Source organism: Pinus tabuliformis, chromosome 6 (genome assembly GCF_031772625.1).
Source record: "Pinus tabuliformis cultivar Carrire ecotype Pingquan chromosome 6, CPIR1, whole genome shotgun sequence".
Classification (NCBI taxonomy): domain Eukaryota; kingdom Viridiplantae; phylum Streptophyta; class Pinopsida; order Pinales; family Pinaceae; genus Pinus; species Pinus tabuliformis.
This window is the reverse complement of record NC_142292.1, coordinates 2,052,270,945-2,052,343,033: the sequence shown is the minus strand read 5'-3', so window position 1 is coordinate 2,052,343,033 and position 72,089 is coordinate 2,052,270,945.

Genomic DNA, 72,089 nt, shown 5'->3' with positions numbered 1-72,089 from the left:
CGCATTCGCAAACTAAAACCTCTGCTACACAAGTCCACCGGGAAAACAACTCTTAAATCCCAGTATTTGCTCATTAAACCTTTTTCAGGAGAATTTCAAATTATTTTCACCCTAATTCACCCTGTTTCCCCTGCAAATTGCCTTGCTTATGCGAAAAACACTGCTCTGTGTCGTTGTGCCCAAAAAAACAAGTTCAAATCCACTTCCAAGTACCAATTGACCATGGAGACACCAGTAGCTCTAAGCATTCCACCTTTAAATGCTCCACACAGAGAGCTAGAATGGCAAGCCCTGGGTGATAGAGACTACCAGATGACAGAATCAATCTCAATGGACAACAAATATCATATTCATGTACTTAATGAGCTGAAAGCCAAGCACCTCAGTGGAACTGATATTCTAGGGATTTGGGACTCCAATTTTCCCATTTTCAATCTTCCTCAACTCAATGTCCTCCCAGATTTAATTCATCGATGCAGTGCCAACTATGATCCATGTCAAAGAGCTGTCCTCAGTCCCTCAGGTTCAGTTTTGTTCCATGTAACCCCTGAGGCTATAAATCAAATTCTGCACTTTCACACTACAAAGCCATTGACTCCTCTGTCCATGATGCACTTAATAGACCAAGGAAGCAAGCTGTCCAGTGCCCAAATCATAAATATTAATCAGCTATTCATTGAATCAGGCTCTCAAACTGTGAGGACCCCTCCTATAGGAAATGTATATTTCAATGAGTTGGGAAAGTTGCTTGCGGATATGATCAGTTATGTCCTGGGTTACAAGTCAGCTGAGGATGCTGATGAAACCATTTTGGCATTGTTGTCTATCTTCTCCCCTGGAAAGCCTCCTTCTGTTCACTATGATTATGCTGCATACATTGCCAATAAAATTCATGAGCAATTGATGAATCTAGAGAGGGAAAGGATATTTAGATACACTTCTTACATCTATCACTTGTTCCTATTTTATCAGCCTGATAGCTTCCCTATTACTCTCAAGAAGTTTGATGCTCAGGGAAACCAAAGGTCTGTAGTATTTTGGTCTTCAATCTTTCATCGCACATCTTATTCACCATATAGCTACTATGAATTCATAGACCTTTTTATCCATCCAGCCATGTCCTTGCTGTTGAGTGCCCCTCCTCCAAGATTGACAGATGAGATGCAAAGAATCCTTTAGCTCTCAAAGGCCTACAACATTGGGATTGGTACTTTTACCAACACCATATAGTAATCAGAGTATATGGTTGTGAGTTAACCCCATACAGGCTACCAAGATATGTCCCTATGAGACTCTTTGCTTTAGAATACTTCAGACAATTTGGAAATGCTGACATGGTCCATTTCCACAGCAAAAATAAGAAGGTGCAACTCAAAATCAGAAACCAGCTAGGCCCATTTCTTTATGATAAAAGGGAAGAAGGATGGAAAGAAGCAGATAAGATCATAGAGTGCCTCGAGTTGCAAACCAGTTTCCTCTGGATACCCTATGATCCCAATCATTTCATTAGTCTTAGAAGGGTCAAATATAAGTTGGCTAGCTATGATCATGTCAGGTTGCCTCATATTGAAAAATATGCAAATCTGTTAAGATGGAAAGAGGGCACTCTAGAAGAGGCAAGTACTAAAGAGGAAATAGCACAAAAAGAAGCAAAGAAACTTGAGAAGGAAGCTGACTTGGAATATTGTGGACAGGTTTCTTCTTCTTATCATACTCAACTTGGAGCAGCTGCCTCATCTTCTACAGCTCCCCAGCAAGCAGCTCAAACTACTCCTCAAACAGCTAGCACAGATAAGGGAAAAGAAATGGAGTAGGAGCAGACACTCCCAACAACAGAACAACAGAAAGAACAGACAGAACAACAAGAGGAAATGGCTGAGGCCCCTGTATCTACAGAGCAACAGGCTCAAGAAAGTGTTCCTCCAAGGTAGGAAACAACAATGGATACCTCAGTACTTCAAACCCCAATAAATGAAGAAATAACTAGGAAGAGGGACAGACAGCAAGAAACTCCACTCACTACATCAGCAAGTCAACAAGGAGAGAAAAGGCAAAGATTAAACCCCTTTTCTGAAGAAGAGATGCCTATTGGGTCATCCATAGGTATGGGCCCCCCTAGCATGGAAGCATCAGCCAGTTCCTTCCAACAGGAACAAGAAAGACCACTTGGAGGAGAGGTAAGCTCCTCAAACCAGCAAAGAAGGGTAGAATCCAACATTAAGCAAAAATTTATTGATATTAAGAAAAGGAATGAGCCAGTCAGACTCCAGTTGTACAATCATTTGCTCAATATGGCTCCCACAAACCAGCAGAGGCTCATGTCAGCATATGACATTACAGAAGGGAAGATGACTATGAGCCATTTCATGCCTACCATGCTGCAGCCACAGTCAGCTACAGATTATATCAGGACCAACCTAGAAGTGTTTGCAAAAGACATCCACCCAATGGACCAAATAGAGCTACATAAGCAAACGGGTGAGATGGTCTACTCCACTCTTGCAGATAAAACATTTCTAGCCCACAAACTGCAAAATTCTCTTCATAATACTACTGCCCAACTAGAATTGGAGAAAGCTTCTTCTCAAGCCAAAGACAACAGGATTATGTATTTAGAAGATATCATTATAGAGCTTGGGCATGACCCAAATGATCCCAAAGCTGTGCAGGCACTACTAAAGAAAAAAGAGGAAGATATAGCAGCTTTGAGGAAGATGGTCAAAATTCCAGCCACCCTTCACCCTCAAACAGAAGATGTTGCTCAGCAAAGAAAGGATCAAGATGTAGCAGCCATGCTGCTGACATTACACAAGCAATTAGTAGAAACAGAAGGACGATTGGTAGCAACAGAGGGTGCATTACAGGCAGCCCTGAAACAAAAAAAAAGGAGAGCAGATATCTCATCCCCCTTAGCCAGTAATTAACCTTGAGGAGCCTCCTCAAACTATAAGTCCTCCCACAGGACAAACAGCTGGGACAGGCCCTTCAACATCAGCACCAAATACAGCAGAAGAACCAGCAACAACATCAGGACAGGCACCCAGCCTTGATATGCAAAATATGATTAAAGAACTTCAAGTTCTGGAGGCCCAGATGGCAGAACTAAATGAGGCCAAGGAAAAAATGGCTACACTTAATGAAAAATATGATAAATCAAAGCAAAGTGTAGCTGAAAAAACAAGAGAGGTAAAGGATCTTGAGAAGAAAATAAAAGAACTGGAGAAAGAGCTCTCCCTTGATAAAGTTGTAGCTGAAATCAAGAAAGTCCTGTGGGCCAATATTGGTCAGTCTATAACAGATCAATGGAAATATATTGAAACCATCCATGAGCACATAGATCTCATAGGTAGGGCCCATAAGGAAAGTCAAAGAGCAAGGGCATCTCTAGGAAATATGCTTGAGATAGCCAATAGGATGATCAATGTCCTTAACAATCGCACAGGCCCTCAGCTGGCAGCCATGGGTATCTCTAATAGAACTGATACCATCTTACTAGTAAAAAGGGTGCTCACTTTGAGAAATCTTGTGCAAACATAGGATAGAAGATGCCAGGAAATGCAGACAGAGGTGAACAAATTCGTGGAGAAATTTACAGCATTGCATAACAGAGGCCTTCCCAGCTTACTAAACAGTGCAAGAAGGTTATTATCTCATGAAAACTATGCCAAGAGGGTAAATACATTTGCTACCAATCAGATCACTACAGCATCAAGTGCTCCAGAGGAAACAGGGCCTGCATCTGGGCAGAGCCTCTATGACAGAACAGAGATTTTTTTTTTTATCATGAATGAGATTAGACATCTATTTGAAGTGCCTCCAAATTACTACAAATATACTAAGGCAGATGAAACCTTAGGCACAATTTTGAGACATCAGTTGCCTACTCAGGAATGGTGGACAAGCATGATACAGACATTGTTGTGAAGAGACAGATTTTTCACCAAATTTTTGTACATCAATTATAAGTCATCATGTTCAGAAAATTGATATATTCATTATGACTGGAGAGGAGTGGACAGAGCCAACTCAGCAAACAAATTTGGACACTAAAGCAACACTGACAGATGCAGATGACAGGGCCGAGATAGCTACAGCACGACAAAGCAATAAAGGCGTATTACTCAGAAACAATACAAAGCACCAGGCAGACCCAGTTGCCCTCAAAAGTCAAGAACTTCTGACAAACAACAAGCAGCTGTTGTATATTCATTAAAGTAGCTTTTAATTTTGTAAGAAATATCTTTGAAAGTTGGTAAGAGCAGTTATTGTGCAATAACTCAGAACTAAGATATTTTGTGATATTTTGTATATATGCACCCCCGCATAGCTGATTGGGGGTTGTTGTTACTCATTTGTTCAAGAGAACTCGGCTGTATATCCTCTAAAAGATATAATACAAAGGAGTTGTTGGTTTCCAGAAGATATGTTTGGCTTGGAAGTGCTGTGATGAAACTATTGAGTGTTGCAGGATTCTCGTGTTATGGCGTGATACAATAAGTGTTATCTAACTGTATTTGTGTTTCATTTCTTGTATAATTTGCCTGTGATGTATGGTGATTAATCTTAGTAGGAAGGTAAAAGACTAGTTTTAGGATTTGTCCATTAAAGACACCCTAAACTCAATCCTTACTACTAAATATGTTTTCTTCAGGGTTAGCTGCAACTATGGAATTCTTAAATGCTCCTCTTTGCTCTAATCACATGATAAGTCTTTATTCAGTAATTCTCTTTTGCTGCTGAGTGGGATTTATTCTTCATTTCGTGTTGCACTGTGAAAGAACTCTTGATTGCCTTTCCTGGTGTAATTTATACTGTTGTTTTCTAAAAATCAAAGTTTGTATCATGAATACCCATCTAGCCCTGCAGTGAACCTCTCTTTGTCACAGACATCAAATCCTATTCATTTCTGGACTCCACATGCCCAATGGACTAAACTATCTTTGATGCTTGCATGCCCTTCTTTGAACAATAGCCCACAACCAAAATTCAAACAAAACTCTCACCTCATAACTAGCCTAAAATCTTCAAAAAACAAAGTTAAAACTAAAAGAGAGAGCCCTCTCTGATTACAGGTAGGCTAAAACCTGTAATCCAAAGCTTGGTTAGTGGTTACCCCGGCCGTATTCCCTCTGGAGTCAAAGGGAACAACCTGGGTGTTAACATAAATGGCGTCTGCGCTGGGGAGCTGAATGAAATTCATAAACCCCTGTCTGATTCTTAATACTGTAGATAAAACCTGAGTGATAGCCAGACAGCCTTAGAAACTACCTCTTCTTTGCATTTTCAGGAGTATATAAAACCTGCCTCAGTCAATCTTTATTCAGTCTCAAGTTCCATATAGTTGTGCTATACTTGATCAGTCCTTGTCAAATATCAATTCTTCTTAGAAAATTCTCCTAAAGAAAATCACAAAAACTGGCTCCTAAGAAGAAAACTCGTTATACAAGATCTAACCCAGATCCAGATCCATCACCTGAGTTTCAAAACCCAAACTTGATTTCAAGAATCCTTAAGAAACAAAAATCAGAAGGGACTTTATCAGATTCAAGTTCTGAAACATGATTTCAGACTAATATTCCAACCCCTGCTAAAGTTTCCCTACATCCTCACATCACCGTCCCACAATCTCATAGTTCTTCATCCACTTCACAAGGTGTCCTTTCAACCCCTCCATCAACTACGCATACCCTTCTCATCCCCTTACCTCTCCTTGTCCCATTCATTCATGTTATCCCTATTGTCCCACCAAACATGGCTAATAGATATGCTCCACTGCAGTTACCTGCCAATCCAGGGGCTATGCCTCAAGATTACCAAAGCAAGATTTCATATTTTGATGGTACTGGCTCTTATCCAGCCCTTCAACATACTAAGAAAATGCAGGATTATTTTGAAAATTATGAGATAGATGATGATGGGGTTAGAATGAAAATTTTTGTGCAAAGTCTAACCGGAGATGTAAGAACATGGTTCAGGTCACTCCGAGCAAACTCCATAGCCGACCCTGAAGTCCTGTATCAAACCTTTATCAACAGATGGGAGAAGAAAAAGGATCCACTCCATATTTTATCTGAATACAATACTATCAAAAGAGGTCCCAAGAAACTGTCTTGGACTATTGTGCTTGATTCAACAATGTCTACAATGTTATTCCCCAAAATCTCAGACCCCCACCTGATCTGGCCCTATACACCTTTCCCGATGGGTTTGATTCAGATATGGCATACCAATTAAGAGAAAGGGCTCTCCGAACTTTAGCGAAGATGCAAGACATAGCAGTCAGTGTAGAAGCCAACCTGATAGCTAAGAGAAATAGGACCAGAACTGAAAGAAAGGCTACCTTCAAAGAAGAGCCTTCAGGCTGGGATCAAAAACTAGATGCAATAATCACTGGTATGCATAGGTTAGGTGACAGAGTAGAATCAGTTGAGAGGAAGTCATCGTGGGAAGCACCACAGAATAATCCTATCAGGAATCCCAATTTTAGAAGAAATCAAAATCCTAATGTTGGCAAGGCCAACTCTGAACCAGAGATTAGGCCTCCATTCCAAGAAAACTATGCTGAAGCATCCACTTCGAATGAGCAGATAGATGATACTCACATTAACTTGATGGGCCTGAATGATGATCAACAAGTTTTTCTGAGTCAAGAAGATCATAAGGATGATGACATCAAGCAGTTCCAAACTAAATCAGGTGAGTCATTTGATTTCAAACAAGGCTATGACACAGCTGTTTTTGAAGTGCATAAACAGTACAAATTGAGAAGCAGAACAATAAATGTGACACAGCCTGAGAAAACAAAGGACACCCCACTGCCTAAAAAGGCTATTGTCACAGAGCCAATTGACAAAACTGATTCAATTACAAATGAAGTAACAGTTGAAGAGGTAACTGAAGCATTTCCCTCAAATCAACAACCAATGGGTACATTGCCTTTACAGCACAATCCAAGTAACACTTTTCAAAAAGTGAGAAAAAAGGACAAACCTCAAGATCAGATTGAAAGTCAAGAAGAAGCCTCTAAAAACTCAATTAAGAAAGAAAAATTTGTTAACCAGAACACCAAGATTCAATCTGAAAAACCTTTTGACTTAGAAGCTGAAATTGGCAAATTAAAGATAGCCATTCCTCTTTCAGAGCTAGCCAAACATAACATTTACAAGCAACAAATCAATAAGTCCCTTCAACTGACCCACAACAAAGATGATGTCAATGTGTTAGATGACACCCCAGAATTTCTTTTCGGTCCAGAAGTTGATGGAAAGACAGGAAGTACTAGAATCTTACCTTTTTATGTCAGTCTGCATATTCATGATAAGATATTACACAATGCAATGTTTGATTCAGGCGCCTCTCATAACCTTATGCCTAAGTCAGTAATGGAAAGATTGAATCTAGACATCACAAGACCATATAAGGACCTATTTTCATTTGACTCCAGCCAAGTTAAGTGTTTAGGTTTGATAAAAGATCTATGTGTTTCCCTTGTTCAGTACCCAAATAAAACAATCGTAATGGATGTTGTAGTTGCTGATATTCCACCTAAATATGGAATGTTATTATCAAGATCATGGGGAGCCAAACTCCAAGGTTCCCTGCAATTGGATATGTCATATGCCACCATCTCTGTCTTTGGGCAACCAAAGAGACTATACAGAGAATCACTCATGAAATACATGGTGAGCAACGAAGAAAAACCTCAAAATTTCCCTATTTATGCAGTCCATTCTGACATGGATTCCTTCATTCTGTTCAATGATGATATAAGTCAAATATGTGGAGACAAATCTGTCTTACTTGAACAAGATCTGCATATGAATAAGCAATCAATTGATGAGATCGTTCTAGAAGACAAACCAGATGAAAAACAAGAACTCCAACTTATAATCCCAAGTCATAGAGAAGTTGTTAAATCTCCCCTAAATCAAGAGATCCTTTGGTTTCTTGAGTTTGATGGATCAGTCAACAAATTAGGGGCAGGAGCTGGAGTGTGGATTCACAACAAACAAAGCAATCATGCAGAAGGCCGAGCCTATAGGCTTAATTTCAGATGTACTAATAATATGGCAGAGTATGAGGCTCTCTTGCTAGGCCTCAAACTGGTAAAATCCTTACAGGCCACAAAAGTTTCAATCATGGGAGATTCAGACCTCATTATTCAACAAGTGAAAGGCAATTTTGTCACCAATGACAAAAGATTAAGGTCATACAGGTCTGTTGCTATTGAAATACTCAAGGCCTTTACTGAATTTCAAATGACCAAAATATCTAGAACCCATAACCTTCATGCACATAGTCTAGCTACATTTTCCAGTACATGCAAATTACCTTTTGAACCCAACCACTGCTTCACAGCTGAGATAAAACACAGACCTTCTATCCCAAACAATGTTAAAGATTGGCAAGTATTTGAGGATGACACACAGATAAATAGTTTCTTGACCTTGCAGCATGAATTTTTAGGTTTGAACATTGATGTTGATTCTATGAAAGACACACAACCAATAAGTGAACAGGACCAAACAACTATATCACTCAAAACAACAAATCAAATACTTTGTCCAACAACCTTTGACAAGGAAAATATAGAAGAACTTAAACAATTGCATCTTGATGAAGTAACTGGTGCAGAGGCCGAGGTCATACAGCTAAAAGACAATTGTCTGCCAACAGGCCTAACTCCGTTGGAAGACATTTTTGACTCAAATGATGTTCCTAGAAAACCAAAAATGCAACCCCTTAATACTGCCATTGAAGAATGCAACATTGGAACTACTGAAAAACCCAAGATAATAAAATTGTTTGCATCTTTACCTCCTGACCAGAAGCCCAAATACATTGACCTCTTCAAAGAGTTCCAAGATGTGTTTGCATGGAGTTATGAGGATTTCAAATCCTATGACACCTCTGTTATTCAACACACCATCCCTCTCAAGCCCAATCAAAAGCCATTCAAGTAAAAATTAAGAAGAATCAACCCTATGCTTCTCCCTTCCATTGAGAAAGAGGTACAAAAAATGTTTAAAGCTGGTATCATAGCACCAATCAGGTTTTCAGATTGGATTTCAAATCTGGTCCCCACAAGAAAGAAAACTGGAGAGATTAGGCTTTGTGTCGATCTAAGGAATTTGAATCAAGGGTCCCTCAAAGACAATTATCCCTTACCCAAAATGGATCACATTCTCCAAAGAGTGGTGGGGGCTTTAAGAATCTCATTACTTGATGGCTTTTCAGGCTTTAATCAGATCCTAGTCCACCCTGATGATCAAGATAAAACAACATTCACAACCCCATGGGGAACTTTCAAGCATGTCAAAATGCCTTTTGGGTTGAAAAATGCAGGAGCTACATTTTAGAGAGCAATGGATATTGCATTTGCTAAAGAGATTCGCGACTTCCTTGTTATTTACTTAGATGACCTCATACCTTTCTCAAAGTCTGACCAAGAACATCTGAAACACTTGAGACAAATATTCATAACATGTAGGAAATATGGGATTTCCTTAAATCCTAAGAAGTCTCTATTTGGTTTGGAAGAAGGTAAGCTATTGGGTCATATCATTTCAAAGGATGGCATTAGAATTGATCCAAACAGAATACAGGCCATCTTGCAAATGCCCCATCCAAGAAATATTAAAGAATTACAAGCCTTCTTGGGAAAGATCAACTTTTTAAGGAGATTTATCCCAAACTTAGCAGAATTGATCAGATTACTAAACAACATGCTAAAAAAGGATTCAAAAGTGAAATGGACAGTAGAAGTGAATCAAGCTTTTGAAGGTATTAAACTGGCCCTTACCCAAACCCCAGTCTTAACAAATCCTCAATTTGACAGAGAATTTATCATTTTCTCTTTTTCCTCCCAGCATACCATTGCTGTTGTCTTATTGCAGAAAGATGTTCAAGGGAATGAAAAACCTATTGCTTCCTTTAGTAGAGCCCTTAGAGATGCACCTCTGAAATATCAGATCATGGAAAAGCAAGCTTATGCATTAGTCAAGGCCATCAAAGACTTTAGGATCTACATCCTATACTCCCATGTTATTGCTTATGTACCAAATCCCATTGTGAAAGACATATTGACTCAAGAAAGTTTAGAGGGCAGAAGAGGAAAATGGATTGCTAACATTTTAGAATTTGACATTGAAATAAGACCCGCAAAACTGATAAAAGGGCAAGTTTTGGCTAAATTGATGTCAGAAGCAAACTTCCAAGCCTTGGATATCAACCAACTGGACAGTGAATCGGAGCTGGCAACTCCAAATATCAATGCAGCCTTTGAACAATCCCTGTGGTATTCTGATATCTGTTATATATTGCAAAACCTGTGTGCTCCCCCAGGATTGTCCAGAACCAAATCTAGATTTCTAAAAATGAAAGCTTCAAGATTTTTTGTAATAGATGGTAATTTAATATGGAAAAATCATGAAGGTATACTGCTAAATTGCTTGAATATGGATGAAACAAACAATGTTATGAAAGAATTTCATGCAGGTGATTGTGGTGGACATTTGTACTAGAAGTCCACTGTGGATAAGATATTAAGGGTAGGTTACTATTGGCCCACTCTGTTCTCTGATGTTAAAATTTTTACCACTTCATGTCACAAGTGTCAAATGTTTGAGGGAAAAAGAAAGTTACTACCACTTCCCTTAAAGCCTATTGCAACAGAAAGGCCCTTTCAGCAATGGGGCTTGGATTTCATTGGGGAAATTCATCCTTCATCTTCAGGCCAACATAAATGGATCCTAACAGCCACAGATTACTTTACTAAATGGATTGAGGTTGTTCCATGCAGACAAGCAAATGATTCTACTATCATTCAGTTCCTTGAAACTGATATCCTTTCCAGATTTGGTTGTCCTGACAAAATTATAACAGACAATGCTATTGCTTTCAGATCCAAGAAGATGGTGAACTTTTGTCACAAATTCCATATCACTTTGGGGCATTCTACTGCATACTACCCTCAAGGCAATGGTTTAGCTGAATCATCTAATTAAAGCCTTATCAACATCATTAAGAAGATATTGGAAGAGAATAAGAAAAATTGGCATAAGAAGCTTGTGAATGCCTTATGGGAAGATAGGCTAACAACTAAAAGATCTATTGGGGTCAGCCCATATGAGTTGGTTTATGGAATGGAAGCCAAATTCCCTTCATCATTAGGGGTCCCTGTCATGAAGCTACTTCAAGAAAGTCAGACTGAACCAAATGACATGCAAAGAAGAATCAATCAGATTATTTGTTTACAGCAAACCAGAGATCAAGTGTATAGCAGAGTTCAAGTCCTACAAGAGAAGCTGAAGAAAGCCTTTGATAGAAGAACCAAGGCTGAAGATTTCTTTATTGGTGATAAAGTGCTTAAATGGGATTCAAGAAGAGAAGACAAGGGAAAGCATGGCAAATTTGACTCCCTTTGGAGGGGACCCTTTGTAATTCAAGCAGTGCAAGGAAATAACACTTATTTCTTGAAGAATTTAGATGAAACTGAGGCTGAAGAGGGCCCTGTGAATGGCCAGATGTTAAAGCATTATTTTGACTACTTTCCATGTATATAGCATGGCTCTGCCCTGTACATTATCAGTTGTATATAGTGTTTTCTTTCAACATACAGATAGTTCAGTTTCAGAAGTTTTGTAAATAAGCAGAAAAGGCTTTCACTTCAGAAGTTCCACAATGGTGAAAGATTCCAGTTTGAAATCCAAAGAGAAAGCTTTCAAGTTTTGATGAGAATTCAAGAGCCAAGGCATTTTGACCTGTTGTTCTTGGTCTTTCAAGTAGAAAAACCATCCCCAAGTGGAGCCACTGCTAGCTACCTATACCAATAGGTTTCATTTTTCATGATTGGCAGAGGAAGTGCCAAATATGCTCTACTTTGGTGATGCAAAGATATCATATTTTTTGCGAAACACCTATCTATAGTTGTTTGATGCTATCCTACTTCTGAATGGGTAATCCAACAGTCTAAACTCGGTCATGCCATATTTCAATTTTTGTTGTAGATTTGTTGTGGGGAAAAATGCCTATTTAGGACGATCCTATCCACCTAAGGTGTGACAGCGCCTTAGCAACAAACGAATACAGCTATTATGATTCCTTCCTTTATGAAATGTGAAAGAGGGGAGATTGGCAGACTTACCATTGTCTTCTGGTTGTCCCTCGATCTAGATCCTCTTCTCTTTGTGTGTCCACAACTACTTGCCTCCTCGCTTGATCAAGAGAACAACTACTTGAATCCCACGAGATCACAAGAGAACAACTACCTGTGACAAGAGAACAGCTACTTGCAACAAGAGAGGAACACAATACAAAGGCAAATATACATATTCATAAATGATTCAGGATTAGAAGTAAATCAAATATACTAATGCAATCATACAAAATAAACCAGCATATAGGGAAGAATCAAGATAGCTTTATTGAAAGTAACAGGATTCAGGAAGAGATACAACCCATAGGGCTCTAACCCAACATCTCCTTCTCAGCAGAATGGAATTCCTTCTTCAGCTCCTTTCAAAGCATAACACACCCAATGTTTCTAGCCACAAACCAACAACAATTCTTTGCAAATACTAAATTCCAGCCTCCCTGGCCTCTTGTAGGAGAGATCTATATATAGGGATATTGGAGAGAGGATGAGTCAGCTTGAGACTGGTATGAAGCTGACTAGTGTCCTCTCCCACTTCAGTTCTTGAGTCCACTTGGAGGTTCTTGCTTCCATTTGGAGATTTGGAACCTCTTACTCATCACCAGTCGAATTCCCTGATCCAAGTGTCATTTTGGAAGCTTCCTGGGCATTGACACCTTGAGAAATGACTATGCCACTTGTCCAAACTCGCTCAGCGCAGGTAGCCTTCTTTGCAGTTGACATTCAACGCAGGTAGACAGTGGAGCAGTTGACATTCAGCGCAGATGCTCAGTGGAGCAGTTGACATGATCCAGAATTGCCTTGTTTTTTAGTGTTTTCAGGTGGAGAACGTTTGTGAATTGCGGTGGTTTGTTGGCCTTGTTCCTCTAGGGGTAGGAACAACATGTTTAGGGACTTTGGATCCCTTGATTATTGACATTTCATGCTCAGTGATGCAAGGCACAAAAATTTCTATAACAGTTGCCCCCTAAAGTATGAGGTTGTTTATCGGGTGAAATGCTTTATCCAGGAGGGTCCGAAGTTCATCCATCTGCTGGGAGGAGACCTATAATAAAATACAATACAATACATTATGATTCATACTGCTTTCATGATCTAGCTGAGGCGGGCATTCCCATGCTCAGCTTTATAAATTCATTTTTGTATATAGAACAGACGATCGTCTAATGGTAGACTGATAATTTTGGTGAAATTATCATCCTTTGAATAGGATGATCATCTGCTGCAACGATGTACATATCAAATGTCTTTATTTTTTCCTGAATATATATCGCAACCCGGATGGATGAAACTAGATCCGGGGTATTCAAACTCGTTCGATCTTCACTCTAAGTACAAGTCGATCCATGTGAGAATTGCGCTGAAGTCGAACATGGAAAGACATCGCTTGATTACCGGTCAATGATGTAAACCGTTAACAAGCGCGAGAGGAATCACCGATAATGATAATGACCCTCAAGGTACTGTAGTACAATTCACGTGGTGTGAATAAAGGACTTGGCGTCGAACACCACGTAAAATCTTCTGGTCGAAGGTCATTGATGTATACCTGTCGCCGGAAGTGAGAAACTTGCCATTGAGGCATGCAAGCTTCAAAGTACTGAAAGGGGGTGTTCCTAGATCAACTCCTTGGATAATGAGCTGATGTCGACAAGGAGTGATCCGTCAAAGGAGGGCCTTAATGAATCCCACATCAGTGACACGGAACGGAGCTAATGATTTTAATGGAGGTGAAAACAATCTGTGACATATGATTCAGGGTGGCGGTCATGAATGGATGAAGGATAATGTATGGCAGTGGATGGAACCCGGTTGATTCTTTCTGAATGACTTCTCTTGAACACATGGCGACACTGATGCGATGGATCGGTAGCATTACCCCAAATATGGATGGTATGGCAAGACCATGGTGATGTGACTGGTGAATGAAACAACCCAACCCGAATGTGATACGGAGGAAAAGTGTCATGTTCAAGAGCGACCTGCTACCATCAAAGTTTTCTTTATTTTTTCCCAATTTTTCCCCAGTCATTGCTGACCAGTACCTCTTTATTTTTGTCAAGCTTGAGGAGGATAACATATGCTTGTTCTATAACCTGCCCTTCGGGCAAGCCTATCGCTATGTTTTAACGAGGCTAGCGATAGTGAAACTCGTTCTCGTCTAAAGACAAGTTTGTCGCTATTTAATAATTTTAACGAGTCTAACGACAAGGATAACTCGGTCCTTTTCATTTTTAGAGATTCTGAAAAGGCACATAAAGTTAACTCCAAAATTCCTTTTTCGTCATCTAATCCCTTAAGTCCGAAAAAGTATAAAACAATACAGAAGGGATGAGTTTTCGATAACTTTAACGAGCCGAATAAAACAAGCACTCGACCTTTTTGTGCAATAATCCCTCAGGTCGAAAAAGATTAAAATCTAGAGGGATAGCTCTTCCTGTCCTTTTAACGAGCTGGAAGGCCAAAACTCGGCAATCTTTTCATATTTTACGAGTCAGTTGAAAAGAGCTTAAAGAAGACTCGTCTTTTGAGGAACGAGTGATAAACAGGGATAGCAACTGATTCCAGGTACAGGTTGGAATTTTCCAATCACGGCAGTGTCACAAGGATGGCTAGGTGAAATCACTCTTCGCAGCTGTTCCTCAAAATGGGTAAACAATCATATGGGGGTGAACGATCGGCCAAATGAAAGATGGAGGTGGCAGGTGCAAACACGACCAAGGTTTTTATGGCTGATAAATTTACGATCACAGTGGTTATTTACCGGAATAGGTTCATTTTTTAGATAAAAATGAGCTTAAACTCTGGAGGAAACATTGCTCACTGCTTATATTTATTTTTTAACGAGCATGAAGACCGCGTTAAAACTGCTCGGATCTTGCGTTTATTTTTTAACGAGCATGAACTTTATGCTAAAACTGCTCGATTACCCAGTCTTTTGATAAGAGTGTCTCATGAAAGATCCCATTTTTTATAGAGCTTGCGCCTTACCAAAGCTATGCTCACTCTCCTTTCTTTATGCAAGTTCGGAAACGGCTAATCCTACGAGTTTAAAGGGTTAGACCTATAGGTTTAAAGGGAAGACCTAAAAATTTAAAAAATAAATAGTCGCCCCTTGCTTGCACTCCAAAAGGTTTGCATGCCCCCAGGTATAAAATAGAGTTTCAAGGTTACCTCTACTTACCCTCCGCCAAAACATTTGTTTTAATTGAGAGAGGCTTACCTCTTCCAGGTTACCCAAAGATTGTCTCGTTAATCTTTCAAACAAAACACTTCCTTGGCAATGTCTACCGAAATAGACAAGGGTGAATGACTGGTGCCAAACACGTAACTTTGACAAAATAATCTTATTCTAGAACAACCCCTCTTCCACCCACGGACGGGGTACGGACTAGTCATATTCTCCCGCGGAAACCTACCCTATACCCAAAGTTTCCCTGCCGAAGCAGGCCAGGATGCATGCCCCCTGGGTTCCAGTCATATCCTCCCGGATTACTCGCGCTCATCAGGAGGACGGACCATGGGTTGAGACACTTCTTGCATGAATAGACCATTTAGGGATGGCACATGACTATTTGCGATGTGTGATCCGGGAAACGAAAGTTGGTCCACGAGCTTGACCATTCTTCCTTCATGCGGAAAACACATTACTCTAAAGAGTGAGGAGACTACAGCTCCCATGCAATATATATAGTCTCGTCCAAGGAGTAGGTTATAATCCAAGGGTCCTTGAACGACCATCACGTTCATTTGAACGGTCTTCCCTTTCAATGTTATAGGCACATTGGGGAGGATCCCTAAAGGTCGACTGGTTCCTTTATCAAAACTTAATAGATTTCTCATCTCAGGTAAAAGCGCCGGCGAACCAAGCGCTTTCCAAGCAATAGAGGAAAGGATACTCACAGATGCCCCCTCATCAATGATAGTGCCAGCCATTACCATTCTGTATATTTGACAAATAATTCTGAATGGCACACTGGCTGGCAACCGGGGTCTGCCTAGTTGGTTCCAATCAAAGGACACAACCAGGTTGCTTGGTGGTGGGACCGAATATACGGTCGGATAGCGCTCTGATGAACTTCCTTCCTGCGACAAAGGAATGATGGCATTGCCCCCTTGATCATCAGAGTTAGTGTGGATGAAGAGAATCTGGACGGTGTCGTCTTGATTCTCTTCTGTGATGGTGTCATTCGAAGATGGAGCCTCTGAAGGCAAAACCGGGTCAACTGCCGTATCAACCTTTTGACTTTCGTCAGGTATGGATCCAGACGATTCTTCTTCAATGACAGATGCTTCGGCTGACCATCTCAGTGGTTCAGCTGGATTCTCAACTAGTGAGGGACTTGGCAGGAGTCTTTGATATCCAGGAGGGAGATTCGCTCGTAAAATCGGGCGATCTTCCAGAACTCTTTTTGCCTCGTCTAAGAAGGGATAACGGTGGATGGCGTGATCGCCTTCACAAATTCTGCAGGGAAATTTAACTCTCCCATTCTGTCCTGGAGCTTCACTCCCACTAGTTGACGGTGAGCAGTCGACATGGCTATCAGAGGTCGATGCTCCCGAATTGTGCAAACGGGGGGACCAGTCTCTTAGTATCTGTGGGATACAGCGACAATCTCTATGGAAATGGTCTCCCTTGCATATGACGCATGGTGATTTAGGCCTTACGAGTGCGGTGTGTGGATTTTTGTTAGATGACACTTGTTATCCCCCAGTCGCCTTAGGCTCCTTCTTCTTCTTTTCTTTCTTCTTCGTCTCCTTCTTCTCCTTAGGAACCCGATTTTTTTATCGACCAGTTCCGTCAAGCGAAGAGGAAGGAGGGGTGGAAGATGAAGTGGAAGGCTGGGAGGCAACTCTTGTCTGATCTAACTGTTGACTTGACTGTTCAGGAGTGGTGGTATTCTGAACAACATTGGTCGAAAAGAGCCAAACTGGTAGGCCAATTGTCAGTCCTAGAAGCGACAATGTGGCCATGTGGGGCGCACCAACATCTCCCCAAGAGGAGCAGGGACTAGGATTTCCACCCAAGGGAACTCTTTGGTTAGTGTGCTCCATCTTTTCAACCTAAAGATCAACGCAGGATTAAAGGGTGAATGTTCCGTTTAAAATAAATTGTTAACGACGCTTTTTAGACACAACTTGCTTTTTCAATTTTAAAGAGTCGGGAAAAAGCTAAAGATGACTCTAGTCTCCTTCGATGTTTTAACGAGCCCGAAGTGACAAATGCTCGGATGGACTTTCTCTGTTATAGAGTCTGAAAAAGGCCAAAAGAAACTGCTCTGGAGATCTAGGCAGAGGGTGTGCCAAACTTTTCGCAAAACCACAGAATACGTTTTACGGTACGGGTGGTCGATCTTCGTGAATGCTGTGTTCACTGCATTGCGATCAGTAGGGTGGCCGACACGGCTTCCTAAGGATAAAAGATATATGCCTATAGGGGTCTCCCAATATATACGCGATGGTACGTGGGAGCACAATCCGTATTAGCGCCACCGACTCTCAGGAGGAATCACCCACCTTCTTTGAGATCAACAGTCACTATGTTTAACGACGCCGGAACACGTCTCTAGCCTACACCTCTATGTTGTGCGTTATGTTACAAAGCGTTGTTAGGTTCATTCTGTTTATTTTAGGTTGATCTTTTTAAAGCTTTCCTTTCAAGGTTCACCACGAGATGTATGATTCAAATTCCTAAATGCAGTCTAAGATGATAAGCAAGCTTTACAATCTTTCAACTTTGAAAATCCTAGCTACTAAGGGAAAAGAGAGCGACTATCTTTTCTCAAAGAGCAATCAGCACACTCTAATGCACTTTCCCTAAATCTAACATGCAAACTTATCAAATGCAAAATGCACAATGCAGGTGTTTGTTTTCACTTTCTTAGTATAAATGCCTACAAAGAAAGCTTTTTGCACAACTTTGAATTTGCTTTTACATTGATCAAAATAAACAAGTTCTCTTTCTTCGAAATCAACAAGGGTAGAAGAGATTACAATCACTTTGCGATTTTCGAAATAAAGACTCGTTTTTGATACTTTGAAAAGAACAAACTCAAACCAATAAGCAAAAGTAAAACTATGATCAATCTGAACAAACAGCCAATGAACTCTCTTCTAAGATCAATCTCTATCAGATCTGAATCAAAGGCTACAGAAAGACTACTTTACTCATGCAAAGGAAGACTGTAAATGACGCCACAAACACATAAAAACATTCACAATATTTTTGTACAAAAAATGGGGCGGAATTCAGGCAAAGAAAAGGGTTATCAAACTAGCACCTATGCTGGTTAAAGGCTGCAAAAACAGAGATCAAAACAGGGCAACAAAGGACAAAGAACCCCAGCTGCTCAAATCCACACTGGTTCAGAGCAGGTCCAACACTGTCAGTTTGACATTCAGTGCAGGTAGCCCCTTCGGGACCTGCGTTGAAATGCAGACTGCCTTCACAGTGCCTGCGCTGAAGAGAGAAACTCTCGTTTCTCTTGGTTTCTGGGTAACAAAATGCTCAAAAATCAACTATTTCAGGCCAAATCAAAAGCACAAGAAAGGTATAAACAGAGGGATGCTTTGATAGGGTACTAAAGACTATCACAAGGATCAATCAAATCGTTTGTGGATCTAGTTTAGATCATAGACAAGTCCAACATACTGGATCAAAGCAGCAACTTTTACTTTGCATCCGGGAAAGATGCAGTTCAAGAATTGTTGTCAAGTCTATGAAGTAAACAAATGACGGAAACACAAATGAAATGAATAAAAAAGTTCTTCCCCAGCGGAGTCGCCAATTTGTTGTGGGGAAAAATGCCTATTTAGGACGATCCTATCCACCTAAGGTGTGACAGTGCCTTAGCAACAAACGAATACAGCTATTATGATTCCTTCCTTTATGAAATGTGAAAGAGGGGAGATTGGCAGACTTACCGTTGTCTTCCGGTTGTCCCTCGATCTAGATCCTCTTCTCTTTGTGTGTCCACAACTACTTGCCTCCTCGCTTGATCAAGAGAAGAGCTACTTGAATCTCACGAGATCACAAGAGAACAGCTACCTGTGACAAGAGAACAGCTACTTGCAATAAGAGAGGAACACAATACAAAGGCAAATATACATATTCATAAATGATTCAGGATTAGAAGTAAATCAAAAATACTAATGCAATCATACAAAATACACCAGCATATAGGTGTTACACTAAAAAATGTCACCATGACTATTTACAGTTAGGATGACTTTATCAACAGTCATGCTACCCTCTTAGGCAAGTCTTATGCCTCTACTCTCCATGTCAAACTCCAAAAATAGAGAAAGTCTTTCTAAATGTATTTATCTCTGGGGACGCAGGTTCTCTCAAACTTACCTGCGGGGACACACCCAATGTTCACAAAAGTTGCGTCTTTGGACGCTCTGTATGTAAAGGTGCAGGTGCGTCCCCCTGAAAAGGTTAAAATGCGCAAGTTTCATCTTTAAAAAGTCACTTGTGGTCATTTCTAGAGCATTCTAGAAGGTTGTTCGACGTGTATTGAGCGCCTCCAGATGGTTCATGCACTCCTACCAAAGAGGAACTTATCCCATCAATAAGGGAGCTATCCCATCCAAAGAGGGGATTATCTCATTGATGGTGGACCTGATTAACTTCCTCTTGAGCATTATAAATACAGGCATTGGACCAGAAGGAGAGGAGGTTGAAAGCTATACATTTCTAAGGGTAAATGTTGCAGGAATTAGGACTCCCATTTAGAAGCTTGTGAGGAGAGATTGCCATCTTTGCTTGTTCTATTTGGAAGTGGGTGAGCTTTGTCAAAGTAAAGGAGAACTCTTGATGGACCCTTGGAGGGACTTGCACAACACCAAGGCTCAGGTTGTATTTGTTCCTTTTGTTACCTATTAATGCAAATGAGTCCATTCTTCTCAATAACTTGTTATTTATGAGTTATTTCATGTACTCCTTGGTCTATGTGTTAAATATGTTTTATTCTATGAGATTATCAAGTGCTATTTAATCGTTTGATTGTTAGTGTATGCAGGTTTCAAAGTGAAGGAGGAGCTCATCCGGATCAGCGGAGCTGGACTGCTACAACAGCGTTGGATTACAGGTAGGATCTAAACACTTGATTTCCCGTATAGTAAATGCATGTTTAGAGAAGGATTGCTCTTGTTTGTCTTGTTTGTCACTAGAGAGTCTTAGGCTCCTAGGGAGGTTGGTTGTGTCCGCACAATCGACTCTTTCCACCTGACAAATTGGCGACTCCGCTGGGGACTCCATTGATGTGAAAAGTCTTTTCCTTTGTGTGGACTTTGCTCAGAGAAAATTGGTTTATTTTTCTGGTTTTGGCTCTGTGACTTTGTCATTGGGTGGGTTAGCTTAGGATTAGATTCATTTTGGTTTTTCTTGAGTTTTTCAGTAGGACGCACCCTCTGAGTGTTGCACAGTGCGTCCCTGGACGCACTGTCGCTATGTGCACAGAGCGGGCCCGCGCCTGTGCTAACGGGTCGCCTGCGTCCCCTGCTAAAATTTGAGAAAATTCCATTTTTTGCATTTTTACTCTTAGATTTTGTTTTTTCTTAGTTTTTACTGCCCAGATTCATTAGTCCCTTGTCAAAGATCTTCACCTGAACTTGTTTCGATAGCATTGAGTGTTTTAGTGGATTTCATCAAAGTGTAAGCCCTAGGGTTTGATTTTGAGTAGGTCTTGTAGTGACTTTGGCGGTAGAAGTTGTCAAGCCTTAGATCTCTCTGGTTTTGTCAGCATTCTAAGAAGTCAGACCTGTCATAAAGTCTACCTGTGAGAGCAACTTACCATTGAGCTGCCTCTTTGGGCAAATTTCGAAGTACTTGTTGATTAAGTCTTGAATTCCATTTTACAAAAAGAACAAAAAGATTTGAGTTTTGTTTTGACTAGTCTTTTGATTCTGCATTAGCTGGTCCTTGATTTGATTTTGGTCAAGTAAAACAACCTAGAATCATCTTTGTGAGCTTTTGCCTTGTTAGGTTTGCTTAGAGTAATTTCCCTTTTTATTTGCTTGTGAGTCCAGTTTTCATAGATTTTATAGCTTTTGAGATTGTTTTTTGTTAAGATAGGTTTATATGCTTAATTAAAAAGAGAAAATACAAAAACATCTCCTTTGAAAATTTTTGTTTCAAGTAGCTTTGAAAATTTTTGAAAGAAAAAGAGTTTTTTTTGTGCACGTAAGGAGTGGTCATGTTTGTATGCTTGAAAAGATAAAGAGAATTGTTTCTTTGATTGTCTTTTCTAAGGAAGTGGTTTTCTATAAAATTTGCATCTCTCAACTCTCTTAGTTAAGAGTTTCATTGAAAAAGGAAAGTAGCGTAAATCATCTTAGGTGCATCTTTGTAGTGGTTTGAGTCGAGTCTACACACCATTGGTTTCACTTCCGCTACCTTTTGTCTTTAAGAAAAACCATAAAATTAACGCTTAAAGTAAAATCGACGTAGTAACTTTTATTTACTAGGGCTCTGAAACACCAATTTAGATCATGCTAGTGTCTTGGAGTAGGTGAGTAATTAACTCTCCAAGACAACAAAACCAAACAAGTAGCTTATCTTGTGATAGAATAAATCCAATTGTCTCACTTGTACTCTGGGAAAGCTCCTCTTAAAGGAGAAGCACGAGCTCGTGTCTGAACCAGTGAGGGGATCAATCCCCCCTCGTTGGGAACGATGCCAGACATGCACGTATTACAAACGGTAAACCTCGGATTAACCATTGTCGAGGAGCTAGGCGTCACTTGTCGGTAAACCTTGGATTATTGTCAAGGAGCCGGCAAGGGGATTGAGCTTGCTACTCTGCCCTTGCGTGCTGTCGGAGTTTAGACTGTTCCCCCAGGTGCATTTGTTGCAGTTGGTAACCTTAGTGACCATTATCTTTAGGATTCTACCGAGGTGACGGTGGAGGGAAGGTCCCACTGTACCTGGAGCAGACGTCGGCTAGACTCACTTGGATTTTCTGGGGGGTTCACTTCACTCGAGACGGTTAAAGTGGAGGAACTTGGTCCAGTCTATTCATTAAGCAGGTTGCCGGGGTAACTGTTCCACCCGCCACTTCTGTACTGAATCCAGCGATGTTGGGCTTCATCACCAACTAGCGCTTTCGGTCTGGAAGGCTACTGTTTGTGCTTGGTTTGACGCTCTAGATTCTTTAGGCGTGTGATTCACATTTGTTTGGTTCTTTAGAGACTTTAGGTGGTTTGATTTGAAATTTTATTTTGTTTTCGTGTGTAGTAGTTAAAAGTTTTTAACTGTGGCGAAATTACCGAGACAGTCCCGTAGACTTCGGGGCCAGTCTCCTGAAGTTGTTTCTATGGCCGAATTGTTGAGAAGATCCCGTAGGCTTAGGGGATCACCTCCTCGAGACAACCCAGGTAATCTAGAACGCTTAAAGGTCCTTGTAACTCCTCCTAGTGGCAGTAGAGTAGGTTCACCTGAAGAAGGAGAATCTTCCTTGGTAGTCCATTCAGATTACCAAGACTTAGAGACAGGTTATAATCCCGAAGCTGTTACAGTTTCTGAGCTTGTTGGTAGTTTTTCGTCTGCTAGTGATACAGGCGAAGAACCAGAAATATCTGAACCTGTTACTCTGACTTCTAGTGTTCCTGATTCACCGAGAATAGAAAGAATTATCACCGAAAATCTTCCTACTGGTTTGATTGCTATCGAAGAACTTGTTCCAGAGGAAGAAATAGGCGTCTCTAACCTTGGAGATCAACTTACTATTGATCTAAGGGAGCGTGAATCTATCTTTTACAGTCCTCCTAGAAGTACTACTTGGTACCTTTCGTTAACCAATTATTTAGACAACTTTGGGCTAGGTTTTTCTACACCTCGTACTCCTTTTCCACCTGGAGGTATTCACACTCCTGTAAATATGGCTGGTCCGTCGTCGGTGTTTTCTCAAAGTCCTGAATCTTTCTTACATGGCGGTCCTTCTGTTCCCACTGGGTATCAATCTCTTTCTGGTACCTTTGCGGGGGCATCTCCTCAACCCGTTGATCATGGGTTATTAGTTGGAAACAGTGGTAATGTACCATTGGGTGTAGGAGACATTTACATGATGTCAGGTTCAGTTCCCGTTTCCCAACCTCAAGGTGGCCAATTACCGCCTGGGGGCAGCCTTAGTTAATGCCTGGGGGGCAACCTCAAGGTACATCATTTGTGTCTAGGGGGCAACCTCAAGGTCAGTACGCGCCTATGGGGTAATACATACCTCAAGGTCAGCCCCAGCCTCAATATGTACCCCAGGGTCAACCTCAGTATCAATATCAACCTCAAGGATGGCAACCTCAAGGATGGCAACCCCAATGGTATCAACCCCAAGGGTATCAACCTCAAGGGTACCAACCTCAAGGTCAAGGTCAACCCCAGTACTCGTATTTACCTCAAGGTCAATACTCAGGTCAAGGTTATCAACCACCTCAAGGTCAATCATATGGTCAAGGTATGGGAACTGCACCTTACAATTATCAATCCTATCCTCAATCCGGCTATGGATCTCAGTATCCTCAACCTGTTACGGGTCAATACCCTGGAATGTTAGTGTGGGATCCGTCACAGGGTCAACAGGTGTTGCAGCCAAGTATACAGTTGGTACCTCAAGCTGGACAACCCGTAGTTTCTGGTCCACCCCAGCAACCGCAACCTGTCCAGTCAAGTGTTCAAACTTCTGTAACTTCGGTAGTTACTCAGCCACCAATTGCACCTAGTACTCCATCTCAAACGGCTGCTGCAACTACCGCCACATCTACTATACTTACTTCTAGAGTATCGACAGCTCCAGTTTCTACTGTCTCTGTAACCACTCCTCAGACATCTTTACCGTTGTCTGGATCTATGATTCAAACCACGGTCCAGATGCCTGCAGGCTAGCCTGGTATAAGTACGGTTGTCACTACTCAACCTCAATTTGTTCACCAACCGTACCAGGGACAGTACCAACCTGGGCAAGCTGTCCAACAACCGGTTTACCAGTATCAACCGTATCCTGGGTATACTTATCAACAACCCCAGTACGGTCCGGTTAATCCTGGTTTTCCAGGAGGATATAATATCCCAAATGTGACTCCTGTTCCTAGTTATCCTGGATATCCTCCTCCTCGAGCCGGTATTGTGACCCGGAGTTTTAGAGATCCTAACCAGAAGTTACCGTTTATCGCAACTTTGGATTTACCAGACTTGACGCGCCTAACGAACGATCCAATTCAATATCTTCCGTTCTGGCCGCCAATGCCAAATAAGTTGCCCAGCGATATACCCAAGTTTGAAGGTAAGTCTGGAGAGGATCCGTCCAATCACGTGATGACTTACCACCTCTGGTGTGCTTCAAATTCTATCTCGGATGATTCGATCCGCTTACGTCTTTTCCAGCGTACACTCATTGGTCTCGCAGCCAAGTGGTACATTGAGTTACCACGGGCCTCTTTTTACAATTTTAGCCAGTTAGCTACCTCGTTCTTAACTCACTTTCAGTTACCGGTCAGATACGATAACGGCACGGAGTTATTAACTTCACTAAAACAATCAACGTCCACGTATATTTCTGATCACATTCATGAATGGAGACGTCGAAGAAGGCTAGTGAAAGTTTTTATCCCAGACAAAATCCTAGCTGAATGGTTTGTTAAATCATTATTACCGAAGATTACTGAAGATGTAGCTAAGGCCGGAGTAGTTACTGAGGAGCAAGTCATTGCTCAGGTGCAATACCTTGACTTAGTTTACACTCAGTCGGGTACGTTACACGAGAAGATTCTGGATCTTCCAAAGTCGAATCAAATCGCTGCTACTCCTTCGGGATCTCATGCCGCTGATGGTATGATTGGTATCGTGAATACAAAGAGCAAGAAGAAGTCTTCCAAGGCTTCAACTACTCCTATTATCACTTTGCCCGATTCCCCGACAGGAGAGTCTTCTCCTGAACTTACCACCGATATTCACGCTGTAGAGTCATCTACGGCCAAATCAAAAAACGGCGGAAAGAAGAAGGCTAAAGCAGACAAGGCTCCAAAGGAGAAAACGGAAAAGTTGGAAACCAATGACGAAAAGCGCAAACCTCGATATCCTTGTCTTATTTGTGAAGAGGATCATTTTACGAGAGATTGCCCTCATCGGGTCGAGGTTGTGAAAATAGTCAAAGGTTCTCCCACTCCTGCTGTGTTAAAAAATCCATTTCCGGAGCAGGAGAATAAGATGATAGGTTCTTCCTCGAACGCCAGTGAAGAACCCATTTTGATGATGTCTCATGTGAGGATTGCGACTCGATCGCAAGATTATGGTAGTAAGAATCTTGTTGATGGTAAGGAAGCAGAATCTTCTCACTCTAACCCATCAACTTCAGCTCCTGGTTCTAATCCACTACAGATCGAGAAACCTAACCCGGACTTAGTAATTAAACCACCCGCCAAGGGTGTACTTCGAAGGTCTGCTTTCAATCCACATGCGAGAGCAGCCCAGAATTACAACATTGTTGAGGACTTAGCTGTTTCACCCTCAGCAATGTCGGCGTTAGAAGTGCTGCAATCATGCCCAGCACAACGAAAATTGCTTTTGTCGGCTATAGGAGCTGTTGATGTTCAGGACCCGAATCTAATAATCTTCGATCTAGAAAATAGTACACCGCGTCTCCCCCATCAAATGGCTTTCCAAATTCCAGTGATAGTCAAAAACAGGCCTATTCATAGGACTGTGATTGATGAGGGAGCTTCTACGTGTATTATGTCGATTCAATGTTGGAGATCCCTTGGTTCTCCTTCGTTGAACCAATCCCCCACCATCCTTAAGGCCTTTGATGGCCGTGGGTTCCGTCCGTTTGGTATTCTACAGGAATTGCCTATGGGGGTAGAAAGTAAAACCGTTAGTCTGGATGTGGAAGTGGTTGATGCCCCTCTAGACTACAACCTTCTTCTGGGTCGAAGTTGGTCATATGCTATGACGGCGGTCGTTTCATCCGTCTTCAGAGTAATTAAGTTTCCACATAACAGCAAGATCGTGACTATTGATCAGCTGACATACTTTTCATCCGACCCAGCCTCTTCAGAGAGTATCCAGCATGTCGGTAAGACGACAATCCCTTATAGGGACGTTGGTGTAGGTTTAATTAAGGATTCTGGTTTACTGGGAACTTTTCCTCTCCCTCCACTCATCGTAGAACCTTCATTTGCAACAATTCATATGATTACATCAGAAAACATTATTTATGATGATCCTTGGATTGTCCCATCTGACTCTGAGATAGACTCATTCGGTGATGCTATGCCTTTGAGTCCATATGAAATTGCTTATGAAGCTGTCATGTCTTTTACCGACTCTCATTCAACCAAGATCGACCAAATGAATGTGGTCAGTGAAGAATCACTTTTCACCTCAACCTTAGAACGGATAACGTTTCCCGAAGTCGTGTCATCTGACGAACAACTTCGCGAAATCCTAAGTGTAGACGATCTACCATGGGAAGATATCCATCACAGATCTTCGTTTTTACCTAAGGATGATGCATTTGAAAATGATTTTTCATCTATCTTTACCGCTGAATATGTCAAAGACGCTCAGGATCCAACGAAACATTCTGATTCAGAGTTGAATTTAGGGAATATTTCTCGTACTATTCCCATTGATATTTCAGTGAAGCCCGGAATTGAGGAGAACATTCATATAGGTGCCGCATGTACAGAAAATGAAATCCACACTTACAAGGCCCTATTCCAAGAATTCCGCGATGTGTTTGCCTGGTCTTACGAGGAAATGCCGGGAATCGATCCTGCCATTGTTGTTCATGAAATAAAGACCTACCCGGATGCTAAACCCGTCCGGCAACGGTTGCGTCAGATTCACCCTCGAAAAGCGGCTGCGATTAAAGCAGAAGTCGAAAAGCTGTTGAAAGCAGGTTTCATTTATCCGATCCCGTTAACGGATTGGGTATCGAATATTGTTCCGGTCAACAAGAAACAAGGAACAATAAGAATTCGTATCGACTATAGGGATATCAATCGAGCTTGTCCAAAAGACAACTATCCTACGCCTTATATCGATCAAATTATTGATGATTGTGCCGGAAGTGAAATGTTTTCCTTCATGGATGGTTTTTCGGGCTATAATCAAATCAATATTGTACCTGCCGACCAACCAAAAACGACATTCATTTGTCCATGGGGGACGTTTGCTTATTGCAAATTACCTTTTGGGCTTAAGAATGCCGGGGCCACTTTTCAACGGGCAATGTCTTACGCATTTCATGACATCAAGCACATTGTGCAACCGTATCTCGATGATTTGCCTGCTCATTCATTACATCGAGCTGATCACCTTTTCCACTTACGCGCAATCTTTATGAGGTGTAGGCATTATCGAATTCGGTTGAATCCCCAAAAATGTGTTTTCTGTATAGAAACAGGTCGATTGCTGGGATTTGTTGTTTCAAAAGCCGGCATTCGCGTCGATCCCTCGAAAGTCAAAGCTATCATCAAATTGCCTCCTCCTTCGAGTTTGCGCCAACTCCAAAGTTTGCAAGGGAAAGCGAACTTTTTACGCCGATTCATCCCAAACTACGCCGAGGTCACTAAATGTTTTACACGGTTGTTGAAATAGAACGCTCAATTCTTTTGGGACGAGATTGCCCAACAATCTTTTGATGCACTTAAACACGCGTTGACCCATGCACCGTTGTTGCATCCTCCCAACTACAACCAAGACTACTTCTTATACCTCGCAGCTTCGCATTCCACCATTGGAATGGTGTTAGTTCAAGAAGATGAATTCGGAGCGGAACATGTGATATATTATCTCAGTAGGACCTTAAATCCCACTGAGCTAAAATATTCGCATGTGGAGAAATTGGCCCTGGCAGCCGTTCAAGCTGTCCAGCGTTTTCGTCACTACATTCTTCTCCATAAAACTACAGTTATTTCGGATTGCAACCCTATGCTTTACATTTTGACAAAACAACTGCTAGGGGGAAAGTACTCTAAATGGATCGTTATCCTGCAAGAGTTCAACTTGGAATTCGAGAAGTCCAAGTCTAAGAAATCCTTAGTTTTTGCGGAATTGATGTGTGATTTCCCGCGTGCTGACACAGAGACTGTGGTAGAGGAGTCAGTATGATAGAAATGTGACCCCTCGAAGTTTTTCGGAGGGAGACCTAGTGCTATTATATGATCAAGCTAACGATAAGCTAGGTGCTGGAAAATTCATTCCTATGTGGCATGGACCCTATATTGTAAAGCGAAAGCTAGCAAAAGGGGCTATGAGCTGGTAGATTTTGATGGGGACTCTTTGGGTAAACCCAGAAATGGACTTTACCTAAAGAGGTATTATGCTTAAATGGTGGGTATGGAGAATTTTTAGTTAGGTTAGGTTTTCTTTCTAGCTAGTATGTTTGTTAGTTAGTCAGTGTGCTTAGCTTAGCAAGTGTGTTTTTTCTCGTTATTCTGGCTTATCTTGGTTTTACTCTTGATATTGCAGATGTCGACGCCTCTCCAAACATACATTGGATTTGCTGATGGTGCTTGTCGTAGTACACGGAATATCTCTTCCGTAGCTTGGGTTATCTATTCACCCTCTGACGAGTTAGTTTCTATGCATGGGGTAAGCCTCGGTCAAACAACAAACAACATTGCAGAATACAGTGCAGTGGTTGAATTATTATCCGAATCTATTTCATTTGGAATTCGACGTTTGATAGCGAGGTTAGATTCTGAACTTGTTGTATTACAGCTTAATAGAGTTTATGCCATTAGAAATCCTGTGTTATTAAGGTTGTTTTTGAGAGTGCGTCTCTTGGAACGTGAATTTGATTACATTGAATATCAGCATATTCCAAGGTCTTTAAATACATTAGCAGATGCAATTGCTTCTCGAGTGTTGGACAGACATTTACGATAAATCATGCAAGTAAATTTAAAAACATTACATCACATATGTTAAACAAGATAAGCCGGTAATAGTGATATATATATAGATAGGAGTGTGTCAAAAAATTTACATCGTCTTCGATCATAGGTTGAAAAACACCTTATGATCGGCAAAAGTGATAAAGTACAAAAAGTCAAAAATGTCACATGTGTCTACAAAGTGACTAGCCAATCACTGGTGGTGCTCCCTATACGACACCACTGCACGGGCTACCTTACGTAAAAATCTCCTAAACGGTCCAGGGACTGCGACTACATAGCGCTGAAGCCTGATAGGAATATCATCCATAGTAGTCTCAGGCATATCCGCCGTCAGACGCTCTAGATCATGCTCCAACTCAGCTAGTACCTCTGCAGCCGCGTCCTGTGGGGCCGGTACCGGTGCAATTGGATGTCTCCTCTCAAAAGGCCGGAGGGTGGCTGGGCGCTGTGGACCAACATCTGCATTTTGAGAATTTTTACTGTCAGTTTTGAGACGATATATATAAAAAACAAAAAAATACATAATTTAAAAACTTGTGAAAAATAAAGTACCTCTGTCGTCCCATTGTTCTCCCTGTGGAAGAACCGTGTCCGGATCACCTCGAAAATCTACTCCGGCATACAGAAAGTCCTGGATCGAGAAAACCTGGTCCTCTAACCAGTGAAAATAACTATCAGAGAATCGAACAACCACCGCGCCCTCGTCAGGATGTCGGGCCATCACCGCAACCCATCGTACCAGCTTTGGCTCCCGAGGACCCAATATATCAACAGTGAGTTGCTGAGGGATCAGCATCGGAACTCTCTCTAAGGCAAAGCTCATGACTAAAGGCCCATATCCAAAAGTTTTCAGTCGTCTATTCTTTGCCTTAGTCAGTTGGCTCTTCATATTAGCCGACACAGCATCACACCAGTTGAAAATGGTGCCTTGGTAACAGTCAATTGCCATCCGCATTTGGGACCCGGAAGCAATGTGTAAAGCGGCTGCGCCGCAAATTCTGGTAACCGTGAAAGCTATAACTTTCAGTTCACGCAGAGAGATGTGTTTAATTTCCACGCCTTTCGCATGGTGTGCATTGGGTGTGCACCAATCTTCCCGGAGACTAACAAGGGATTGGCCACCCGGCCTAGTCCCGGCTAGATTGAGTTGCTCACCTCTATTTGGCAAGCCAGTGAGAAAGTATACATCAGAGGGCTCTATCTCGAGCTGGTGCCCTCCTATGTAAAAGCATTGCTCTTGAACGTTCCATCTCTCAACCAGCCATTCTAAAAATCTCACCTGAGCCCTCATGCCAGGTATGGCCCAGTATTTATATAGCCCGCATGCTTTTAAGGCATCAATGGAAGGTTGATGTTCAATTGCAGCTAAATCAACGTCCTCGTGCTCTCTTTCTCTCCAATCCAACATGGTGAGTACCCTAAACACCAAGAAACAATGATTAGAATTAATTTGGGGAAATTTGAATGGTTCTTTGTGAGGATTGGGGTTTCAAATTCCGCATTCCACGGAGGACGCACCCCGCGTTTAGAACACAGGGCGTCCGGACGCAGCTAGCCTGAAGGTGGGCTGCATCCCCCGACCATTTTCCTGTATAGGAAAAAGTCGAGGGACGCAGGTCACCCGAAGGGCACCTGCGTCCACCGAGGAGCGCATTTTGAAACCTAAACCCCCCCAAAAAACAAAACTAAAACCTAAAATACAATTTTAATCGGATGAAATTGAAGAGTAGGATGTTGTAAAATACCTGGAAGAGACGGCGTTCGATTCTGACGGTCGGATTTTCCGCAGCGACCATGGGAAGTTTCTCGCCAAAAGCCCTTTTTTCAACCTCAACAGTAAAATGGTAAAAATGATATTGTAAAAAGTCTTTTTATAGGTTTTTTGGATGAATTTGTTCATTTTTCACCATGGAAGGATGTTTTTTCGATGTATTTTTGCCTATCTTAAACAGGTATGAGTAATGTGTTGTTTTTGTGCAAGACAAAGGGACTTAAAGGGAAAATTGTCATTTTTCACGAACCAAAATATCAGAGTCATGTTTTAAGCCCTTTTCTGACTCCTAAAAAGTGAAAAGATTGCCGAGCGTTTCTTTTACACTCGTTAAAACGGAATTAAAAGACGGTCCCCTTATAGCTCTTTTCTGACCGTAGAATCAGGAAAAGATTGCCGGGTTTTTGTCATTCCAAAATCGATACAGAAATAAAACGACGTGTCCTTGATTGCTTTTTACTTTTCAGGTCAGTGGCACTAACTATGAAAGTACTCCTTGGTCGCAAGATCAAGCGGTTCCCCCAGGTATTATTTTATACTTTTTCGGGCTTGAGGGACACAAATCTACGAAAAAGTTCAACTTGGAGTCTTCTTAAGTTTTTCAGACTCTCTAAAATTGAAAAACGCCGAGTTTCTCCTATACTGGGCTCGTTAAACATTTCACAGTAAAGGACCTGTTCAATTACAAACAGGAACGAACCACTCCTTCCTAGGGTTCGAATCAAAACTAGGTTGGACTCATCCGAAGGATGAGCTTATAATCAAGCATATGTTATCCTCCTCAAGCTTGTTAAAAAATAAAGAGGTACTTGCCAGAAATGGTGGGGGAAAAGAGAGAAGAATGAGCCTATTTGTTACCTTTTGTCTCAGAAGAAACTTTATTGCCACTCTTGAACACGACACTTTTCATTCACCTGGGTTGGGAAATCCTTTACCTCACAGTTGATCAAACCACTTTGAAAGTCTTCAGCCGGGTTCCGGGGATTAACTTTGAGTTATTCTGCACCAAGCCATCTGTCGTGTCGTTATGTGTTCAAGAGGTCTGCAAGCAAAACTTTCATCTGCAAAATATTTGTCATATATTTGACCATTCCTGAGTCAGTCCTTACAGCAACATTTCTTCAACTTGAACAATAATTTCGTGTTGCAGGCTTGCCTGCAACAGGTCGCTTTCTATCGACATCAGCACATTATCTAGAGAGATGACTTAGAAATCGTCAGTACCTTGAAGTCTGCATGCATCAATGGCAGGTTTCTTGCCTTTGACGTCAGTTTACATCATTGAATTTCGATCAAAGGATTCCGTGAAATGTTTGACATCAACTCATACATTCACATCTCATGGATTGTACTAGGTACTTTGAGAACCATTGACATTACTGGTGGTCTCTCTCACGCTTGTTAACAGTTTACATCATCGGCTGGTAATCAAGTGGTTTCTACCATGTTCGACATCAACTCATTTATTCGCATGGCTAGAATCGTACCAATTCGAGAAGTAGAAATAAAGACCCTGGATCTAGTTTCCACCATCCAGGCTGCGAGGAGTTTTGTATTCATTATCTAAGTAGACTAATCATAAACAGATGGTTGCACCCATACTGTGTCTACAAAAGTCTATGATTATGATGTACTGCAAGATCATTCCTGTATCAGAGTAGTTAGTCTGTTAGTTAAAGTTTTAATCTGAGTATGGGAATGCCTACCTCAGTGATGATATAATCTTATACAATTATTTTGTGTTGAAAATTGCAGGTTCTGACCAGGCTCTCCATGAGATAATCCTTGAAATGATAAAGTGCTTCACCCTTCCTAGATAATACAAAACCCTAATCTATTTCAGGCTTCGCACTTTAGGGGGCAATCTGTTACACTAAAAAATGTCACCATGACTATTTACAGTTAGGATGACTTTATCAACAGTCATGCTACCCTCTTAGGAAAGTCTTATGCCTCTGCTCTCCATGTCAAACTCCAAAAAGAGAGAAAGTCTTTCTAAATGTATTTATCTCTGGGGACGCAGGTTCTCTCAAACTTACCTGCGGGGACGCACCCAATGTTCACAAAAGTTGTGTCTTTGGACGCTCTGTATGTAAAGGTGCAGGTGCGTCCCCCTGAAAAGGTTAAAATGCGCAAGTTTCATCTTTAAAAAGTCACTTGTGGTCATTTCTAGAGCATTCTAGAAGGTTGTTCGACGTGTATTGAGCGCCTCCAGATGGTTCATGCACTCCTACCAAAGAGGAACTTATCCCATCAATAAGGGAGCTATCCCATCCAAAGAGGGGATTATCCCATTGATGGTGGACCTGATTAACTTCCTCTTGAGCATTATAAATACAGGCATTGGGCCAGAAGGAGAGGAGGTTGAAAGCTATACATTTCTAAGGGTAAATGCTGCAGGAATTAGGACTCCCATTTAGAAGCTTGTGAGGAGAGATTGCCATCTTTGCTTGTTCTATTTGGAAGTGGGTGAGCTTTGTCAAAGTAAAGGAGAACTCTTGATGGACCCTTGGAGGGACTTGCACAACACCAAGGCTCAGGTTGTATTTGTTCCTTTTGTTACCTATTAATGCAAATGAGTCCATTCTTCTCAATAACTTGTTATTTATGAGTTATTTCATGTACTCCTTGGTCTATGTGTTAAATATGTTTTATTCTATGAGATTATCAAGTGCTATTTAATCGTTTGATTGTTAGTGTATGCAGGTTTCAAAGTGAAGGAGGAACTCATCCGGATCAGCGGAGCTGGACTGCTACAACAGCGTTGGATTACAGGTAGGATCTAAACACTTGATTTCCCGTATAGTAAATGCATGTTTAGAGAAGGATTGCTCTTGTTTGTCTTGTTTGTCACTAGAGAGTCTTAGGCTCCTAGGGAGGTTGGTTGTGTCCGCACAATCGACTCTTTCCGCCTGACAATAGGGAAGAATCAAGATAGCTTTATTGAAAGTAACAGGATTCAGGAAGAGATACAACCCATAGGGCTCTAACCCAGCATCTCCTTCCCAGCAGAATGGAATTCCTTCTTCAGCTCCTTTCAAAGCATAACACACCCAATGTTTCTAGCCACAAACCAACAACAATTCTTTGCAAATACTAAATTCCAGCCTCCCTGGCCTCTTGTAGGAGAGATCTATATATAGGGATATTGGAGAGAGGATGAGTCAGCTTAAGACTGGTATGAAGCTGACTAGTGTCCTCTCCCACTTCAGTTCTTGAGTCCACTTGGAGGTTCTTGCTTCCATTTGGAGATTTGGAACCTCTTACTCATCACCAGTCGAATTCCCTGATCCAAGTGTCATTTTGGAAGCTTCCTGGGCATTGACACCTTGAGAAATGACTCTGCCACTTGTCCAAACTCGCTCAACGCATGTAGCCTTATTTGCAGTTGACATTCAACGCAGGTAGATAGTGGAGCAGTTGACATTCAGCGCAGATGCTCAGTGGAGCAGTTGACATGATCCAGAATTGCCTTGTTTTTGAGTGTTTTCAGGTGGAGAACTTTTGTGAATTGCTGTGGTTTGCTGGCCTTGTTCCTCTAGGGGTAGGAACAACATGTTTAGGGACTTTGGATCCCTTGATTATTGACATTTCATGCTCAGTTATGCAAGGATTAAAAATGTCTATAACAAGATTAGAGAAAGAAATCTGTCCAAACTTTTCAATCTTGGCAGATCAGTAGTTAGGTAGAGAATGAAGGTTCCCAACTGCTTAATCTGGGGCCTTGGAAGTAATGAGGCTAGCCTTAGATAGAAAATCAAAAAGAAATTCAAAAAGAAAAGAAAAGAGGGCAATTGAGGGTTTGCTAGTCTAAGTGCACCCTCCTTGAAGTAATAAACAATGCTAGGCAATAGAATGGGTAGGTAGATGTTATAGACATTTTTGTGCCTTACAACATTGAGCATGAAATGTCCATAATCTAAGGGATCCAAATTCCCCAAACATGTTGTTCCTACCCCTAGAGGAACAAGGCTAACAAACCACAGCAATTCACAGAAGTTCTCCACCAGAAACTGCTCAAAAACAAGTCAGTTCAGGATCATTTCAGTGGCTACACTAGCTTTTTGCGTTGAATGTCAAAGCCAACACTGGCTACCTGCGTTGAATGTCAAATGGAACACTGGCTACCTGCGCTGAACGAGAATGGACATGTGGCAGGCTCATTTCTCAAGGTGTCAAAACCCAGGAAGCTTCCAAAATGACACTTGCCTCAGGGAATTCGACTGGTGATGAGTAAGAGGTTCCAAATCTCCAAGTGGAAGCAAGAACCTCCAAGTGGACTCAAGAACTGACAGAGGGAGAGGACACTAGTCAGAACTCAAGCTGACTCATCCTCTCTCCAAACATCTATATATGGATCTCTCCTCTATGAGATCTGGAGGCTGGAATTTTGTTATCGCAAAGAATTGTTGTTGGTTTGAGATTGGAATCATTGGGTGCTTAATGCTTTGAAGGGGGTGAAGATAGGAATTCCATTTACTGGGAAGGAGATGATGGATTGGAGCCCTCTGGGTTGTATCTCTTCATGAACCTTGTTATTCATCAATAAAGCTATCTTGGTTTCTCCTATATGCTGATGTATTTTTTATGTATGAATGCATTAGTATGTTTAGTTTATTTCTAATCCTGAACTAGTTATGAATATGAATCCATGTCTTGTGTAGTGTTCTCTTCTTGTGATTTTGCAGAAACCTCTTGAAGCTGGGCGAGCAAGAAGGAAAGTAGTTGGGAACACTCCAAGAGAAGAGAAGCTGGATCGAGGGACAAACGGAAGACATCGGTTAGTCCTTCTATCTATCTCTTCATTCTTAATTCATAAAGGAAGAATACTAGAATAGCTGTCTCTGTTTGTTTCTAAGGCACTGCCACACCTTAGGTGGATAGGATCATCCTGCATAGGCATTTTTCCCCACAACAAATTGGCGACTCCGCTGGGGAGATCTGTTTAGTCATTTTATTTGTGTTTCTATCATTGTTTGTTTCATAGACTCGACAGCAACAATCGAACTGCATCTGCTTTTCCCGGATGCAAAGTAGAGAGTTGCTGCTTTGATCCAATCACTGGACTTGTCTATGATCTGAACAATGGACTCACAAATGATTTGATGATCATTGTGATAGATCTTAGTACCCCCTCAAAACATCCCTTTGATTGTACCTTGCTTGTTGCTTTTATTTGGCCTAAAACAGTGAATTAAATAGCAATCTGTGACCCAGAACCTGTGGGAAACGAGAGTTTCTCCTTCAGCGCAGACCCAGTGAAGGGATTCTGCATTTCAACGCAGGTCCCATGAAGGCTACCTGCGCTGAATGTCAAAACCCCTGTGTTGAGGTTGCGCTGAACCAGTTTGTCCTTGTGCAGTTGGGGTTCTCTGCTCTGTTTTTCCTTGTTTTGATCTCTGATTTTTGCAGCCTGTAACTAGCATAGGTACCAGTCTGATAACTCCTTTTCTCTGCTTAGATTCCGCCTCCTTTTGTACAAAAAGACTGTGAGTGTTTTTATGTGTTTGTGGCATCATTTACAGTTTTCCTTTGCATGAGTGAAATAATCATCCTGTAGCCCTTGATTCAGATCTGTTGATAGTGATCTTAGAAGAGAGTTCATTGGTTGTTTACAGATTGATTATACATTTACTCTTGCTTATTGGTTTGAGTTTGTCTCTTTTAAGTGTCGAAACAAGTATTCATTTCGAAAATCGTTAAGAGTTGTAATCTCTTCTACCCTCTCTGATTTCGAAAAAGTAAACTTGTTTGTATTGGTCATTTAAAAGCAAATTCAAAGTTGTACAAAAAGCTTTCTTTGTAGGCATCAATACTAAGAAAGCGGAAAACAAACACCTGTATTGTGCATTTGCATTTTGATAGTTTGCATGTTGGATTTAGGAAAAGTGCATTAGAGTGTGTTGATTGCTCTTTGAGAAAAGATGGTGTCTTTCTTTTCCCTTAGTAGCTAAGATTTTCAAAGTTGAAAAGATATAAAGCTTGCTTATCATCTTTAGACTGCATTTAGGAATTGTATCATACATCTCGTGGTGAACCTTGAAAGGCAAACTTCTAAAAAGATCAACCTAAAATAAATTGAATGAACTTAACAACGCTTTGCAACATAACGCACGACATAGAGGTCTAGGCTAGAGACGTGTTCCAGCGTCGTTAAGCTTGGTGACTGTCGATCTCGTGGATGGTGGGTGATTCCTCCTGAGGGAAAATAGCGCCAGTACGGATTGTGCTCCCACGTACCGTCGCGTATATATTGGGAGACCCCTATAGGCATAAAACCTTTATCCTTAGGAAGCTGTGTCGGCCGCCCTACTGATCGCAATGCACTGAACACAGCATTCAGGAAGATCGACCGCCCGTACCCTAAAAAGTATTCTGCGGTTTTGCGAAAAGTTTGGCACACCCTCTGCCTAGAACTCCAAAGCAGTTCCTTTTGGCCTTTTTCAGACTCTATAACGTAAAAATTCCATCTGAGCACTTGTCACTTCGGGCTCGTTAAAACATCGAAGGAGACTAGATTCATCTTTAGCTTTTTCTCGACTCTTTAAAAGTGAAAAAGCAAGTTGTGTCTAAAAGCGTCTAAAAAATTCATTTAATTCGGAAACACACTTTCCCCTTTTTGTATTTTGGTTGATCGAGTAATCCGCAATCGTGGAAGAAAGCCAATTGAAACCCTGTCATTCGCGGAGACTTACAAGTCAACCGTCTTTGTCTCCGGAATCGAAAACAGTACGGACAAAGCGAACTCGTTTAACCGGTTCGGAATCTCCTATCAAAGTTAGAACAAGTGTTCCAACAACATCTGAGATTCCGGTTACTCCAAACATTTCTGGAAACCCTGCCTCTATAGAAGAAGTTCAATAGCCACAGAGGGACAGTAACACTGATCCTAGTCTGGGAGCAAATACTTTTGTTACTGAACCAGTTCCATCTGTAACCGGTTCGGAGAGTCTTTCTCCTCAAACAATTGTCGCTGTCGATTCAACCCCTTCTTCGGCACCAGAAATATTTTACGGACCTAACAGTCTTCCTCTTCCACCTGGTTTGATTGCGATAGAGGAAATTGTAGAGGATCCGCAAGCAAGTACTCCAACCCATTTTGGAGTCGGGGTCACTCTATTTCCTTCATCAGAAGTTAGTCCACCACAAGTGGAAGTTCCTGTAGAATCGCTAGGCAATCTATTCGATAGACTCAAAATGTCTGAACAACCGTCAACATCCAGGACTGTGTCGAATGACACAACGACAGCAGAAGCCCCTGCCGTCACTCCAACAATGTTTTCCGGTATACCATCTGTCCCGACTAGCTCGCAACCACTAGAAGGAGTCCACCAAGGGACTATTTCGACAGTGTGGTCTGTTCCAGTTTGTTCATCCGGAATAATATCCGGCAACTCTTATGTTGAGACTCGCCAGATTGATCCATTTGGAGGTCAATTTGGGCAATCCAGTCCCCAAGGACAAACAATCCCCTTGAGTTCCGGATTGCTACCGTATGGGGGGCAGTATGCCCTTTCATTACCCCCTCCAGGAGTATATCCAAACGGGAGTTCACAACAGTATTCAGGTTATACTGGAATTACATCAAGTGGTTGGGTACCTATGCTACCTCAACAACCAAGGGTTGTATATTCTATGCAACAGTGTGTACCTATGTCGAACATCCTGACCACACCGGCTATTGTGACAGTGTCGCAAGTTCAAACGTTGCCTGTTGTATGTCAACCTCAGATTTCTCAGGTTGTAATGCAACAGCCCCTTGACCCCGTGACACAACCACAATCGCCAACTGGTGGGGCAACAGAGGTCCAAACGGGTACAATCACCCCACACCTTGGTCCAACGGTTAGTATAGCGCAACAGAACATGGCTTCACAACCATGGCTGGTGCAATACCAACAACCACAATTCCAGCAAGTGTACCAAGGTTCTGAGCAGCAGATCTTTGCGAACAGTGGACAACCATATATTCAAAACGGTCAAAACCAACCGCTTTACAGTGGTCAAGTCCACCAACCATATCAGTCATACCAACATCAATTACATTATGCTGGTATGCAAAGGCCCACTGCTCAGGCGATTCCATCATACCCTGGGTATGCTTCACCTAACCTGAATCAACAGTTACCATTCGTGGAAACTTTAGAGTTACCCGATTTACACCGGTTAACCAATGATCTGATTGCTTATGCCCCTTGGTGGCCAGCGATTCCTCACAAACTTCCATCTGACATTCCTAAATTCAATGGAAATCCAGGTGAAGACCCATCGAATCACGTGATGACTTTTCATCTGTGGTGTTCATCAAACACCCTAAATGATGATTCGATAAGGCTTCGCCTTTTCCAGAGGACGTTAACGGGTCCAGTGGCAAAATGGTATATTGAATTACCTAGAGCCTCGTTCGACAATTTCAGCTCCCTAGCCACGACTTTCTTAACCCATTTTCAATTACCGATAAGGTATGAAACGGGAACAGAAATATTAACCAACTTCAAGCAGACAACGGCCACACATATATCCGATCATATACATGAGTGGCGTCGTCGCCGTAGGATGGTGAAAACATACGTTCCCAATCAGCTGTTAGCTGAATGGTTTATAAAGTCGTTACTTCCTGCTATAACAGAAGATGTGGCAAAGGGGGGAGTCATAACATAGGAGCAAGTTATTTCTCGTGCACAATATCTAGACTTAGTTTATACTCAGTATGGCACGCTCTACGACAAAATACCTGATGCCCCTAGACCAGAATTCTCAATTCCTCCTCCTCCTAAATCAAATAGTGACTCTCATGCCGGCGATGGTGTGATTGGCACGACAAACGCGAAATCGACAAAGGCTTCGTCTAAGAAAGCCCGTAAGAATTCGGATCAAAATGCAAAAGATGAAATTATTGCTTCGGAAGTAAATGTCGTATCAGCAGATAAAGGCAAAGAAACCAAACAACCAGGGAGCAAGAAGAAGCAAAACAAAGGGAAGAAGAATAAACAGGGTGAGTCATCCCCTGGAAAAACTTCTTCAAATCCTCCTAGAAATAGGAAACCCCCTACCATAGGGTGTCAGATATGTGACGAGCGTCATTGGACATACGAATGTCCATACAAAGCTGAGCTTAAAAGGTTCTTCAAAAGTTCGCAAACCTCAGTTGTGTTAACTGATCCGTTTCCCAATCCAGGTCAAAATCTGGATGATAGTGGAAATGCTTCCCCGTCGCAAGTGCTTATGTTGTCGGTCTAAAAACAGCAGAATGATGCTTTGATTTCGACAAGGAACAAAGATTACGGGAATCCGCAGCTGTCGAACGACAAAGGTAAAGATCAACCAAGTAGTTCGACAACAACTTCGACAGAAATTGTACTGCCCATCATTCCTGAATTAACGATAAAACTGCCAAAGGGAGTAGTACACAAGTCGACATTTAATCCTCGCGCCAGAGCGGCGCAGCATTATAACATAGTGGAAGATTTGGCCCAATCGCCATCCGCTATGTCGACTCTTAAAGTACTACAAAATTGCCCATCCCAAAGGTAGGCTTTGTTATCGGCTATTGGTGGGGTTGATCCTAAGGATTCCAATCTTGTATCCTTTGACCACAAAGGATACGTTCCTCAGTTACCATCTCAACTAGCTTTCCTTATTCAAGTAAAAGCCCTCAACAAAACTGTTCACCGAACAATTATTGATGAGGGGGCATCTACATGTATTATGTCGATGAGTTGCTGGAAAACTTTAGGATCTCCAACCTTGTCGCGATCTTCGACGACATTGAAAGCATTCGACGGAAGGACATATACCCCGTGCAGTATCCTTAATAACTTGAAAGTCGAACTAGGAGGAAAAACAATAGAAATAGTTGAAGTCATCGATGGGAATCTGGACTACAACATCCTACTGGGAAGACCGTGGATATATGCCATGGCAACTGTAGTGTCGACTTATTTTAGGAAGATCGCATTCCCTTTTCAAGGAGGGATTACGATCGTCGACCAACAAGACTTCCTCCCTAATGGTTCACAAGTTATAGGAAGCATTCCCATGATCCATGGAAGCAACCATTCGCTTCAAGATATCGGAGTAGGCTTACTGAAATACCCCACATTAATGGGAACTTTCGCACTTCCACCTCCAATCTATATAGGAGAAGTAGCGTTCGTAAGAGCCTGCAACATGATATCTTCCACGAAGATCTCAAAAGACGATGTCGACATGGATCATGCAATGGTTTTGCCCCCAAGCCCTATAGAAATATTGTAGCAATCAATGTTTCGAGCATGGGAGGCGAACCCAAGTCAACGCTCATCAAGCGTTTGGGTAGATAGGTCTAGAGAATATGGTACCCCGTTAGATCCTTGGTCGAAAGTACATGGGACTGACGAAGGAATCCTACAATCAATGTTGATTGAAGGGGCACCATGGAATGATTGCCACCATCGTTCCCTTCTTCCAGAATATGAAGAAGATACTCAACATGACCTTTATCACCCTTCAGTTTTTGAATTCCTATCAAATACTGTAAATATGGTGGATTCCGAGCGAAACTTATCCAATATTGAAGAGACTATAGCCATAAATATCTCAACTAAGACAAATGTTGTAGAGAATATTTATGTCGGCAAATGATGTTCTCCTTCAGAACTGGAAATATATAACGCTCTTTTTCGCGAGTTCAGAGATGTCTTTGCTTGGTCATATGATGAAATTCCAGGCATTGACTCGAGTATCGTTGAACATGAAATTAAGATGTATCCTGATGTCAAACCAGTAAGACAACGGCTTCGGCAGGTGCACCCCAAGAAAGCCGCTGCCATTAAAGCAGAAGTTGAAAAGCTCCTCCATGCTGGTTTCATCTACCCGGTTCCTCTAACCGATTTGGTATCGAATATTGTCCCTGTTATGAAGAAACAAGGGACAATTAGAGTGTGTGTCGATTATAGGGATGTAAACCAAGCTTGTCCAAAGGACAACTACCCTACACCCTTCATTGACCAGATAATTGATGAATGCGCCGGATGTGAAATCTTTTCATTCATGGATGGATTTTCCGGGTATAATCAAATAAATATCCGCCCACAGGACCAGTCAAAGACTGCATTAATCTGTCCGTGGGGCACATTCGCTTATCGAAAATTACCCTTTGGTTTAAAGAACTCAGGGGCGACTTTTCAGAGGGCAATGAATTATGCCTTCCATGACATCAAGAACATCGTTCAACCATATCTCGATGACCTTCTGGCTCATTCGTGAAAGTGGACTGATCATCCGCAGCATTTAAGAGCGATATTTCTACGCTGCCGACACTACAAGATAAGACTCAATCCGCACAAATGTGTGTTTTGCGTCGGTTCTGGTCGTTTACTCGGCTTTGTAGTCTCTAAGGATGGGATTCGTCTCGACCCTTGCAAGGTTCAGGCAATCATTAATTTGCCTCCACCTTCAAATTTTCTTCAGATCCAGAAACTCCAAGGGAAAGCAAACTTTCTGAGGAGGTTCATTCCAAATTACGCAGAACTTGCTAAAGGTTATACTCGTCTTTTGAAAAAGGATGCACCTTTTGTCTGGGATCAGGTGGTGCAAGCTTCCTTTGATGCTCTGAAAGATTCTCTAGTAAAAGCATCATTAATGTATGCCCCAGATTATCAAAGAGATTTTAACTTGTATCTGGCTGCAGCAGATACGACCATTGCGATGGTTTTAGTTCAAGAAGTCGATAGAATGGAACATCCTATATATTATTTAAGTAAAAACTTGAATGATACAGAAAGAAAATATTCTTATGTTGAAAAGCTAGCACTCGCTGCTGTTCAAGTGATACAAAGATTTCGACATTATGTCCTCTTTCGGAAAACTACCATTCTATCAAATTGCAACACCATGACTTATATATTGTCGCGACAGTTGCTGGGGGCAAGTATTCAAAATGGATAGCGATCCTTCAAGAGTTTGATCTGGAATTTGTAAAATCCAAATCAAAGAAAGCTTTAGTTTTCACAGAATTATTGTGCGATCTCCCATCGTCGTCCAACGATGAAACATCAGAAGAGTCAATCTTGGACGAAAGTTTGTTCTTGATATCTGCAAGCAATGAGTGGTATGGAGATATAATAATTTATCCCCAAACCCAAAAATTCAGGCCTGACACCTCTCACTTAGAACAAAAACGTATACGATACCAAGCGAAAGACTACATGATCGTCGGTGATACGCTTTACCGTCGTGGTATCGATACAGTTCTGAGGAGGTGCCTCACCCATGAAGAGGCCGAAAAAGCCCTGAATGAGTGTCATTCAAGCGCATGTGGGGGGCATCAATCTGGATATGCTATAGCACAGAAAATCTTACGAGCATGATACTTTTGGCCAACCATGTTCAAAGATTGCATAACTGCAGTCAGAAGTTGCCATGCTTGTCAAATTTTCGATAGCAAAACCAGAAGACCACCCGCACCTTTACAGCCAATAGTTGTTGTTGGGCCTTTCGCCAAATGGGGCATCGATTTCATGACATGTAACCCCACCTCGACCGGGGGGCATGGGCATATTATAGTCGCTGTTGACTATTTTACCAAATGGCCCGAGGCGATGCCTACATTAGATAACACTGGTGAAACAGCTGCCCTTTTCTTTTTCAATCATGTAGTCGCCAGGTTCGGCGTACCACAGGCTATAGTTACAGATCATGGATCGCATTTTCGCAATCACATGATGGTTGAATTAGCTGCCAAGCTAGGGCTATCTCACGAAAGCTCTACCCCGTATTATCCGCTGAAGCAATCAACAAGGTCCTGAAGCGTATGTTGCAAAGGATGATCGGGGTTCACAAAAGAAGGTGGCACCTAATCTTGTACTCAGCCTTATGGGCTTACCGAACATCGGTAAAGAACGCGACCGGGTTCACACCTTTCCAACTGGTGTATGGCCTAGAAGCAGTCTTGCCAATCCAGTGTGAAATTTCGTCGCTTAAACTCACAATTGATCTCCTCCCCGGAACTTCGGAAGAAGAGGCCCGTTTCTTGGAATTAATCCAATTGGATGAAACACGTCGTGATGCTGCTTTGGCTAACGAAGCCCATAAGAAACGATTCAAGGCACAGTTCGACAAAAATGTCAAACCCCGTGTCTTCTCAGAAGGTGACTTGGTCTTGCTTTATGACCAAGAATCCGATAAATTGGGAGCAGGTAAATTTAATTCTTTATGGATGGGCCCCTATAGTATTAAACAAGTGTTAGCAAAAGGAGCCTACGAGTTAATAGATTATGATGGAATTCCACTTGCGCAACCCCGTAATGGGTTGTACCTCAAGCGTTACTATGCTTAAATAGTAACCTGTATGCTTTTGTTGTATTTTTTTTTCGCTAAAGTATTTGTTTTGGTCGAGTAAACCACCTTTTTACATTTATTGCAGATGTCAAACCTTCTGGACACATGTGTTGGATATGCCGATGGAGCGAGTCGTAGTTCGCAGAACCTATCCTCCGCAGCCTGGGCCATTTTTGATACAAGCAGCGAATTAGTAAGTTTCAGAGGTGTGTGTATTGGGCAATCAACGAATAACATCGCTGAGTATAGCGCGTTGATAGAACTACTCTCTGATGCCATCACCCATGGTGTACGCCGACTAATTGTCAGGCTAGACTCACAACTCGTAATACTACAACTCAATGGTATATATTCCGTTCGCAATCCAACTATTTATCGCATGTTCCTAAGGGTTAAGATTTTGGAAAGACAATTTGATTCAATTCAATACCAGCATATTTCCAGAAACTTAAACACATTAACCGACTCATTAGCAAACTATGTGTTAGATAGACATTTGCGACATTTATAAAAAGAGACACATCACCAATGTTGTACATATGGATCATATAACTCAACCAGAATAAACCCCGAAAATCAAAATATATATATAAGTTGTTTATCGTTCATACATAATGTTCTGTAACCAAGACAAAAATCGGCCGCATGACCCAATAACTCAAAAATGCTAGGGGGCACCCTAGCCTAGTGATGCTCATGATAGCACGTCACGGCCTGTGCAATCATGCGCAAGAGACGAGTCCATCATCTAGGCACACCAGTAGTATGCCGCTGCAACTATAAAGGTAACTCATCAATCCTCACATCGGGAATGCTGAGAGTAAGGCTCTCAACCTGCTCCTGCACAGCTGTAAGGGTCTCTGCCACGTCAAGGTCGCGAAGGATAACCCTCCCAGCAGTCTCCCCTGCTGAGGCAGCGACTGGCGCTCTCGGGCGAACTGCTGGATGAACAGGACCAACATCTGCATGCACACATTTGTTTGATTAAAGTCTTGATAGAATAAAGCACAAGGAAATTATAAATAAGAACAGTAAACAGTAATATGGTCGAATATTTTACCAATAGCGCCCCACTGTTCGCCATCCGGCAGTACCAAGTCCGGATCACCTCGGAAATCCATACCAACATATGGATACTCGGAATAGACCATCTCCTAACGCTCGAACCACCTGAAGAAGGTATCAGTGAAAGAAATCTGAGATTGACCAGCATGCATAGACATGTGATCAACCCATCTCTGCATGCGTGGCTCGGTAGGAGAAGGCAAGTCGAGTGCGATATACTGAGGCTGCATCAGTGGTATTTTCTCTAAGGCAAAGGAAGTCAGAATAGAACCAAATCCAAAGTTCTTCAGCTTCTCGTCCTTTACCTTGTTCAACTGACTTTTCATCTGAAGAAGCACTGCATCACACCAGTTGAATACTTTCGGTTGGAGACACTCCAAGGCGTGCTGCACATAAGATCTATTGGCAACATGAAGAGATGCGCTACCGGCCATCCTACCAATGGTATACAGAATGGACCTGAGAGACCTGTCAGTAATCTCACGGATAACAACCTTGCCGTCTCTACTCGGCTGGGATCCTTCCCTACAATACTGGCGGACATAATCTCTCACGGAGTCATTCCCTCGGGCCGAACCTGACAAAGAAATGGGGGCACCCCGCCTCGACAAACCAGTCAAGAAGTAAATGTCTACCACGGTCAAAGGGATGGATTTGCTCCTGATCTGAAATACTTGGTTGATAGGATCCCAAGCATCAAGCATATACTGCAGTAAAGAGATCTGTGCTATCATACTAGAGATACGAAAGAACTTCAGCAGGCCACAGTTCCGCAGTGCGTTCACCGTGACAGGGTCATGGAGGGCAATCATGTCCTCTTCTTCATGTTATCATTCTCGCCATGTGAGGGTCATTTTGCTCAAAAATCCCTGCAAAAAACAAACAAGAGAAAGAGTAAGATCCTGGATTTGATGAGAAACTGGCAAAATTTTCATCAAAAACTGTGCAACAGAACTGTTTTTCTATGCTCAACGCAACTGGCTAGTGTCCCACCTGTGTTGAAGGTCAAACTGCCTTCATGCAACTTGACATTCAACGCAGGTTTCGAATGGACTGCCTGCGCTGATGGCAGAGCGCCCTAGCAAAACCCCAGGGGCTCAGGAGAACGGGAAATCAGGCACAGAATGGAAAAAGGAAACCATGAAAAGAAAGAGCAAGGATTTAGCTCCTACCTGGTCCAGACGGCGCCGAAAATCGTCCGCAGAATCTCCCGGAATCAGCTGATGAAAATCAAGGGGGAAGAGGCACCTCCCAAGCTCCAACAAACCAAGCTCAAATGAAATGGTAAAATGAGAGGTAAAAACACCTTTTAATTGCTTTTTACGTAGTTCAAAGCGAAATATTAGGGTTCTAATCTCATTTTCAAGCAAATATTATTCATTTCTAACTAGTTTGATGCAGCAATTGAGGATGCAGTACTATCTTTGAAAAGGGCAAAGCTATTCATGGTAAAAAATCAAAAATTTGACCATATAAGATCGAGCAGTTTTAGCACACAGTTCATGCTCGTTTAAAAAAAAATAAACGCAAGATCCGAGCAGTTTTAGCACATAGTTCATGCTCGTTAAAAAATAAACATAAGATCAAGCAAATGTTTCCACCCGCGTTTAAGCTCGTTAAAAAATGAACTATCCCGGTAAATAACCACTGTGAACGTAACCTTATCAGCCATTAAAGCCTTGGTCGTGTTTACACCGTCACCTCCACTTTTCATTTGGCCGATCGTTCACCTCCATATGATTGTTTACCCATTTTGAGGAACAGCTGCGAAGAGTGATTACACCTAGCCATCCTTGTGACACTGCCGTGATTGGAAAATTCCAACCTGTACCTGGAATCAGCTGCTAATCCTGTTTATCACTCGTTCCTCAAAAGACGAGTCTTCTTTAAGCTCTTTTCAACTGAATCGTAAAATATGAAAAGAATGCCGAGTCCTTGGCCTTCCAACTCGTTAAAGGGACAGGAAGAGCTATCCCTCCTCTAGATTTTAATCTTTTTGGACCTGAGGGATTATTGCACAAAAAGATCGAGCGCTTGTTTTATTCGGCTCGTTAAAACTATCGAAAACTCATCCCTTCTGTATTGTTTTATACTTTTTCGGACTTAAGGGATTAGATGACGAAAAAGGACTTTTGGAGTTAACTTTATGTACCTTTTCAGACTCTCTAAAAACGAAAAGGACCGAGTTATCCTTGTCGTTAGACTCGTTAAAATCATTAAATAGCGACAAACTTGTCTTTAGACGAGAACGAGTTTCACTATCGCTAGGCTCGTTAAAACATAGCGATGGGCTTGCCCGAAGGGCAGGTTATAGAACAAGCATATGTTATCCTCCTCAAGCTTGAAAAAAATAAAGAGGTACTGGTAAGCAATGACTGGGGAAAAATTGGGAGAAACTAAAGAAAACTTTGATGGTAGCAAGTCGCTCCTGAACATGACACTTTTCCTCCGTACCACAATCGGGTTGGGTTGTTTCATTCACCGATCACATCCATGGTCTCGCCATACCATCCATATTTTGGGTAATGCTACCAATCCATCGTATCAGTGTCGCCATATGTTCAAGAGAAGTCGTTCAGAAAAGTCAACCGTGTCCCATCCACTGCCATACATTATCCTTCATCCTTTCATGACTACCACCCTGAATCATATGTCACATATCGTTTTCACCTCCATTAAAATCATTAGCTCCGTTCCGTGTCACTGATGTGGGATTCATTAAGGCCCTCCTTTGACGGATCGCTTCTTGTCGACATCAGCTCATTATCCAAGAAGTTGATCTAGGAACAACCCCTTCAGTACTTTGAAGCTTGCATGCCACAATGGCAAGTTTCTCACTTCCGGCGACAGGTATACATCAATGACCTTCGACCGAAAGATTTTGCGTGGTGTTTGACGCCAAGTCCTTTATTCACACCACGTGAATTGTACTGCAGTACCTTGAGGGTCCTTATCATTATCGGTGATTCCTCTCGCGCTTGTTAACGGTTTACATCATTGACCGGTAATCAAGCGATGTCTTTCCATGTTTGACTTCAGAACATTTCTCACATGGATCGACTTGTACTTAAAGTGAAGATCGAACAAGTTTGAAGACCCCGGATCTAGTTTCATCCATCCGAGCTGCGATATATATTCAGGAAAGATAAAGACATTGACATGTACATCATTGCAGCAAATAATCATCCTACTCAAAGGATGATAATTTCATCAAAATTATCAGTCTACCATCAGACGATTGTCTGTTCTATGTACAGAAAAATGAATTTATAAAGCTGAGCATGGGAATGCCCGCCTCAGCTAGATCATGAAAGCAGTATGAAAAATAATGTATTGTATTGTATCTTATTGTAGGTCTCCTCCCAGCATTGGATGAACTTCGGATCCCCTTGATAAAGCATTTCACCCGATAAACAGCCTCATACTTTAGGGGGCAACTGTTATAGACATTTTTGTGCCTTACAGCATTGAGCATGAAATGTCCATAATCTAAGGGATCCAAGTCCCTAAACATGTTGTTCCTACCCCTAGAGGAACAAGGCTAACAAACCACAGCAATTCACAAAAGTTCTCCACCAGAAACTGCTCAAAAACAAGTCAATTCAGGATCATTTCAGTGGCTACACTAGCTGTTTGCGCTGAATGTAAAAGCCAACACTGGCTACCTGCGTTGAATGTCAAATGGAACACTGGCTACCTGCGCTGAACGAGAATGGACATGTGGCAGGCTCATTTCTCAAGGTGTCAAAACCCAGGAAGCTTCCAAAATGACACTTGCCTCAGGGAATTCGACTGGTGATGAGTAAGAGGTTCCAAATCTCCAAGTGGAAGCAAGAACCTCCAAGTGAACTCAAGAACTGACAGAGGGAGAGGACACTAGTCAGATCTCAAGCTGACTCATCCTCTCTCCAAACATCTATATATGGATCTCTCCTCTATGAGATCTGGAGGCTGGAATTTTGTTATCGCAAAGAATTGCTGTTGGTTTGAGATTGGAATCATTGGGTGCTTAATGCTTTGAAGGGGGTGAAGATAGGAATTCCATTTGCTGGGAAGGAGATGCTGGATTGGAGCCCTCTGGGTTGTATCTCTTCCTGAACCTTGTTATTCATCAATAAAGCTATCTTGGTTTCTCTTATATGCTGATGTATTTTTTATGTATGAATGCATTAGTATGTTTAGTTTATTTCTAATCCTAAACTAGTTATGAATATGAATCCATGTCTTGTGTAGTGTTCTCTTCTTGTGATTTTGCAGAAACCTCTTGAAGCTGGGCGAGCGAGAAGGCAAGTAGCTGGGAACACTCCAAGAGAAGAGAAGCCGGATCAAGGGACAAACGGAAGACATTGGTTAGTCCTTCTATCTATCTCTTCATTCTTAATTCATAAAGGAAGAATACTAGAATAGCTGTCTCTGTTTGTTGCTAAGGCACTGTCACACCTTAGGTGGATAGGATCGTCCTGCATAGGCATTTTTCCCCACAACATTAGATGGGGTTGCAGAAGCATGATGTCTTTTATATCACTGGCCTAAACAAAGGAAACACATGGTGGCCAGTGCAGATCTTCCTATTCAGCAGTTTTGTAGCAACAAAGTGAAGCATGTCTAACTTTCTAATCATCCCCCATCAAACTCCTTGCTAACATCCCAATACCACCTTTGTTCATAAGATAAGTCAAACTCTTTTGTTGATTCTTATTTCATAAAGAGCCACATTTCTTGTGTAAAAATCTTTTCATTTTTGATTTACTCTCCTACTAAGTTTGTTTCCTAAAAAAACTTAGTGTTTGCCCCCTCTCTTCCATATCTCCTATCCAATACTAACTCCTAGCCCTATTGTTACTTAAATCCCTATATTCCCCTTTCCCTATTATTATATCATGATTGTGTATAAAAAACCCAAAATATGTATATATCCCTCCCCTTTGGCATTATAGCCATGTGTTCAAATATTGGAAAACCATGCAGAAACAAATTCTTGTTGTATATGGTTCGTTTAAAGTCAGGAATTAAACTAACTCCTGGTTGGTTTAATAACCCAAACCCTACTCTTATCCCCTTACAACCCCTTCACAATGCTTTACCCGCGCTATTTGAAAAAACCTTGTTAAAACCCACTTTTGCTGCCTATCCAAAGTTCTTATTACAATGCGCATTTCACAAAAAACAAAAGGAAACTATTAAAATAATGCGTCGGGTCCCGCCGTATTGTCCTATCACTTTTGCGTCCCGTCAACCGTCGGATCTGGGCTCTCCCATCGGACCGCCTCCGATGCCTGTATGTTAGCACCTGAAAAATGTCAGAGGGTGACGTCAGGGCTCGAACACACGTCATCCCTAGGTTGTATCGGGCGGCCTCCTGCCAATACCGCGCCCGTACCTTAAGCGATCCGATATTACCGCTTACCGCCTTCCGCTTACCGCCCGCCCAGTCGGCCCTACATTAGCTCCACGCCATTGTCGAGTCAGCACCACATCAGCACCCGACCCGCCATCGCCCCAAGCTGTCTGCCACATCCCCCATCCACGTGGACCACTCACAGACCGCCACGTCATAATTTCGTACCATGACCCCACCTATGACGTCATGCTGACGTCATTTGAGAAAAGCGTGCCAAAGGCCAAATTTCCAATATTTTCACCAAAAATCGCGTTTTTTCGCATTTTTCACCAAAATACTGTTATGCCTCCTGCATGAAATTTAACGACGTTCTCGCTGCCAACCTGCATAAATTGATTTTAAAGATCGTGGGCGCCCTCAATTTGCCTGCATTGCCACCATTGTCCGAATTTACCAGGTATTTATCAAAGTTTCCCCTCCGCGCCTGGTTTTTCCCATAATTCTCTGAGGAAATTAAGAAAATAAAAAAACATTGTAAGTTCAGCAAAGCTTCAGGAATCATTAGTCTTTCTCCACACTGTAAGCCCAATTTTACTTGCAGAAGTCCCCATTGTGTCCAATCTCCACAATTTTACAGTCTGTTTGCACATTCGCAAACTAAAACCTCTGCTACACAAGTCCACCGGGAAAACAACTCTTAAATCCCAGTATTTTCTCATTAAACCTTTTTCAAGAGCATTTCAACTTATTTTCACCCTGTTTCCCCTGCAAATTGCCTTGCTTCTGCGAAAAACACTGCTCTGTGTTGCTGTGCCTAGAAAAAAAAGTTCAAATCCACTTCCAAGTACCAATTGACCATAGAGACACCAGTAGCTCTAAGCATTCCACCTTTAAATGCCCCACACAGAGAGCTAGAATGGCAAGCCCTGGGTGATAGAGACTACCAAATGACAGAATCAATCTCAATGGACAGCAAATATCATATTCATGTACTCAATGAGCTGAAAGCCAAGCACCTCAGTGGAACTGATATTCTAGGGATTTGGGACTCCAATTTGCCCATTTTCAATCTTCCTCAAGTCAATGTCCTCCCAGATTTAATTCATCGATGCAGTGCCAACTATGATCCATGTCAAAGAGCTGTCGTCAGTCCCTCAGGTTCAGTTTTGTTCCATGTCACCCCTGAGGCTATAAATCAAATGCTGCACTTTCACACTACAAAGCCATTGACTCCTTTGTCCATGATGCACTTAATAGACCAAGGAAGCAAGATGTCCAGTGCCCAAATCATAAAGATTAATCAGCTATTCATTGAATCAGACTCTCAAACTGTGAGGACCCCTCCTATAGGAAATGTATATTTCAATGAGTTAGGAAAGTTGCTTGTGGATATGATCAGTTATGTCCTGGGTTACAGGTCAGCTGAGGATGCTGATGAAACCATTTTGGCATTGTTGTCTATCTTCTCCCCTGGAAAGCCTCCTTCTGTTCACTATGATTATGCTGCATACATTGCCAATAAAATTCATGAGCAATTGATGAATCTAGAGAGGGAAAGGATATTTAGATACACTTCTTACATCTATCACTTGTTCCTATTTTATCAGCCTGATAGCTTCCCTATTACTCTCAAGAAGTTTGATGCTCAAGGAAACCAAAGGTCTGTAGTATTTTGGTCTTCAATCTTTCATCACACATCTTATTCACCATATAACTACTGTGAATTCATAGACCTTTTTATCCATCCAGCCATGTCCTTGCTGTTGAGTGCCCCTCCTCCAAGATTGACAGATGAGATGCAAAGAATCCTCCAGCCCTCAAAGGCCTACAGCATTGGGGATTGGTACTTTTACCAACACCATACAGTAATCAGAGTATATGGTTGTGAGTTAGCCCCATACAGGCTACCAAGATATGTCCCTATGAGACTGTTTGCTTTATAATACTTCAAACGAAATGCCGACATGGTCCATTTCCACAGCAAAAATAAGAAGGTACAACTCAAAATCAGAAACCAGCTAGGCCCATTTCTTTATAATAAAAGGGAAGAAGGATGGAAAGAAGCAAATAAGATCCTAGAGTGCCTCGAGTTGCAAACTAGTTTCCTCTGGATACCCTATGATCCCAATCATTTCATTAGTCTTAGAAGGGTCAAATATAAGTTGGCTAGCTATGAGCATGCCAGGTTGCCTCATATTGAAAAATATGCAAATCTGTTAAGATGGAAAGAGGGCACTCTAGAAGAGGCAAGTACCAAAGAGGAAATAGCACAAAAAGAAGCAAAGAAACTTGAGAAGGAAGCTGACTTGGAATATTGTGGACAGGTTTCTTCTTCTTATCATACTCAACTTGGAGCAGCTGCCTCATCTTCTACAGCTCCCCAGCAAGCAGCTCAAACTACTCCTCAAACAGCTATCACAGATAAGGGAAAAGAAATGGAGCAGGAGCAGACACTCCCAACAATAGGACAGCAGAAAGAACAGACAGAAAAACAAGAGGAAATGGCTGAGGCCCCTGTATCTACAGAGAAACAGGCTCAAGAAAGTGTGCCTCCAAGGCAGGAAACAGCAATGGATACCTCAGTACTTCAAACCCAAATAAATGAAGAAAGAACTAGGAAGAGGGACAGACAGCAAGAAACTCCGCTCACTACATCAACAAGTCAACAAGGAGAGAAAAGGCAAAGATTAAACCCCTTTTCTGAAGAAGAGATGCCTATTGGGCCATCCATAGGTATGGGCCCCCCTATCATGGAAGCATCAGCTAGTTCCTTCCAACAGGAACAAGAAAGACCACTTGGAGGAGAGGTAAGCTCCTCATGCCAGCAAAGAAGGGTAGAATCCAGCATTAAGCAGCAATTTATTGATATTAAGAAAAGGAATGAGCCAGTCAGACTCCAGCTGTACAATCATTTTCTCAAGATGGCTCCCACAAACCAGCAGAGGCTCACGTCAGCATATGACATGACAGAAGGGAAGATGACTATGAGCCATTTCATGCCTACCATGCTGCAGCCACAGTCGGCTGCAGATTATATCAGGACCAACCTAGAAGTGTTTGCAAAAGACATCCACCCAATGGATCAAATAGAGCTACATAAGCAAACGGGTGAGATGGTCTACTCCACTCTTGCAGATAAAACATTTCTAGCCCACAAACTGCAAAATTCTCTTCATAATACTACTACCCAACTAGAATTGGAGAAAGCTTCTTCTCAAGCCAAAGACAACAGGATTAGGTCTTTAGAAGATATCATTATAGAGCTTGGGCATGACCCAAGTGATCCCAAAGCTGTGCAGGCACTACTAAAGAAAAAAGAGGAAGATATAGCAGCTTTGAGGAAGATGGTCAAAATTCCAGCCACCCTTCACCCTGAAACAGAAGATGTTGCTCAGCAGAGAAAGGATCAAGATGTAACAGCCATGCTGCTGACATTACACAAGCAATTAGTAGAAACAGAAGGACGATTAGTAGCAACAGAGGGTGCATTACAGGCAGCTCTGAAACAGAAAGAAGGAGAGCAGATATCTCTGCCCCCTCAGCCAATAATTAACCTTGAGGAGCCTCCTCAAATTATAAGTCCTCCCACAGGACAAACAGCTGGTACAGGCCCTTCAACATCAGCACCAAATACAGTAGAAGAACCAGCAACAACATCAGGACAGGCACCCAGCCTTGATATGCAAAATATGATGAAAGAACTTCAAGTTCTGGAGGCCCAGATGGCAGAACTAAATGAGGCCAAGGAAAAACTGGCTACACTTAATGAAAAATATGATAAATCAAAGCAAAGTGTAGCTGAAAAAACAAGAGAGGTAAAGGCTCTTGAGAAGAAAATAAAAGAACTGGAGAAAGAGCTCTCCCTTGATAAAGTTGTAGCTGAAATCAAGAAAGTCCTGTGGGCCAATATTGGTCAGTCTATAACAGATCAATGGCAATATATTGAAACCATCCATGAGCACATAGATCTCATAGGCAGGGCCCACAAGGAAAGTCAAAGAGCAAGGGCATCTCTAGGCAATATGCCTGAGATAGCCAATAGGATGATCAATGTCCTTAACAATCGCACAGGCCCTCAGCTGGCGGCCATGGGTATCTCTAATAGAACTGATACCATATTACTAGTAAAAAGGGTGCTCACTTTGAGAAATCTTGTGCAAACATTGGATAGAAGATGCCAGGAAATGCAGACAGAGGTGAACAAATTCGTGGAGAAATTTACATCATTGCATAACAGAGGCCTTCCCAACTTACTAAACAGTGCAGGAAGGTTACTATCTCATGAAAACTATGCCAAGAGGGTAAATACATTTGCTACCAATCAGATCACTACAGCATCAAGTGCTCCAGAGGAAACAGGGCCTGCATCTGGGCAAAGCCTCTATGACAGAATAGAGAATTTGTTTTTTATCATGAATGAGATTAGACATCTATTTGAAGTGCCTCCAAATTACTACAAATATACTGAGGCAGATGAAACCTTAGGCACTATTTTGAGACATCAGTTGCCTACTCAGGAATGGTGGACAAGCATGATATAGACATTGCTGTGAAGAGACAGATTTTTCACCAAATTTTCGTACATCAATTATAAGTCATCATGTTCAGAAAATTGATATATTCACTATGACTGGAGAGGAGTGGACACAGCCAACTCAGCAAACAAATTTGGACACTAAAGCAACACTGACAGATGCAGATGACAAGGTCAAGATAGCTACAGCACGACAAATCAATAAAGGCGTATTACTCAGAAACAATACAAAGCACCAGGCAGACCCAGTTGCCCTCAAAAGTCAAGAACTTCTGACAAACAGCGAGCAGTTGTTGTATATTCATTAAAGTAGCTTTTAATTTTGTAAGAAATATCTTTGAAAGTTGGTAAGAGCAGTTATTGTGCAATAACTCAGAACTAAGATATTTTGTGATATTTTGTATATATGCACCCCCGCATAGCTGATTGGGGGTTGTTGTTACTCATTTGTTCAAGAGAACTCGGTTGTATATCCTCTGAAAGATATAATACAAAGGAGTTGTTGGTTTCCAGAAGATATGTTTGGCTTGGAAGTGTTGTGATGAAACTATTGACTATTGCAGGATTCTCGTGTTATGGCGTGATACAATAAGTGTTCTCTAACTGTATTTGTGTTTCATTTCTTGTATAATTTGCCTGTGATGTATGGTGATTAATCTTAGTAGGAAGGTAAAAGACTAGTTTTAGGATTTGTCCGTTAAAGACACCCTAAACTCAATCCTTACTACTAAATATGTTTTCTTCAGGGTTAGTTGCAACTATGGAATTCTTAAATGCTCATCTTTGCTCTAATCACATGATAAGTCTTTATTCAGTAATTCTCTTTTGCTGCTGAGTGGGATTTATTCTTCATTTCGTGTTGCACTGTGAAAGAACCCTTGATTGCCTTTCTTGATGTAATTTATACTGTTGTTTTCTAAAAATCAAAGTTTGTATCATGAATACCCATCTAGCCCTGCAGTGAACCTCTCTTTATCATAGACATCAAATCCTATTCATTTCTGGACTCCACATGCCCAATGGACTAAACTATCTTTGATGCTTGCATGCCCTTCTTTGAACAATAGCCCACAACCAAAATTCAAACAAAACTCTCACCTCATAACTAGCCTAAAATCTTCAAAAAACAAAGTTAAAACTAAAAGAGAGAGCCCTCTCTGATTACAGGTAGGCTAGAACCTGTAATCCAAAGCTTGGTTAGTGGTTACCCCGGCCGTATTCCCTCTGGAGTCAAAGGGAACAACCTGGGTGTTAACACCAGCCACTTTCGAAGAGGAAAAGCGTTTATTATACTTGGCTCAATTAGATGAGAATCGACGTGATGCTGCATTAGCGATCGAGACTCACGCCAAACGTATGAAATCTCAGTATGATCGAAATGTGACCCCTCGAAATTTTTCAGAAGGAGACCTAGTGTTATTATACGATCAAGATGATGATAAATTAGGCGCTGGAAAATTTGTTCCTATGTGGCATGGTCCCTATATTTTCAAGCGAAAGCTAGCAAAAGGGGTCTACGTATTGGTAGACTTTGACGGGAACTCTTTAAGTAAACCCAGAAATGGTCTTTACTTGAAGAGGTATTATGCTTAAATGATGGGTATGGAGATGTTTTTTAGGTTAGTTTCTCTTTCTAGCTGGTGTGTTTTAGTTTAAAAAGTGTGCTTAGCTTAGAGAGTGTTTTTCGTCATTATTCCTGCTTATCTTGGTTTTACTCTTGATATTGCAGATGTCGATGCCTCTCCAAACATACATTGGATTAGCTGATGATGCTTGTTGTAATACATGGAACATTTCTTCCGCAGCTTGGGTTATCTATTCGCCTTCTGATGAGTTAGTTTCTATGCATGGGGTAAGCCTCGGTCAAACAACAAACAACATTGTCGAGTATAGTGCAGTGATTGAGTTATTATCTGAATCTATTTCATTTTGGATTCGGAGTTTGATAGTGAGGTTAGATTCTGAACTCGTTGTATTACAGCTTAATAGAGTATATGCCATTAGAAATCCAGTGTTACTGAGATTGTTTTTGAGAGTTCGTCTCTTGGAACGTCAGTTTGATTATATTGAATATCAGCATATTCCAAGATCTTTAAATACATTAGCAGATGCAATTGCTTCTCGAATGTTAAGTAGACATTTTCAATAATCATACATGTAAATTTAAAACTGTTCCATAACATGATTTACAAGATAAGCCGGTAATAGTGATATATATATATATATATATATATATATATATATATATATATATATATATATATATATATATGTAGGAGTGTGTCAAAAAATACATCGTCCTCGATCATAGGTTGTGTTAGAGTCGGTCTAGTAGCCCTCCATCAGCGATCAAAGCTCTTTGCATTTGCATAAGTAGGTGTCTCATCAGTATCATCTTATTGCATTCCATTAGGCATGCCATAACCCTGATGGAGGAGTTGGTGTCTTTACTCCCCTCTTGGCACTGCTGGATCAAGTTGTTTCAGTCAATAAACTATTTCAAGGTTACTTGTTTTGTCTTGAGGTCAAAATTCTAGGTCTAGGGTTTAGGTCCAATTTTTCTTCAAGGTCATGTCTCTAAAAGTCAATAAATGCGCAGCAGGTCAGAGGGATGATTATCAAAGTGTCTCTTTAAAAGATTTCATCTTGTACAGCTAATTTTTACTTTGGATTTAAAAACCCTGTTTTTAAAGACAAGGTCATTTTTCTCATTTTTGTAAAAAGTTGTAAAAATTCAAAAGTCTTCAAAAATCAGCATGCAGCCTTGGTCCCCTTTGCCAAGATTCCTCAGAAGCTATCCCTGCAAAAATTTTCAAGAAAAAACATCAGTTCAACCAATTTCAGGACAAAAGGAAACCATAAAGTCAACAGCATTCCAATTTTGAAAAAGTGTCATGATAAACATTAGAAAGAGGGTTTTGAAATGAAATCAATTTAAAACAAGAATATAAAGCCTCACTCTCCCTCCATTAGTCTTCATTGTGCCTCAAAGCAATAGAGAGAATTGTGTTGAAGAGAATTTGGGCGAATTTGTGAAGTCTGAGTGCGCGCGACCCATTGAGACTGGCGCGACCCGTTGGGCGAGCGCGACCCATCAAAGTGCCTTTGCCAGTGCAAAAATTACACTGGTTCGACCCATTGAAGGCGCGCGACCCGTTGGGGATTTCTCCACAGAAATTTGCCAGTGAGCTACCAAACGACCCCGGAATTTTTCAAGCTTGCAGGTAGGCCTCCCATCATCAAGATTATTATTTGCTAGAGCTTGATAATAGCATGAGAATATTTTTAAAAAAAGCCATCATTTGAAAAATAAGGAATCCATGTGCATTTTCTTAATAATGTCAAAGTGCTAGGGTTTGTTTTGTTGTTTTAAGGTCATCCTTTTCACTCCTATTTTTTCCTACATTTTCCTACATCCCATTTCTTACTCCCTTATCATTTTTATTTAATTTCCCTACCAAAAATACTAAAAGCCCTAAAACCCTACCCCTATTCCTAAAAAGTCAAGAATCAAACCCTAAACCCTACCTCCCATAAAATCCTTGCAAATGAAATTGTATGATGATGTATATGTCATGATTCTTCCCCTTAACTCCCTATTTCATATATTTTTCCCAATTTCCCTTCAAAGTCTCCCTTCCCTAACATTTCCCTTGTGCTATTTGTCCCCTTGAAACAACATCTCAAACAGTTAAAACAGTTAAAGCAGAAGCATCAGTACATTTCAGCCACTTTTCTCTTGAAACCATGTCAGAAACCGAAACCGATTATGAGCAAAGTGATGACCATGAGTCAGCCTCTGAGTTTGAGGTACATAGGAGGCCTCACAGGGGTGGTAAGAGCGGTCACCATAGGAAAGAGGAGCCCACCTCTTTGACCAATTTGCAAGCTTGTCCAATTGCAGTCACATGTTTCCGCTATTTGTCATGTTATGAGTTTTGCGAGAGGATCTCTCAAATTCAGCATCACAGGGATTTGGCTCGCTTGTTTGTTTTGCATTTGCATGATGGGCATGTGAACCTTGCAGGGGCGGATTTTACATTGACAGCCGAGATGATTGCTCAAGCAACAAGGATACCTAATGTTGGAGAAGTGTGGAACAAGCGCAAAATATTGGACAGTTTTCAGTACGAGCCTTACATTAAACCTGCATTTATGAGACACTTGACAGGTGTATTTCCTTTCAGATTTTTGAGGAATGCGTATGCTCCTTTGATGAGGCTTATCATGCGTTATTTCACCTGTGAGGGCAGATTTTCACGTGTGTATTCATACCATGTTCGCTTGTTGATGCATTTCACATGGGTATGGATGATGAACATCCCTGTTTTCTTGTGCCAGAATATTGAGAGGATGGTGCCCTTGATGCAGAGGAAAAGCCCAGCACAACAATATAGGAGCCTCTATCATTATGGTTTGATCCAGCTTGTGGTCATACATCAGTTGGCTCAGCATGGCATCCCATGGGAGGAGTTTATCTCTCGTGAGTTTTTCACAGCACCACCACCACATCCTGAGATTGTTCATGAGGAGGGAGGACCATCACAGCAGCATGATATCCCTGAGACTAGACATGTCAGCTCTCCTCCATTGGTCACCTATCAGAGAGGCCACAGGGCTTTATTTGCAGCAGCTCGGCGAGTATTTTCTCCACATCAGGTGGAAGGGGTCTCGCCTTCTTCATCAGCTCAACGAGTGTTATCTCCACACCAGGTGGAAGGGGCCTCGTCTCCGATAGCAGCACAGGTACTAGAGAGAGGCAAGCAGCCCAAGATTTATGAGGAGCCATCAGGTGTTCCGGGCATAGAGGTTGTTGATCTTGACATCAGTTCTCCTAGCCTAGAGTCAAAGGAGATCATTCAGCACCTAAGAGCTGAAAATGATTCATTACATCAAAGATTGGAAGGGGCACAATGGATGTTATAAACATTTTTGTGCCTTACAGCATTGAGCATGAAAAGTTCATAATCTAAGGGATCCAAAGTCCCTAAACGTGTTGTTCCTACCCCTAGAGGAACAAGGCCAACTAAGCACAGCAATTCACATAAGTTCTCCACCTGAAAACACTCAAAAACAAGCCAATTCTGGATCATGTCAACTGCTCCACTGAGCATCTACGCTGAATGTCAACTGCTCCACTGTCTACCTGCGTTGAATGTCAACTCCAACAAAGGCTACCTGCGCTGAGCGTAATTGGACAAGTGGCAGGCTCATTCCTCAATGTGTCAATGCCCAGGAAGCTTCCAAAATGACACTTGCATCAAGGAATTCGACTGGTGATGAGTAAGAGGTTCCAAATCTCCAAGTGGAAGCAAGAACCTCCAAGTGGACTCAAGAACTGAGAGAGGGAGAGGACACTAGTCAGCTTCATACCAGCGTCAAGCTGACTCATCCTCTCTCCAAAAGATCTATATATAGATCTCTCCTCCATGGGAAGAGGGGGCTGGAATTTTGTTATTGCAAAGAATTGTTGTTGGTTTGAGACTGGATCATTGGGTGCTTAATGCTTTGAAGGGAGCTGAAGAAGGAATTCCATTCTGCTGGGAAGGAGATGCTGGATTGGAGCCCTATGGGTTGTATCTCTTCCTGAACCCTGTTACTTATCAATAAAGCTATCTTGGTTTGCTCCTATATACTGGTGTATTTGTATGATTGCATTAGTGTATTTGATTTACTTCTAATCCTAAATCATTTATGAATATGAATATATGCCTTTGTGTTATGTTCTTCTCTTGTCGCAAGTAGCTGTTCTCTTGTCACAGGTAGTTGTTCTCTTGTGATCTCGTGGAATCAAGTAGTTGTTCTCTTGAGCAAGCGAGGAGGCAAGTAGCTGTGAACATCCAAAGAGAAGAGGATCTAGATCGAGGGACAAATGGAAGACAACGGTAAGTCTATCGATCTCCTCTTTTTCATATTTCATAAAGGAAGAAACCAGTGTAGCTGTATTCGTTTGTTGCTAAGGTACTGTCACACCTTAGGTGGATAGGATCATCCTGCATAGGTATTTTTCCCCACAACAAATTGGCGACTCCGCTGGGGAAAATTTTTTTATTCATTTCATCTGTGTTTCCGTCATTTTTTTACTTCATAGACTTGACAGCAACTATTGAACTGCATCTTTCCCGGATGCAAAGTAGAAAGTTGCTGCTTTGATCCAGTTGTTGGACTTGTCTATGATCTAAACTAGATCCACAAATGTTTTGATGATCCTTGTGATAGTCTTTAGTACCCTCTCAAAGCATCCCTCTGTTTATACCTTGCTTGTGTTTCTGATTTGGCCTGAAACAGTTGATTTTTGAGCATTTTATGACCCAGAACCCAAGGGAAACGAGAGTTTCTCCTTCAGCGCAACTGCTGTGAAGGCAGTCTGCATTTCAACGCAGGTCCCGAAGGGGCTACCTGCGTTGAATGTCAAGTTCTCAGTGTTGAGGTTGCGCTAAACCAGTTTTGCTTTGTGCAGCTGGGGTTCTCTGTCCTCTGTTGCCCTGTTTTGATCTCTGTTTTTTGCAGCTTTTAACCAGCATAGGTACCAGTCTGATAAACCTTTTTCTTTGCTTAGATTCAGCCTCCTTTTGTACAAAAAGATTGTGAATGTTTTTATGTGTTTTTAGCGTCATTTACAGTCTTCCTTTGCATGAGTAAAGTAGTCATCCTGTAGCCTTTGATTCAGATATGATTGATTGTGATCTTAGAAGAGAGTTCATTGGCTGTTTTCAGATTGATTATAGATTTTCTTTTGCTTATTGGTTTGAATTTGTCTCTTTTAAGTGTCAAAGCAAGTCTTTATTTCGAAAGTAGCAAAGTGATTGTAATCTCTTCTACCCTTGTTGTTTTCCAAAGAGTGAACTTGTTTGTATTGATCATTTTAAAAGAAAATTCAAAGTTGTGCAAAAAGCTTTCTTTGTAGGCATTTATACTAAGAAAGTGAAAACAAACACCTGCATTGTGCATTTTGAATTTGATAGTTTGCATGTTGGATTTAGGGAAAGTGCATTAGAGTGTGCTGATTGCTCTTTGAGAAAAGATGTTGTCTTTCTTTTCCCTTAGTAGCTAGGATTTTCAAAGTTGAAAGATAATAAAGCTTGCTTATCATCTTAGACTGCATTTGGGAAGTTGTATCATACATCTCGTGGTGAACCTTGAAAGGCAAACTTTAAAAAGATAAACCTAAAATAAACTGAATGAACCTAACAACGCTTTGTAACATAACGCACAACATAGAGGTCTAGGCTAGAGACGTGTTCCGGCGTCGTTAAGCCTAGTGACTGACGATCTCATGGAAGGTGGGTGATTCCTCCTGAGGGAAGATAGCGCTAGTACGGATTGTGCTCCCATGTACCGTCGCGTATATATTGGGAGACCCCTATAGGCATATATCCTTATCCTTAGGAAGTCGTGTCAGCCACCCTACTGATCGCAATGCAGTGAACACAGCATTCACGAAGATCGACCGCCCGTACCTTAAAAAGTATTCTGCGGTTTTGCGAAAAGTTTGGCACACCCTCTGCCTAGATCTCCAGACCAGTTTCTTTTGGCCTTTTTCAGACTCTATAACAGAAAAAGTCCATCCGAGCATTTGTCACTTCGGGCTCGTTAAAACATCGAAGGAGACTAGAGTCATCTTTAGCTTTTTCTCGACTCTTTAAAAGTGAAAAAGCAAGTTGTGTCTAAAGAGTCTAATAAAATTCATTCAATTCGGAAACACCAATTTCCCCTTTTGTATTTTGGTTGATCGAGTAATCCGCAATCGTGGAAGAAATTCAATTGAAACCCCGTCGTTCGCGGAGGCTTACGAGTCAACCGTCTTTGTCTCCGGAATCGAAAACAGTACGGACAAAGCAAACTCGTTTAACCGGTTCAAAATCTCCTATCAAAGTTAGAACAAGTGTTCCGACAACATCTGACATTCCGGTTACTCCAAACATTTCTGGAAACCCTGCCTCTATAGAAGAAGTTCAACAGCCACAGAGGGACAGTAATATTGATCCTAGTCTAGGGGCAAATACTTGCGTTATTGAACCAGTTCCATCTGTAACCGGTTTAGAGAGTCTTGCTCCCCAAACAACTGTCGTTGTCGATTCAACCCCCTCTTCGGCACCAGAAATATTTTACGGACCTGACGGTCTTCCTCTTCCACCTGGTTTGATTGCGATAGAGGAAATTGTAGAGGATCCACAAGCGAGTACTCCAACCCATTTTGGAGTAGGGGTCACTCCTTTTCCTTCTACATCAGAAGTTAGTCCATCACCAGTGGAAGTTCCTGTAGAATCGTTAGGAAATTTATTGGATAGACTCAAAATGTCTGAGCAACCGTCGACATCTAGGACTGTGTCAAATGACACAGCGACAGCAGAACCCCCTGCTGTCACTCCGACGATGTTTTCCGGTTTACCATCTATCCCAACTAGCTCACAACCGCTAGAAGGAGCCCACCCAGGGACTATTTCGACAGTGTGGTCTGTTCCAGTTTGTTCCTCCGGGATAATACCCGGTAACTCTTATGTTGAAACTAAACAGATTGATCCCTATGGAGGTCAATTTGGGCCATCCAGTCCCCAAGGGCAAACAATCCCCTTGAGTTCCGGATTGCTACCGTATGGGGGGCACTATGCCCTTTCATTACCCCCTCCGGGAGGATATCCATATGGCATTTCTCAACAGTATTTAGGTTATACTGGAGTTACGACAAGTGGTTGGGTACCTATGCTGACCCAACAGCCAAGAGTTGTGTATTCTATGCAACAATGTGTACCTGTGTCGAACATCCCTACAACACCAGCTATTGTAACAGTGTCACAAGTTCAAACGATGCTTGTTGTATGTCATCCTCCAATTTCTCAGGTTGTAATGCAACAGCCCCTTGACCCTGTGACACAACCACAATCGCCAACTGGTGGGGCGACACAGGTCCAAACGGGTACAATTACCCCACATCTTGGTCCTACGGTTAGTATAGCGCAGCAGAACATGGCTTCACAACCGTGGCTGGTGCAATACCAACAACCACAATTCCAGCAGGTGTACCAAGGTTCCGAGCAGCAGATCTTTGCAAACAGTGGACAACCATATATTCAAAACGGTCAAAACCAACCGCTTTACAGTGGTCAAGTCCACCAACCGTATCAGTCATACCAACATCAATTACATTATGCTGGTATGCAAAGGCCTACCGCTCAAGCAATTCCATCGTATCCTGGGTACGCCTCGCCTAACCTGAATCAACAGTTACCATTTGTGGCAACTTTAGAATTACCGGATTTACACCGATTAATGAACGATCCAATTGCTTACGCCCCTTGGTGGCCAGCGATTCCTCACAAGCTTCCGTCGGACATTCCTAAATTCAATGGAAATCCAGGCGAAGATCCATCGAATCATGTGATGACTTTTCATCTGTTGTGTTCGTCGAACACCCTGAACGATGATTCGATAAGGCTTCGCCTTTTTTAGAGGACATTGACAGGGCCAGTGGCTAAATGGTATATTGAATTACCTAGAGCCTCTTTTGACAATTTCAGTTCCCTAGCCACGACTTTCTTAACCCATTTTCAATTACCAATAAGGTATGAAACTGGAACAGAAATCTTGACCAACTTCAAGCAGACGATGGCCACACATATATCCGATCATATACATGAGTGGCGTCGTCATCGCAGAATGGTGAAGACTTACGTTCCCGATCAGCTATTAGCTGAATGGTTTATAAAGTCGTTACTTCCTGCCATAACAGAAGATGTGGCCAAGGGGGGAGTCGTAACAGAGGAGCAAGTTATTGCTTGTGCACAATATCTAGACTTAGTATACACTCAGTCTGGCACGCTCTACGACAAAATACCTGACGCCCCTAGACCGGAATTCTCAATTCCTCCTCCTCCTAAACCAAATAGTGACTCTCACGCCGGCGACGTTGTAATTGGCACAGCAAACGCAAAGTCGACAAAGGCTTCATCTAAGAAAGCCCGTAACACTTCGGATCAAAATAAAAACCAAGAAATTCTTGCTTCGGAAGTAAATCTCGTATCAGCAGATAAAGGAAAAGAACCCAATCAACCAGGAAGCAAGAAGAAGCAAAACAAAGGGAAGAAGAAGAAACAAGGTGAGTCATCCCCTGAAAAAACTTCTTCAGGCCCTCCTAGGAAAGGGAAACCAAAAAGTCCATGTCAAATATGTGATGAGGATCATTGGACAAGCGATTGTCCATACAAGGCTGAGCTTAAAAGGTTCTTCAAAAGTTCGCAAACCTCAGCTGTGTTAACTGATCCGTTTCCCAATCCAGGTCAAAATCTGGTTGGTAATCAAAATGCTTCCCGATCCCAAGTGCTTATGTTGTCTGCCTCAAGGCAGAAAAATGATGCTTTGGCAAGGAATAAAGATTACGGGAATCCACGGCTGTTGAATAACAAGGCTAATGAACAACCTAGTAGTTCGACGACGACTTTAACCAAAGTTGTGCCACCCATCATTCCTGAACCAATGATAAAGTCGCCAAAGGGAGTAGTACACAAATCGACATTTAATCCTCGTGCCAAAGTAGCACAAAATTATAATATAGTAGAGGACCTGGCCCAATCGCCGTCCGCTATGTCGACACTTGAGGTACCGCAAAATTGTCCCTCCCAAGAGAAAGCTTTATTATCAGCAATAGGTGGGATTGGACCAAAGGATTCCAATCTTGTGGCCTTTGATCATAAAGGATATGACCCTAAGTTACCAGCTCAACTAACTTTCCTTATTCAAGTGGAAACCCTCAACAAAACTGTTCATCGAACAATTATTGATGAGGGGGCATCTACGTGTATTATGTCGATGAGTTGCTGGAAGAATTTAGGCTCACCACCCTTGTCGAGATCGTCAATGACGTTAAAAGCATTTGATGGACGATCATACACTCCATATGGGATTTTAAGTAACTTGCAAGTTGAACTGGGGGGCAAAACAGTAGAAGTTAATGTTGAAGTAATTGATGGAAACCTCGATTACAACATCCTACTGGGAAGGCCCTGGATATATGCCATGGCCGCAGTTGTGTTGACCTACTTCAGGAATATTGCATTTCCCTTTCAAGGAGGAATTATAGTCGTCGACCAACAAACTTTCCTCCCCGACAGTTCACAAGTTACGGGAAGCATTCCAATGATCCATGGAAGCAATCATTCGCTTCAAAATATTGGAGTAGGTCTCCTAAAAGACCCTGCCTTAATGGGTACTTTTGCCCTACCGCCTGCAAGTAATCTGACGGAAGTGGCCACAGTGGAAACCTACAATATGAAATCTTCTATATCTAATGGATTCGGAAGATTCCTAAACATTTTGTCAGCGTGGATCATCGCCCTAATGGAAATACTGTAAATACAGTAGGCTCAGAGGACGGTTCTAATCTCGTGTCAACCTCATTAAAAAATGAAACAAGGAGTCATGAGGATAGTTATTTTACTGTGTCAACCTCATTAAAAAATGAAACAACCCCCTTTCCAAATCTCAAAGGTAAACCTTCATTCCAACCACCAAGTTGAATGCAATGAAGCTTGGGGGGCATGCACCTCGATTTGCGTTGTTATGCTGGGGGCATGCAAACTTATCAACGAGCAGTTTTAGCATAAAGTTCATGCTCGTTAAAAAATAAACGCAAGATCCAAGCAGTTTTAACGCGGAATTCATGCTCGTTAAAAAATAAACATAAGCTTGAGCAGTGTTTTGGCGCATTCAAGCTCTTTAAAAAATGAACCCACTACCGGTAAAATAACCATTGTGTACGTAACCTTATCAGCCATAAAAGCCTTGGTCGTGTTTGCACCGTCACCTCCACTTTTCATTTGGCCGATCGTTTACCTCCATTTGATTGTTTACCCATTTTGAGGAACAGCTGCGAAGAGTGATTTCACCTAGCCATCCTTGTGACACTGCCGTGATTGGAGAATTCCAACCTGTTCCTGGAATCAGCTGCTAACCCTGTTCATCACTCGTTCCTCAAAAGACGAGTCTTCTTTAAGCGCTTTTCAACTGACTCGTAAAATATGAAAAGATTGCCGAGTTTTGGCCTTCCAGCTCGTTAAAGCGACCGGAAGAGCTATCCCTCCTCTAGATTTTAATCTTTTTGGACCTGAGGGATTATTGCACAAAAAGATCGAGCGCTTGTTTTGTTCGGCTCGTTAAAACTGTCGAAAACTCATCCCTTCTGTATTGTTTTATACTTTTTCGGACTTAAGGGATTAGATGACGAAAAAGGACTTTTGGAGTTAACTTTACGTACCTTTTCAGACTCTCTAAAAATGAAAAGGACAAAGTTATCATTGTCGTTAGACTCGTTAAACCACTAAATAGCGACAAACTTGTCTTTAGATGAGAACGAGTTTCACTATCGCTAGGCTCGTTAAAACATAGCGATGGGCTTGCCCGAAGGGCAGGTTATAGAACAAGTATATGTTATCCTCCTCAAGCTTGACAAAAATAAAGAGGTACTGGTCAGCAATGACTGGGGAAAAATTGGGAGAAAACTAAAGAGAACTTTGATGGTAGCAAGTCGCTCTTGAACATGACACTTTTCCTCCGTACCACAATCGGGTTGGGTTGTTTCATTCACCGGTCACATCACCATGGTCTCGCCATACCATCCATATTTGGGGTAATGCTACCAATCCATCGCATCAGTGTCGCCATATGTTCAAGAGAAGTCGTTCAGAAAGAGTCAACCGGGTCCCATCCACTGCCATACATTATCCTTCATCCATTCATGGCCGCCACCCTGAATCATATGTCACAGATCGTTTTCACCTCCATTAAAATCATTAGCTCCGTTCCGTGTCACTGATGTGGGATTCATCAAGGCCCTCCTTTGACGGATCGCTTCTTGTCGACATCAGCTCATTATCCAAGAAGTTGATCTAGGAACAACCCCTTCAGTACTTTGAAGCTTGCATGCCTCAATGGCAAGTTTCTCACTTCCGGCGACAGGTATATATCAATGACCTTTGACCAGAAGATTTTGCGTGGTGTTCGACGCCAAGTCCTTTATTCACACCACGTGAACTGTACTGTAGTACCTTGAGGGTCATCATCATTATCGGTGATTCCTCTCGCGCTTGTTAACGGTTTACATCATTGACCGGTAATCAAGTGATGTCTTTCCATGTTCGACTTCAGCGCAATTCTCACATGGATCGACTTGTACTTAGAGTGAAGATTGAACGAGTTTGAAGACCCCGGATCTAGTTTCATCCATCCGGGCTGCGATATATATTCAGGAAAAATAAAGACATTTGGCATGTACATCATTGCAACAGATGATCATCCTACTCAAAGGATGATAATTTCGCCAAAATTATCAGTCTACCATCAGACGATCGTTTGTTCTATGTACAAAAATGAATTTATAAAGCTGAGCATGGGAATGCCCGCCTCAGCTTGATCATGAAAGAAGTATGAATCATAATGTATTGTATTGTATTTTATTACAGGTCTCCTCCCAGCAGATGGATGAACTTCGGACCCTCCTGGATAAAGCATTTCACCCGATAAACGGCCTCATACTTTAGGGGGCAACTGTTATAGACATTTTTGTGCCTTACAGCTTTGAGCATGAAATGTCCATAATCTAAGGGATCCAAAGTCCCTAAACATGTTGTTCCTACCCCTAGAGGAACAAGGCCAACTAACCACAGCAATTCACAGAAGTTCTCCACCTGAAAACACTCAAAAACAAGCCAATTCTGGATCATGTCAACTGCTCCACTGAGCATCTGCGCTGAATGTCAACTGCTCCACTGTCTACCTGCGTTGAATGTCAACTCCAACAAAGGCTACCTGCGCTGGGCGTAATTGGACAAGTGGCAGGCTCATTCCTCAATGTGTCAATGCCTAGGAAGCTTCCAAAATGACACTTGCATCAAGGAATTCGACTGGTGATGAGTAAAAGGTTCCAAATCTCCAAGTGGAAGCAAGAACCTCCAAGTGGACTCAAGAACTGAGAGAGGGAGAGGACACTAGTCAGCTTCATACCAGCCTCAAGTTGACTCATCCTCTCTCCAAAAGATCTATATATAGATCTCTCCTCCATGGGAAGAGGGGGTTGGAATTTTGTTATTGCAAAGAATTGTTGTTGGTTTGAGACTGGATCACTGGGTGCTTAACGCTTTGAAGGGAGCTGAAGAAGGAATTCCATTCTGTTGGGAAGGAGATGCTGGATTGGAGCCCTGTGGGTTGTATCTCTTCCTGAACCCTGTTACTTATCAATAAAGCTATCTTGGTTTGCTCCTATATACTGGTGTATTTGTATGATTTCATTAGTGTATTTGATTTACTTCTAATCCTGAATCATTTATGAATATGAATATATGCCTTTGTGTTATGTTCTTCTCTTGTCGCAAGTAGTTGTTCTCTTGTCACAGGTAGTTGTTCTCTTGTGATCTCGTGGAATCAAGTAGCTGTTCTCTTGAACAAGCGAGGAGGCAAGTAGCTGTGAACATCCAAAGAGAAGAGGATCTAGATCGAGGGACAAACGGAAGACAATGGTAAGTCTATCGATCTCCTCTTTGTCATATTTCATAAAGGAAGAAACTAGTGTAGCTGTATTCGTTTGTTGCTAAGGTACTGTCACACCTTAGGTGGATAGGATCGTCCTGCATAGGCATTTTTCCCCACAGCAATGGACGATCACATATTTAGAGCAGCGCAACAAGCCGTTGGAGGATGAGCACACTCTTGATGAGTTGCGGAGGATTCATGAGGACCGCAACTTGGCTCGAAAGAGACCCAGCGATTTGGTACCCGTTGAGCGAGAGGCTATGCTTCTTCGGGTCAATGCTCATTTGGAGAGGTTGCTGGCCAAGGCCAACCAAGATAAGGACTTGCTCAGGAACATGAAAAATCATTATTGGGCGCAGATGCACGTATGCAAGGCAAGAATGAAAGTGCTCCAAAGACGGTTGGCCAAAGCACAAAAATGAAGGAAAAGGCCCAACCCCCTCCACATCTTGGCTGAGGCTTCTTTGAAGGAGCATGATACTAAATAACTTAACTCCAGCACAAATTTCAAAAAAATTTGAGCATTTTGGGTCATTTGTGATTTCTTTTGGCAAAAAACAGGTTTTCTCCACCAATGGGTCGTGCACCGCCGGCGACCCTTTCGTTTGGCAACTCCATTTTGGGAAAACTCAGCATTTCTAGATTTTTCATGGAAATTTACACTTTCTCAACCATTACCAAGAAATTTCACCAAGTTTTGGGCCTCCAGAAAGTCAAAAAAACAAGCAAAAAATGACTTTCTGCCACATTTTTGACATACAGGAAGCAGTCTTGGGAGATTGCAATTTTGGAGGGGAACATTACAACCAAATTCCGAAATTCCACTTGGGTTGGAAATTATACATCTAGACCTTTCCAACAAGCCCACTTTTGCCTCATTTGGACACCTGGAAGTGCCTCAAAAGTGCCTCCAAAGGCGCGCGACCCATCAGGCAGTTTGCACAGGAATTCAACCTACAGCTCAGCAAAACGCAATTTATACTGGATTTGACTTTTTGGAGTTGATTTTCATCCTCCTTGTTGTAAATGATGTAATTTTATGATATTTTGACCCTTATTTATCTCTTCTAGAAGATTCATTCATAAGATAGGCAAAAATTTAATGAATGAATTGGTTTCCTAGCTTATAGAGGCAAGTTGTTTTGATTGCCTAGTTTTCAGTGCTTAGTTTAGAATTGGTTGAAACAGCTCCTAGGATAGTGAGCGTGACCCCTAGAGGTAGGGAAAGATGTTAGATGGCCTATATTATGTACTTTCTTGCTCATTTTCAGGGTTGGACTCTTGAGGGAGAAGCTCTTATTGTATTATTCACTATATCTCTGCAATTTTTGGCAAAGGAAGACCAAGGTATTGCAGTCCTTTTTGGGATTCTTGTGGTCACATGTATTGATGGTGTGTTTCTCTTTGTGCTTGTAAGTGTGTTATGTGAATCATTTCCTTACTTTTCTTTCTGCAAATTAGGCAAATGAAGTGTTAAAGTAGAATTCATGACTGTCATGCTCTGCTTTTAAGTTTGCTTAATATCAATGTTTTCAACTATTTAAGGGGAATTCAAGGTTATTGCTTGCTCTCCTTATCTCCTCACCGGTAATTCTCATCCATCCACATCTATCAAAGGCATCAATACTGTCTCCTACCTCGCCCCAAAGAACCCCCTGCAAAAACTGTGTCCAATCCCCGCACCTAAAATTGTCATTCCCCAATTTTCCACCAAAACATTAAAAATCCCAAATTAGACCTCTTGATCAGTTTACTAGCCTAAAATCAGTGTTTCCCTATTGGTCATCTCGCCCATTGAAGATCATTACTGAGATAGACTGGAGAGAGGCCTCTCCTGCCCCCTAGGGCTAGCTACGAGGCTAAGTGGTTTGATGTTGCCTTGGAGTTTGCCTTTCTCAGCCTGAGGTGAAATTCCAAGCGCTAACAGGTTGAAAAACACCTTATGATCGGAAAAAATGATAATTACAAAAAACAAAAATGTCATATGTGCCCACTATAGGCTATCGTCCTATCACTGGTGATGATCTCTATAAGAAACCACTGCACGGGCCACCTTGCAAAGGAACCTCCTAAAAGGTCCTGGGACCCCAATCACATAGCATTGAAGTCGACGAGGAATGTCATCTATAGTGGTCTCCGGAATGTCTCCTATCAAACGCTCGAGATGACCCTCCAAATTGGCCAAAATCTCTGTTGATTCGTCCTGTGGGGCTGGCGCGGGTGCAACTGGTTGTTTCCTCTCGAAAAGCCAGAGAGCGGCTGGTCGCTGTGGACCCACATCTGCATTTTGAAACTTTTACTATCCGTTTTGGGACGATAGAAAAATAAAAAATTAAAATTAAAATAGGAAAATTGTTGAAAATGAGTTACCTGAGTCATCCCACTGCTCTCCTGGTGGAAGAGCCATGTCTGGGTCACCACGGAAATCTACCCCAGCGTAAGGGAAGTCCTGAATAGAGAAGACCTAGTATTCCAGCCATTGGAA